The 52349-nt window shown below is 37.7% G+C and overlaps 1 protein-coding gene across 1 annotated transcript; it reads right to left on the bottom strand.

Annotated features, from left to right (window-relative positions):
* Window positions 1-11834: 11834 nt before the first annotated feature.
* On the bottom strand, window positions 11835-45121 carry KERA (keratocan). Its single transcript, XM_041120425.1, has 5 exons — window positions 44757-45121; window positions 40778-41674; window positions 34381-34534; window positions 19132-20024; window positions 11835-13791 (listed from the first exon to the last, which is right to left on the bottom strand). The coding sequence occupies exons 2-5, from the start codon at window positions 41652-41654 to the stop codon at window positions 13619-13621; spliced, it is 2097 nt and encodes a 698-aa protein (XP_040976359.1). The 5' UTR covers window positions 41655-41674; window positions 44757-45121; the 3' UTR covers window positions 11835-13618.
* Window positions 45122-52349: the final 7228 nt, after the last annotated feature.

Here is a 52349-nt window from a genome sequence, read left to right as displayed (position 1 = left end):
TGCCATTAACAGAAATAGGTTCAGAGTTAGCTGATGAAAGACCTTTTATCTAGCACAGCCTATATAGCAAAAATACAGGTAAAATTCTTTGTTGAGTGAAAATTCACTACTGTATGTCATCCAGAAGAGATAAACTAAAACTTAAGCACCAGATCTAAGCAAGTGTTGGGAAAATACACAAGGACTGGATGAGACATGGAAAGGAAAAGGAAAGTTTTAGGGTTCAAAGTAACTGCAGATGTAATGTGTCTCAGTGCTACTTCAAGTTTGCTAATGTCCCATTTTCACACAAAGCTGTGCCGGTGAATGTGTGAGGGAATCATTCAAGGGGAAGTTTCAGCTTGTGCAAGTTTCCTGAAGTCAGGAAACCCAAATTAATCCAGATTCATCCAGTTTTATACTGAGGGAATTACTCCAGCTCTGGTGCAGAGGAAAATTCTCCATCCAAGCACAAGAGCAACAGTGTTAAATTTCATTGTATAAATGGTGCTTTTTTCTGTTTCTGTCCTTTGATGAGCAATGTGGTGATTATAGTGCTGTTTGCCCAGATGCCCACAGTTATTTTGCTGATTCCTTTTGGTAGTCAGTTGGTCCACTGTAAGAAACCAGAAAAAAAAATCTGCTGGCACCACGGCAAAAGGGCCTACATCAGCCACGTATAGATTTGGGTGGGGACTTAAAAGTTTTCTAACTGTAAGAGCAATAAATTCTGGAGCAGTGATGGTGAAAATCCTTTGGTAGTTTTGGTGTGAAATCACAGAAATGTATGAACTGGATTGTGTGATAACAAGTAACTGAGATTTTTGCTCCAAATGAACAAGTCCTACATGAAGATCAGAAGCTTGATTTTCATCAGCTGGGGAAAGGGAGTAAGTGGAAATGTTCAGCTACAGCCTGATGTGGTCAAAATGGTAGGCATGGAAGACGATTTGAAACTGTACATTTTTAATGTATGAAGTGTGTCTGAGTGATCACATGTGAGGAGAAAAAAGGAAAAAAATAGGAATTGCTGTACTGGAGACCAGAAGTAAGAGATTCTAATAACTGAGCTTTATAAAAATACTGACAAAAGCCATGCATAGGAATAATAGTTCAGGCATAGGAAACAGTATAGCATGTAGTGACAAAATTCAGACCACAGCAGGAAGAAGGACAGGTCCAAAAGAAGAGTGGGGGAGAAATTAATAGCAGCAAGGAAGACACATAGATAGGATAGTGGAGAATTACAGAAGAAAAAGAGTAAGCTCTGTGTTTTCCCATTCCAAATTCTAGTTTCTTTAATATAGCCTGCAGCAGGAGATTGGGGAACCCTCACCACAGATGTTAAAGATCAAGTAGTGTGAATAAATCAACTTGTCTAAGGAAAATGAGCAGTGGGAGATCAGGAGGGCATGGAATAGAGTGAGGGAAGGACTAAGACCTACTGACGAATGACCTGAGATCTGAGGGACACCCAGGAGTGGATGTTGCTGCTAAACCCATAAATAAGATGCTGAGCCACCAGTTGCTCACACGATCATTTTTTGGAAGGAAAATAGAAATATCAGTGTATCTCTGTTATGCAGACCTGTAAGTGTGCATCTCATTTGTAATCTCTAGTATTCACAGATTATGTCTTCTCCTTAATGAATTCTGAGGGACACAGCATCATCTGGTGAAAATCATCAGATTTTCACATCAGAGTGCAGATTAAATGAAAGTTGAGCCCTGAAAATTTTATGGTGGTTTAATGATAGCTAATACACAAGCACGATACGCCAAAACTAAATATAAATTAAAGAACAGTGCAGTGTGACTTGTAAAACTCCATTACTGAACTAAAGCCATCTCTGAGGTAAATCATTTGGAGCCCATGGTGAGCTTGGCCTGCTGGAGAAGGTCCTAGCTTTCATTTACACCTCTGAAACACCATTAACAAAGGCAGATTTTGGCCCGTATGCTACTTTAAACAGAACTCGAGGGCAGTAAAAAAGCCAGACAGTTCTATCATTAAAAAGAATCCTGCTGAGGGGACCAGTCTGTTTTGGTTGCTACTGTATAGTGCCAATGACTGTCACTGTATCAGCTGCTAGAAAGAAAAGTTTGTTCCTGTAGGACTTTCTGCGATAGAGTTTGAAATGGTTTCATTTAAATAATTGTGGGTACTGTGTCTGCAACTTTAGATCATTGAATAAAGATAATAAAAGGGAGCAGAGGAAAACTCCATAATATATTGTCTGAGAAGAAGAATAACCAAAGGCAACAAAAACTTTCCCTTTGGCAGTTATTTTTTTCCTTTTACTCCATGAAACATGAGAACTTTTATTATATAAAACTGTGCTTTCTTGTGAATTTTTCCTTTAGGCTTGCCAATGAGAGATGATGATTTAATTCTTTCCAGATATTCAGTTGATTTAATATAATTTCTTTCATGTGGAACAGAATGGGATAAATGGGCACAAGTCCTAGAATATCTATTCTTTTTCACAAATCCTTAAGGGTACATTTCATGGAATCACAACATATTTTTGGCATTCAATTCTTGCACTAATTGCATGGTGTTTGATTATAAGGCTGTTTATTGAAGATCATATGGCATTTGTCCTGTGTGCTCTGCCCTGGATTTTTTCTTTGTTTTAATGGACAGAGATGTATGCTTAAATTGAAAATACTATTTAAAACAGAGATATTTGAATAACAAACCCCCTTCCCCAGGTTCTCTAGACACAGCTGTTACTATTGCAAACCCAGAAGCTTTCATGTACCTCATTCTCATTTCATTTCTCTTGGATTATTTCCGGAATAGCTTGAAGCATTGATTATGGTTAAAAGCTTCATTTTTGTCTAACTAAAACCAGTTTCATGAAAGTCTTCATTTCATAATATATTTTATTCACTCTTGTGCCTCTTCCTCTACCCTGCGTCTTATGTGTATGCAGTGTGTTTCTTTTGTGTGCTACACATATATTTAATTGGAAAACAACATACTGAAATGAGCAGACATATCACTCAATCACGTGCTATTGACACAAAGAACAACCCTACCACTGTGGGATTCTGGCAAGAAGATGTGTAGATGTGGAGAGGGAATGCATGATCCAGAACAACATTTTTTTTCCTTAACTAGATTATGTTTTGAAATAAATATGCCGTTGTGTTAAGGTTGAGCCAAAAAGCAATACTGTGGTAGAGGGGTTTGATACGAGAGCTACTGAGTCCTTTCTTCTCAGCTTTCCCCCCTGTTTGTCACTGAAATTCAGCCCACAAAGTTAGTCTCTTTTAGCAGTGTTCTAGATATTGTTAAAGCAGAAAAGGACTTAGTGAAATTCATGCAATTTTCCTTTCACCCCTTTCTTTTCTCTTCATTTTTTAATAGGAGCCCATAAGGTCACCCTCACTGTCTGGGAATGACTCTTGCACTGACTTCATAGTCCAGGGTGAGGGAACAGCTGAATTTTGTTGCTGTTGCTGTCATGGCCATTTCAAAACAGTGCTGCTGTTTTCACTGTCAATTTGTTGGCCAGAATGCATTTGGGACCAAAGTAACCCAATCTATCCATGTAATAAACAATTCACTCTTAGATTCCTGGAACCCGAAAGGATGTAAGATCAGATGTTTATTTGCCATTAAAAAAAAAAAAGCCTGAAAAAAAAGTAACCTGTTCTCCAGTGAAAAAATTCCTGTGAGTTGGATTTCTGATATTCTGCAATCTGAATTTAAATTTGAATTTGGTCCATATTAATCAAGATTAAGTATCCAGTTGTCTACCTGTCATGAATAAGATGAATTTACAAAGCCATCCAATTTACAAGAGTTGAGATGTCAAAGATTTTATGATTAACCAGTGTTGGGACTGTACTTAGAACTTCTTTAAACATTCTTTCCATAACCATCCAATGTTGACTTTTATCCTTCAGCATGGACACTCTTTTTTTCTGGTATTCCTAGAAAAAAATGAGGACTTTTTCATTGCGTGGTGTTAAGTGGAAGCTAATAAGAAGCAAAACTTTGCTTTTGAGCTTGTAGTACATCTAAGCCATGATTCAGCACCTGAAAGTATTTAAGGGGCCATAGCAGTTCTGAAAAAAACAACAACTTAGCGTGCCACTGAAAATTAGTAGACCATGGATCTTATATCAGCCAGTGTCTGAAACATTAGCTGATAAAACTAAGCACATGGAGAAGCATATGGTTTACAGGATAAAGGTTAAGCCTGAGAACACTGCAGAGTTGATTTGCCAGCTGACATTGCCTCTTCATGTGGTTTCCAACAAATCTTTAACGAAATTCATGGTTGTGGTGTATTACCATATTCCTTCTGGAATTCATTCTAAAAGGCAACTCCACATCAGCATGAAACAGTGCACAGAATACAGTAATGCATGATCTGAAGAAAGCTCATGGGTGTTATTTTCACATCGGCACAGTTTCTTTGTGTTTGGACAGGGCTCAAATATTGGATTACGTATTAATCACAGCGCTTTAGACAGCATTACAAATATTAAACACTTACTATTAGCTGTTGCTGTCCTGCCAGTTCCCAAAAGAAGTAACGCTAGACTAGGCTGAGACGTTATGAGTCTCAGGTTTTAGGAAAGACCACAGCACTGCTACAAGAGGGCATTGTGGACCAGTAGTTTCCAAGCTTCCAGGCTTTCTGTTTTCCTCCCAAAAAGCAGCTGAGCTCTTTGTTTCTTCTTTCCCCTCCCTTTACTCTCAAGCTTCCTTCTTCCCTAAATTAGTCTTATTTTCCTTCTTCCTCTTTTATCCCCCCATCTCGAATTCCTTCCCTTCTTTTCCCTTCCTAGTCTTCTTTTTCACATCTCTCATCCTCTCTCTTCTAGTATTTGACTGCCTTTGTCTCCTTCCTTATCAAGTCGTGCTTATCTTGGTGACATGACAAATGACAAATACACTTGTTTTGTTACTTGGCCAGATACTGGCCACAACAAAAGCCTTTTCATATATCTGGGAGTACTGCGTAAAATTGATACCAACTACAGCTGAAGCTCCTGCACAGATTTTTGAGATCTCTAAGAATTCTCCCTAAACAGGCAGTTTTTCCACAATTACAATACTGTAAAAGGGCATTTTTTTCAAGTGAAAAAGACCCTCATTGTGGCAAGAGCTAATATACCTTTCTAAGTAAAGAATACCATCCACAGCCACTTTGGCTGTAATCTGTTAACTGATTTTGTTCATACAACCGGGCTTTATCCCATCACTTCCCTTTCCACACTGTATCTGCTCACGGTTCAGGAACAACTGACAACATAACTCCATGATCTTGTGATGCAGAGGGGGAAGCACCACCAAATCCTGGTCAGAGGCCGAATGAGCTAGCTAATTTGCAGTGCTTTCAGGTTTTTTTAGCTGTAGGAAGCATGGGGCTTCAGCATGTCCCACTCACCTTTAGACAAGCTGGAAGGCTTTGGTCTGAGGGCTTGCTCCATTCCCAGCAAGCAAGTAGACTGCAGTCACCAGCTTAGGAGATACCCAGTTCTTCAGGCATTTTGTTGCATTTGAAAATAGTCTTAAAATATGTGTCTCTACACACACAGAGCAGGGAGAATTTAGAAATTTTAAGTGTTTTCACTTCAATGGGATGCAAATATTCAGTACAAAATGTGTCTTCTAGCAGATCAATATGAAAAGATTTATCTAAAACATTTCGAATTGTCTGCTAGTGATAAGATATGCTTGTTGAAAGTTTATTATCTTTTAAATAAGGCGCATGAATTCATCAGAACTGTTATGGAAATGGTTTCTGAAATGATGAAAAAGTTAATGAAAACTGTGGGAGTATTTGACATATTCTCCCTGAAAACAGTATCAGCTTTCAAAAGAAAGATGTTTTTTTTAAAAAACAAAGGATATGTTTACATGAGCCTTCAGTAGCACTTATAACTGCTGGGTTGTGCCTGAACTGCTATGTTTAAAGAGTTTCTGGAGACTTGGAAGAGCTGACCAATGACTGCTTAGAACTGATCACAATGGTCAGTATGGAAAAAAAATAATGTCACAAACCCATCCACATCACCAAACTACTGTTTACCTCTGAGAAGGTAAACAAGAAGGGACAAATCATTACCCATTATCAGAAAACTCTGCAAATGTTAAGTCAGTCAGTGCAATCAAAAAAGCCAGTTTTGGGGGACAGAAAAGTTTCCATTTCTGCATTCACAGCTTTCCACTGTTTCTTCTCTCTGAAGTCCCTCTGGTTTTATGCCTTAACAGCAAACTACCCAAGCTTCATGCATAGGTTTCCAAAGACGTCTCTCCCATCTGCACTGATGAATTGAGCTGGCATGACTCAAGAGGCAGGTGCAGCAGATCATCACATGAACTCAGTCACAAATGGCACTGAACCAGGTGAGGCTGAGGTAGTGATGATGTTAAAATTCTGTTCCTGAAGTCACTGATTATAGAGAATTTCAGCTTTGGTTAAAAAACAGTGACATTTTTAGTCCAGTTGCACATAGATAAAGTACAATTTTATAAACCCTATGAGTGCTTAAAATCCAGAAGTTCATTAAGAAGAATCCCCTATTTTTAGGTTGCCTTTTTTTCCCCGCCTTTTGTTTAGACATCCCAATCTAGGAGGCCTGGCTCATGTTTCCAGTCACCAGGGGCTGCCATGAAAATTTCCCCAGCCAAACCAGGATCCTTCCTTCCCTTGGCCCTCATTCAGCCTCCAGACTCCCTTGTGGGAAAGGAAGTGCAAGAACTGGGCTGTCTTTTCTCCAGGTAGTTTAGGGACATTAAGATACTTCAATCTATGTGGATAGCTGCTTGAAGGAAACATGACAAGGAGTAAGGCAATTACTTTAGAAGTATATTTGTCCTCCAGAGTACATGCAGCTCCCACCTAAAGGGGATTGTTTGATGACATTTATATAGACAAGGCTGTGGACTTGTCTCCCGATTTCTTCTTGACACATTTGAGGTTAAGGTCTGCTGTAAAATAAAATGTGTTTCAGGGAACAGTCCTATATAACTGCTGACACAAAGCATGGCTGATTTATACCAAGGATTTAGGGTTTTTTTTCTAAATTTGATAGAATTTTTATAGGGGTCTAATGTGCCAAGCAGAATGCATCAGGTGGGCTTTTGGACTTCAGTCAGTATTAGGATCCTCCAAGCCTGAAACAAATTTTTCATCATTGTTGATCCTTGGCCAGACAGAGCTAATTGTAACTTCTCTCTCTGTTTCTCACCTATACAAGTATTAGCACGTACTTGTAAGTCTGACAGTTTGCCCCAATTACATCTTCATCTCTGTCTGTCTTGTGCTGATTTTCTGCTCCTCATGTTTGTGATAAAACAGACTTCACTGAGTTGTTGAAACCCTTTCTTGCCTTGATTCCTATCACTCGATTCAACCTCTTCATAAGCCTGAGCTGCTGGGCACCTACTTCAGCTCCTCCGACACAAGGCCCACAGTTTGCCATTCCTCCATCAGCCCAGCAGCAACGGGACTTATCCTGCTCCATCCTTCATAGTACCAACATTGGGAAAAATCCCAGTATCGCGGTAGTATTAAACCACCAGGAATAAGCCCCATGAGAACTTCAGGAGGTAGGCAGTGGATGTCTACATATGAGGAAAGCAGGCACCACAGAAAGCCTTGAATCCCTGGGAGCGCTGTGTTTCCCGCACAGGCACAAACTCTGACGACAATTGCGGTTGAAACAGCAGGAAAAAGGAGGCCTGTACACAGAGCTCGCAAAAGGAAGAAAATACAGGCACAACTTTTCTTAATGCTTTGAGGAGAATAAGAAGCATGCATAATATTGCAGCTGAAATAGTTCTCGATGTTCTTCCATACCTGATAAGTCTGTTACACGATCCCAGATAGAATGCAAATGTAAAAAAAGAACAACAGAGGAAAAAAAGGAAAGCATGGAAATCTTGGCTCAAGAACAGAAAATTGGCTTTTCTGTTTGTTTGTTTGATGGTCAGTTGAATATAAAAATATTTATGTTTATTTGACTAAGAATTAAATATTTTCATCTTCTTATTGAAATGGAAAATAAACTTCACACCATGTTTATATGTTGTATTTTAAATTGAATGTTAAAAAACTTACATCAAACCAAAACAAACACATAAATGACTAGCTTTTTAAAAGATCCAAACCACAATGACCTTCAGAGAAAATCTTCACCAACAACTTTAACTTCCCCATTTGGCCAGTAATTCAGAGGCAGGGAATCTGGGGGGCCTGTGCCTGGCACCTTTCTCAGAGAAGACATTTTAGGTGTAACTCCTGCCTATTCTGCTGCTAAGCAGTGTTGAGAAGGGTTGCTATCAGTCTTTTTTGTTTGAAACAGTTCCAGTCATTAAAAGAAACAAATCTTAGGATTCACAGAACAGTGAACCTCTCTAGTCTGGTGCTCAAAACAGCCTCTTCAGAGAAAAAAAATCTATACTCCAATTCACTCTGCTTCTGATTCAGACAAGGATTTGAGCCTAGATCCTATAATACCATGAAGGCTATCCTCACTGCCACGATAGAGAATCGGTGATAATTTCAAGTCCTGAAACAAAGCAGAGCATCACAAGGAGATTACCCTCCTTGAAATAGGCTTCCTAGTAGTAGGAGTATGATTTCAGACAAATTCCAGTGTTTCATTACCTGGAGCAGAGCATATCACGCTACATGGATGTCTTAACAACAGGATTATTAAATAAGAAGCATGAGTACTGTTTTAATTTTTATTTTTTCTTTCCCATGGCTGAAACTATTTGCATATTTTTTCTGAATTCACTGATAATTCATAAAAACTGTTATGGAGCATTTTAATGAATAAATGATTTATTGAAAAAGCCTAGCTTCACTGAGAGCTGCTGATTCCACACGTAACTTTTATTGCCCCAGCCCATAATTAGGAACAGCTTTTGTTTGTGGAAGATGTGAATCCAGTTTCTTCACTAATTTTCCTACAAAAAAGACTAGGGGCGGGGAGGGGAAGCCTTGGAAAAGAGATTTCCAGCTATACCCTATCTACATGACAGCATCAGCCTGGGTCCCTGCATGTGCGTAGGCGGAGGTGTGAATGCTGTGAGCAACAGGGCAGGCTGCTCTGCTGCGGGACGTGTGCGGCAGTCAGGACGGTGCTTCCCCTGGAGAAACCCAGATGTGGCTGAACCGCCAGGAAACGGATGAAATCAGAACAGCCATTAGCACAACGTGCAGAAACATGCTTAAGCTAAAAAACACTGAAGAAACAAAAGTGAATCAAGCTGATGATAGGCAGATAGGTTGGTCAAATGCATATGCTACAGAAACCAAGACAAAAGCAGTAAGAAGACTACCCAGGCTGTTGGCAACAGCGCAAGGGGGGTGAGAAATTACTGTATTGGGAAAGGTTTCAAATTCATTACAGTATAGATTTGTCTGAACTAGCACTGACAGAGCAAGCACAGGACTCAGAAGCAACATTACCTCTACTAATGGAGAAGCAGGTAAATTAGCTAAGGCAGAACATGATGCAAACGATGCATATTACTTCCTACACTTGACCTGAAGTGGTTAGTACTACTCCTAAGTATCGTTACACAGACAGTGTGGTGCCTTGTAGAGCTACCCTTTATTTTTAAATGGGTAAGCAATTCTGGGGGAAAAAAGTGCAATTATGGAGGAGACTTTCAGTCAAGAGGAGGAAGTCTACTTGCTGACTTCCACGTTGTCAAAGATTCTCTGCCACACATGGCAGAAGTGGGATATTAGCTGTTTAACAACCAACACAGCAGTTTAGGTGTTACAGTAATCTGATTCCAGATAGATGACAAAACTAGCTGCAATATAATATCAGCAAATAGTTTGTCTAGGCCGGAAAAATGACAGCAAGTATTTATGGCAAACATTGGAAACTATTTGGGTGCAGCAAGGGTGGATGAAAATCCCTTCAGTGACACAGGATATGTGTTGGAGTTAGTAATTACAAACATGCAAATTGGCTTTCTAGTTGTCTTCCAAATTTTTACCTGTTAGTCTTTGTGTTTCTTCCTTCAAGTGTCATACAAGCTGCTGTGGTCACAGGCATCTCTGCAGGTGATTGTTGTGGTGGTGTTTTTCATTAAAAAATTTGAAGAAGAAAGTGGTAGCAAACTGTTTGGAATATTGAGAAAGAAACAGAGAATTCCAGGGAAGAGTATGGAGCAGGGAGATTCATGCATATGGCTGAATTTTCAACTATGCTGGCAGCATCTATAAAGGACTTTTCTTCCTACAGAGCCAGCTGCATTATAAAACCACACAGTCTTTTGATAGATCCAGCATCCAGCCTCCAATCAAGCTGGCAGACGTGTCAGAAATGTCTGGCTATTTCTCAGTTCTTGAGCCTCTCACTTTGTTTTAACGGTTTTCTTTCCAGAGCAACTGTCTGTACCGTGGGCTGAGGTGATAGCACATCTGTGTTAACAGCCATAATTTCAAAATTAACTCACACATAATAAGCATTTCTGGCAAAGCACTTGGTGTTTGTGGTTTGGTTAGTGATTGACCACAACTGCAGTGTGTTTAAGGTGACCTGTTTTGTTCTTAACTTCTCATACTTGTAAATGTTTTTGTTTCTGTACATGATATTCTATTCAAAACTGTTTGTGATGTGCTCTGACAATTAAGTGAAACAAATGTCAGCTTTATGAAGGCAGCTGTGGGTTCAGACAGGACAGCTGAGCTGTCTGTTCCTCCCTCCTTGCAGTGGAAAAGACTGCAATTTTTTTCTGAACCAGGAAATATCAGTGGGGAGTCTTAGATCAATCTTGGATTAGGAAGAATTAACATCAGACTTTCAAGCACAGTGATGCTTTTTACATTGTTTTAGGGACTCTCTTCATAGGCAAAAGGACATTGTGTTTTACATTTTCCTTTATAGTCTTCTGGCATAAGGAATGGATTGAATGAGGTGTGGCTGAAAGCCTACATTGTTTAGTTCCACATAATAATGTAACTTAGGCCTGCTATTGTCATCTAAGGGGAAATTTCACCAACTTGCCAGAATGTTTAAGCACATTAAGACTGTTGCAAATAGAGACATGCATGCAGTAAAGCAGCTCAAACCCCAGCCAGAGTTGACTTCTCCTGTGAAGGTCACTGCAGTAACAGAACTTTTTTCAATCATCTACTTCATACTGCTGGTTCTAGGAGAGGGAATCAAGATGGGACAAATTAGCCTAAATGAGGATACTTAGGATTTTCCTTTTATTAAACAATTCCCAGATGTGGAGTCAGCAGGTGGCATCAAAGGTGTGGAACACAGAGCACTTGGTGGCAGCAGCCAATAAAAGTTTGCCCAAGGATGTATCATGAATTTTTGTCTTCACTCAGATTAACTGGGATTTGACAGGGACAAGTCTTGAGGATCAATCTGCATGTGTCCAAAAATAGTTCCATAAGATAGTACTGACTTTTGAAGAACTAATTTATAAGGCTTTCCACCCTCCAGTGGATTGGAAAAATCAATTAATATCAGGCCAGCTGGTGGAAAATAACTGCTAAAAGTGTTTTCATCAGATTACGTGCTCCTGATTTCATCACATAATGCCCCTGTCAAGAAAACCGAGTACACTGATGCTCCAGTGTCCCTATATGATTTTCTGTATCATCCCTTCTCATATATAAGCTTGACATCTCTTTGGGGAAGGGTTGGTCTTTTCTGTTTTAATATGTATATAATGCCTGAAAGGGTCATAATTTTTGGCTGGAACTTCAAGATGCTTTGCTGTATGATCAGTTAGGACTGTAAATAATGTTGATAATATACATATACGCCTGTGAATATTCACTTTGGAGTATGTATATTTGTTCTTTGTTTAAAATAGAAATTAATTTCCCAGTACAAGCACATAATTATTGTTATAATTTAATTAGTAGTATTGTCACATAATTTTTTTTTCAAAAAAATAAATTATTATGCTATTATTGAGTAAAGAACATAGGTAAACATGCATACATATTGTAGAGACTTTTAAAATCTGTATTTTTTCATATAGGCTGAACACAGAGGTACAGAAAATATTTTGCTAGAAGGGCAGGAGTTTCTCAGCAATCACATAAAAAGAACTGCAAAAATAAATTTTTTTGTGACAGGATTTTGAATGGGTTATTTCTATGCTGGGTTATTTCCACAAGTGCACTGGAGCAGAATAAGGCCTGATTTTCAGATAAAAAGAGATTGAATGTTAGAAATTGCAGTTCTCAACCCTTTTTAAAATCTACTTTTAAGAAAATGCTTCATCTTCAAAGAAAAAAATTATTCCGCATGCACAGTCTTTAAATGCTTGTTACTGAGACCAGTCTTAAAATGTTAGAAATAGATGTAAGCTATCAAAGAGCAACTAATTGCTTCTATCTACAAATACAAGAAGACTAAAATAATATGACTGATGGATAGTCTGTTGTGCTGGCTATCAGAAATAAAAATGTCATCCTCTCCCAGTGAATAGTTGAGTCTAATATTCAAGTTGTGTATTGAAATCCCAATACTATCTTATAAAAATAGAAAAAAAGCAACCAGATTTCATAAAAAGATGCCCGCTGATATCTCCCTTGTTAGTGAATTATGAATGTGCTGTATTCTAAATGCCTGGACTTCTCTAAAATCCAGTGTTACTATGTGTGTGTATATGAGTCAGCAGATAGCTAAATACTGCTCTAGTTGATTGTATTTGCTTAAACTGACAAAATTCCTATGCAAATATTTGGCTAGTTCAGTAAATAATTGGGAAGGGATGTATCTCTTAATTTCTTAATTTTCTCTTTATCACTATTATATTAACTAGCCATTCCAATTTTTGTGAAGTACCTAGTGTGTGAAATACTGTTCCATTACTGTTCTTGGTTTTATCTGTATAGAAACTAAAATAAACCAAATATTCAATGACTATCCCAAAGCTACAGAAAGAAATGGTGTCAAAACTAGAAATGGAATACTGAAGAATGAAACAGCAGAAAATTAGCACTTTGATAGACCAAGATTTCATCTCATGTTCCCTTGTCCCTGGATTTGAGTTGGATCAGTGTATTCCAATTCTGAAATCATACACTGAATGAATCCATACAACAGTATATATTCAGTATATTGCTTTGGTTTCTAAGCCTCATACACGCCATGCCTTAAAAGTATCAGTCTTCAAAGAATGACAGCAATTTATTAGTTATTTACATGTTAAGTGGTCGTTCACGATTAGTCACTATCTTAAAAAAGATAGTGGCAGTTCTGATGTTTAACCAAGTGCACCCAAATTCATTGTGTTAGTTACTATGTAACAAAATAAGGAAATATAATTTGTCTGTAGCAATGTTGTTAACAGGATAGACATTGTAGCATTTGACAAAAGAGAGAGTAGCCAAAAATTTGCTTTGGAATATTTGGAATCTTACACAGCTGATTTTCAATATATTGGCATTAGGAATTCTTAGGTAAAGTGTTAAGCACATGTTTCATGTCCATCCAAAATCTCTTCGGAAAGAAGAACAATCTTTTCAGACATAAAAAAGATGCAAGAAAAGAAAAAAATTAAAGTCAAAATAAAGCTGTTACTTCTTGATTTATGAGTTAGAACAAGTTTCATTCCAGCAAAACTTGTGTCTTAGCACTCTCACAGTACAAGAGTGACACTGCAATATCTTTATATGACAACAGCTTGAAGTAATCGGAAACATATCATGATGTCCAATGGGATTGGAGGTTGAATTTCATTTCCATCCAGGCGAAGGTATCGGAGGCGAGGGGTGTTGCCATATAAACCATAGTCTTCTGCTATGGCAATTGAGACTGGGCATATTTGAGTACCATTGACACCTGAAAATGTAGATCAACATGTTAGGTAATTTCCATGGGAAAGGTTCATGAAGATAAAATTCATTTAGAAAACAAATAAAACAGGCTTCCACTGATACTTGCGCGGGAGACACTTGCTCCTATGAGAGTTGGAAAATGCTGATTTAACAATTAACTGCTTTTTTTGATCAAGTAAAAAAGCTTCTTAACATAATGTAATCTAAATCAGTCAATCATGTATTTAATGTGCTGCAGTTATGAATAAAGGCCACTAGATGCATAGTTTTACCTTGGACAGAGAGGAAACCAATTTAGACAACTACTGGGTAACTATTCATTGAGAAATAGCACTCTGCCTTCAGAGAGAGAAGAACAAAGTCAATGCTGAGAGGTTTTGAACATCTTACTTCAATGACAGTACATTAATTTTAGCTGATAATATTCCAACAGTATTGAATCAGAGGAGCTTTTCGTATAGTGCCTGTAACTTTTAACATCTGTACTTTCCTGTTCTCTCAAATTCTTCAGTACGGTTCATTTTAATTGCAAGAATAAAACTTGTGAAATTGGATATTTTTCTTCCTAATCTGAAAGCCAACAAGTCCTTAAAATTCTTTATAAATCACAAGTAGCTTGTTTCAGTTCAGCTAAAATTTAAAATTATGGCTTAAAACATTACTCATTTTCATAAGAGTTGAATAGATTGAGTTCTTTACAATGTCTCCCCTAAGTTACCTCTGCACTGTCACTGGGCTAAAATGCTTTTCATATTTTGTCTTCAGTTGTTGAATAGTGTGGCTGCCACTGCCCTATTTCAGCCTCAAAATGGCCTTATTCTAGAAAACACCAAAGCGGTGTTTGTTTATCAAATTCCTTTGATGAAATTGTGGTATTTAGTGATTGTTCTGACTGCTTGAGGATCTTGTTGGCCCCAGACCACCTGCAAAAAGTGGTTGAATGGAGAATGTGTGTGTAACAGATTTTTTTTAGCATAGTTTTTTTAGCAGCCCAGAAATAGGAAAACTAAAGCTTTCTACTAAAATTTTTCTCCCTTATATTTAGCACACATCTTTTGATTACAATCCCCCAAACTGGTTAAATGCTATGATGAAAAAAAAAAAAAAATATTTTTTTTTTTCCCCAAAGAAAAAAACCCACCCTATTTTGAAGAACAGCCCAGATGTTTGCAACATCTTGGAAATGGACTTTATGTTTGTCATGGAAACTAGATAAATACATCCAATTGGCCAAGGCCTAAAACTTTTATTATATCCATTATATCAAAATGTCTTTGCTTATTTTGTGAAACTTGATTAATGTTTGTAAAGCATTTGATATTCTTGGAAGAAACAAGCTACAACTGTTTTTTATGTGTGAAGCTACAAAGCAGGAAGCTTGAGAGCGAGTTTTCATTATGAAAGCAGTTATTAAAAGTTTTACAAGTGAATCAACACCATGTAGCAGAAAATATCTGCCTTTTCAGGTCAGGACTATTGTCCTTAGGAGACAGGATGGCTTCAAGTGTGTTCTAAATCTCTGTGTTCTCTGACCTAGAAACTATCCCACTGCACTAGTTTGCACTGGGTTAATTACTCCAGCCTTAAAGTGAGGCAGCAGTTATCTAATCATAGGCCACCTATGAAGAAGTTATTTCCTGATGATGTGTGGTATGAAGTGGTTTGGGTTTTTATTGTTCTCTTTCCATCAACAGTAAATCCTACCCAAATTATCAGAGGAGTAAAAGCCTCTCTCCTCTTCTCTTGCAATCCTGTTCATGGGTATATTGCTGAATTTTGCTTAAGCAGGAGGGGCAGGGCAGTCCATCTACATGGGTACAATTCACCCTACCTAAACTGATCCTTGTAGAGGGTAAGTGTCAGTCAAAGTAAACCATTTAGACTCTGTTTATAAACTCTGGAGAGAGATTAATACTTCTAAAAAGTGACTCACAGCTCCTTAAGATGGGATGATTTTCCCTCTGCAATTGTGTATCTCTTTCCATTAACTGAGTAGGTGGTCGGTATAACTAACCCAAACTAGATACAAAAATCTAGGATGGTTAATTCAAATAAGATGAATTCCACCTGTTGTAAACAGTATTGTTAAGTGGTGTAATATTTTAAAATGAGATTCTGGAGCTGCTGTAGGAGAAAACTGCAGAAGAGCTTCTCATTAATGGCTAATACTGTATGTCTGCTGAAGAACCACAGAATATCCTGTTTCCTGTCCAGTAAAACTCATAATTTAGAAACATTCAAAAAGTAAGTTGATCTAGAAGATAGATGTGTTCTGACATACATGATTGTGAGGGTATTTCTGTTCTATTCTTGTAACCTCTAGCTGCACTCACAGTAGTCCAACTTGAATGGTTGCACTCCCTTTCTCCTTCTCACATAATATTTAACAGCAGCAGCCATGGATCACCCTGCAAATCTGTACCTTTCTGGGCTTTTCCAGCAAAGAAGCCAGTGCTAGCTATAGCACAGGGGTCTGACAATAAGTCAGGATCTGTAACTTCAACCATTTCTTTCCAAATATCCTATAATGGATTCTGATAGACTGGCATTGCTATTTAGCCCAAGGACTTCTCCCTTTCTTTACACATGGAGTAATATTAGCTCAGAGGAGCTATCCCAATCTCCTGGTGTTCCTCTAGCGGAATTTACTGTTTGCTCCCTTTTATCGCTCCTTTGATAGCACTGTAATATCACCTGCTTACCCTTGCTCCCTCGCAACATCATCCTTTCGTGCCTTGTCCTCTTTTTGCTTCCTCTAACACTCTCTTTTCCATCATTTGACATCTCCCCAGAGCCTCGCATGTGTATCTCATAAATAAATATGTAACTGTGTGTTTTAAAATGCCATGGAACAAGTGTGGTGCGTATCTGTTGTAGCCATAATTAGTTTTGGTTTTATGTTGACTTTGCTTCCAACTTTCAAGTATGTTTTTTCCTCTGCGCACTGAGATCGGTGGGGAGGGGACCACAGGTGAAATCCTGGTTCCACTGAGACCAGTGATGAGGCTATCATTGATTTCACTGGGCTTCAGGATATTGCCTTATATCTTCATAAATGGTCTCTGGAGAAATAAGGCCTTGGACCATTTTGATGTCTGAGCTCTTGCAATGCCAACAGTGTAACTATGAACCACCAAGAGAAAATAAAGCAGCAATTGGCAGGTGTGCAGGGTTATCTGAGAATTAATATTATAAAAAGGGCTTGTACTGCACACATGAAAGTAAACTATCAGGAGGACTCTTTTGTGGAGAAACCAGATCCAGGTTTTTACAGTTATTTTTCTTTCAAATCTTTTACATTTTTTATCTTAAAATAATGACTGATCATCAACTTTCTGGGTTTAAGATGGCAAAAGCAATTTGCAGAATTAATGCCATATCTTATGACTTCCGCCTGATGGAATTACATTCCTTGTTTACAATCCTAAAGGCCCTTTGAGATATCATCTATGAGAGCAGTGTCTCATAAAGACTATGTCATTATCCCTTACCTCTTGAACAACTATGCGATGTGGTAGAATGTGCCTTACATAATACCTGCATTCCATTTAAGGTGTCAGGTTGCGTATTTAAATATATTTTTGACTACTTTATATGTATTTACTAAAAAGAAAAACTTTTTTTTTTTTTTTAATTAAAAGCAGTGTTGTGCTTAAGTTAGTAATGAATTTTGAAAAGTGGTAAAGGCAGCAAGGAATAAAGGCTTATAGAAAACTATTGTGATTTAGGCTCATCGGTTCCCATGTGTCATTGGAAAATGTGACTTGAGTTTGCATATACTACACAGGTTGATTTTCATGCTTTTAACCTTTTTTAAACTTATTTAGGAAAGGAAGATAGTTTGGCAGCTCTTTAAATACTACCTAGACACAAAACACTTCTTAAACTGGACAGGTTACGTTCCATTGATTTCAATTTAGTGTCCACTTAAAGTGACAGGATTCTGTTCCTGAGGCCCTGCAGTGAAGCAATTAAAATAAATCCCTTTGTAACCAGGGGGCAATGAAATATGTTCAGTAACAACATATGTCATAAGCCCTAACTCTAATTAACTGTTAGATTTCTCACAGGCCACTTAAATATGTGCCAGTTATACAAAATTGATTTCTTTTTACAAGGTTTCATATATTTGTTTTGCAAAATGCAGTGAATTAACCTGAAATATTGATGAGTATCTTCCTTTGATATGTCCTTGTTTCATACAGGAGCCAAACCATTATTTTTAGTGTATTTGTGAACTACAGGGATACAAAACAGGAGTATAGAAGCATTTATTCAATTAAATCATCATGGCAGGAAGACAAATGTAGAGACTTGGTTACCTTCTGTGCAGTGATAAATAGAAAGTCATCACTTTGATTTTGGCTTTTGGCATGAAACAAAGGATTTAAGGTCTGTAGGACGTACTGAGCAGATACTTTACCCAGTGTCCCTAATCACCACGTCCCCGTTGTACCTGGATGAATCTGGAAGCAGCGCTAGAAGCAGAACTATGACATGACAACAGGCTTCTTTTGCGTTGGGTACAAAACCTTGTCTCGTTCATACAAAGTGGAAAATGTTAGAAGGCATTTGAGGAGATAAACCTTAATAGGACAAAGCTTCTGTAAAGTTAGTGAGAAGATTTTTCTTGAAGACTAAACCCAAGTGTCAGCATTTTGTGCACAGTAAACAAAAGATGGTAAGGATATTCAAGACTGAAATATTTAAAATCCACATTCTCATTAGTCATATTTGAATTAGATTGTGTTGACTACAGCCAACATTTTATTCTGTTTTAAGGGTGCCTCACCTTAAGCTCCTACTACATAATTTGGGTGGGCAGAGAGATACTCAGAAGAAGTGAGCATACAGCAGTTCTGTTAGTTTAGTGAAGTCCCTAAGGTGCTCAGGGACTTTGAAAATCTAACAGTCATACAGATGTGGTTTGAATATCCTAACTTGGTGCACCCACTTTTTTATTGTTGTTTCTTGGTTTTTTACTCCTAGCCTTTCTGTGGGAAGCTTAATTTGTTCCTACAAAATGGTTACTGGCATAGACATAGTGAAATATGAATGCACAAATTCTCCTTAATCCGCTCATACTTCTGATCTGCTTGCAAAGTGTTTTTTCTGTATGCATATGAACATTTTTCACATGTGGTATTACTTCCATGCACATATTTGGTTGTCATATTTTAGACGTGACTTGAAAACTGGCCTGTGGGAGGTCCTCTTGCTCATCTCCCTATAATCTACAGCACATTTTTAATCTCTTTATTTCAAAGAGCATTTTTTATAGTTAAGTAGACATTTTAAAATAATTACGTCTTGGCAGGATCCCACACTGACAATACACACTTACTTTTGATTCTGTTGTGATCAAGGTGAAGGTGCTCAAGGTGAGCATTGAATGGTGGAATTTTAGTGAGCTGGTTGTGAGACAGCTGTAGATCTAGAATGGATGAAACATTAAACCCATTTGGGGGAATACCGTCGTCAGATAATTTATTGTAGTTCAGCCTGAGGAAAGTCACTTTGGGTATTGTACTGAAGTAGTTTTCTGGTATCACTTCAATGGAGTTGTTGTCCAAAAATAGCTGCAGTGTGTTAGCTGGAATGCTTGAAGGCATTTTCTTGAGTGAATTTTTTGCTATGTTGAGTTGCATAAGATTGTTGAGTCCTTGGAAGGTGTCACTTTGAAGAGCGCTGTCCAACAAACTGTTATGGTGCAGATCTAACATAGTAAGGTTTTCCAAATTGCTGAAGACTCCTTCTGGGATTCTGGAGATTTTGTTTCTAGCCAGTCTTAGCTGTTCCAGGCCCACTGGTAATGGGGCAGGCACCTCTTCCAATTCGTTATCTTCAAGGAATAAGTAAAGCAACCTTTTCAGCTTGCTCAACACACCATTTTCAATTCCACTGTTGGTGATCTTATTCTTGTTCAGATTTATCCATCTCAGATGAGTGGCATTCACAAAAGGCTTCTCCGAAACTGTTTCAATTAGATTGTTTTGAAGATAGAGGTACCAAATTCTTGCTGGGATTATAGGTATTTCTTTAAGTCCCTTGTTATCACAGTATAATGCATTGGGGAAACTAGGAGGGCAAAAGCACTCTCGTGGACACTCGGAAGTGTAGTGAGACCAATGCTCAGGATCCAGCTCATCATAAACTTGTCTTACAGTTCGAGTCCACACAGAATTGACCAAGAATAAGAGCAAAAGGCTTGTATAGACTTTTAGAGTCATTGTTTGCCTTGGAAGGGGAGAAAAACAATTAGCTGCCTCTCAACAGAACTCTCTAACAGCATATTAGATTAACAAAGCAGTATTACATAGAAAATAATATTTCCTCTATAAATAGCCAAATTCTGTCCTCTGGCATGTTAAGGAAAAACTGAACGGTAATATAAGAGGTATAAACAATTCAGTGCTGTATGTTGAAGAACATTTTCCTGATTCATCTCAGACTCCACATTGGCTACCAGTTTAACTGATGTTCATGTAAGTGTCATTTCAAAGAACCTGAAAACATGGATCATTTTTCTGACATTAAATCAGTGCTTCTTATAAATTTGTTTAAGTTTTCCTGTACAGAGCTATAAACTACTTTATATAATGTACCCTCTTCAGTAAAACTATCAATACCATGATGATATAAATACTATTGTAGTTAGTGTTCCTCCTTTTAAAATTAATCATACCCTATTTTCTGTTTTTCCTCTCTCTTAAATTACAATGGCATCTGGATCAGATTTTCCAGGGTCTTTTCTCATCACAGAAGAGTGAAAGATCAAAGAGTGTTTTAACAGCTGTTTGTTGGGCATGTTCTTAAAAACCTTGGAGAGAATATGTTTGAGTAATCCATTCCCCTCCCTCATTCACTCTCTCATATCCAAAGTTATGAATTTCCTTCTCTAAAGCAAACAGCCAAAACAAATGCCTGATCTAAATGACACAAAAATAAGTCCTAACCAAATTATATCATATACACTCATGCATCTTGTATCTATTTTACCTACTTAATAATTTGCTTTGTTTAGCCTCTTCCACCATTAAATGATGAACAAAATCATCAATGATAATTTACTCCTAAAGGAAAGATTTGTGTAGCACAAAAACAGTGCTTCACAAACTCTGTTATCTTGCTTGCTTTCTGATGAAGATTAGCAAGCATTTTGCAATGCAGAGGCAAGAGACTGATAGCTGAAATTTCTGGTCAAATTTAGGAGGTTAGTTTTGGCAAAAACAGTGTTTAAAAAAAAGTAAATTCTCTCATAGAATTAAAGTACCAGTAAGGTTAAGAGCTCAGTTAAGTTGCTGCGTATGACATGTAGTCATTTAATAGTTTTCAACATTGTTATTAGCAGTAACAAGTGCAGTATCCTACAAATCTTCCAGCCTCAGAAACTGCTATCTGGAAGCATTCCAAGAAAGGACAAATAAATTATTTCTAACGAATAACATCTCTAATTTACACAGTGAAATGGCACCTTCTCACTGTGTAAGTATTCATAACCTTAATAACACTTTTAAAAAGAAATATAAAGTAATTTACCTTGTTAGTCAAGTTCCTGGAGCTATCAGAAGCCAGTTAGAAATCACTGTAAATTCGCAGCCTTTGGCTGCTAACCACTGTGTTTGCTTCCTGTCCTCCTAAGAATTAATAGCATATAAAACTTGACGTACATGCTGGTATTCCCAGATGTGTTACCATACACACCTTATTAGCTATTGTTTCTAATTTGACATTGCTTCAGAGTTTGGGCTTACCTCAGCTTTCTTGGATCTTCTTCTCTTTCTATTGGTCACTGTTGTTAGACTGTAATAGCTTGAGTCAGGCTACAAGCCGTGTTCTATGAATACAGCCTAATATATACGCATCAGTGGCTACAGCTTTTAACCCCTAAAATAACTAAGGCACCTCAGCACCTAGGCAGGAAAAGACAGGAAATCCTGACTTTAATATCAAGCAGCCACATTGCTGAAGGCATTTGATTTCTACATTTTAGCAGATGAGAGAAACTGGTCTAGATGAAACAGGTAACACAAAATGTACCTTTATTCAAAATTTTTGTCAGAAGATACTTTACACGCAAAGCTCACTTACATCATAATTCATTCTCATAATACCTGAACTGGCCATAAAGAATTAAAAACAGTGCCATCTGTTTCTACGGAAATATTTTATTTGATTTTTATCAAATGCAGATGCTGCCATGCCATTTAAAGACATAAGTCTTGATTAGGAGAAGAAGATAGCAAAAGCATTTGCTAAGAATTTTTTAATAACATATTTTCATTTCTTTAAAGATTAAACCATACCTTCTCCTTTTTGTTCAGAGAGATATTTACATAAATTTCTACAGTGTTATCATACTCTCCAGTGCCTCCTGCAGTGAGGTCTGCTTTTAATTATCAAGGCACCAATTAATTATCTTGTTTTATCATTGATCTAAAGTAAACTCTTCCCAGCCAGCTTGCTATCCAGGGCATAGACACATATTTCTTGCATTAAGTATTTTGGAGGATTTTTGTTTTCTTTTTTAGTCCAAACTTAAAGTAAAAACTTAATATGAGGAAAACTCCACATTCAAAGTCAGAACAATGGCGTAAGTATTTTAAGGAAAAAGCTAATGAAAATACTGAAAACATAAAATATATCCTGGTAGCTTTTATGAGTTTATATTAGTTTTAAAGCTTATTTATGTAATTATTTTAATTCAGTTTCATCTAATTTATTTTAACAATAAAACCTCTAACAACTTATTTCATAATGTTTAATGCTTTGCTTCCTAAACTAAGAACGTCTCAAAAGAAGTTTAGAAGTAAAGTAGACAAAAAGATAAGTAATCAAAAATAGGAAAGCAATCCTTAAGTACATGGGCAGCTTCCACTGACTTAAGCAAGGCTAATGTTAAACACGTCATAAATTTTTTTTCAGAAGTGTATGTTTGTACTACCTTGTTTTTTGTTTAGGGAAAAATACATCCTTACTACCAGTAATTTTTACATGGCTTAAGTATATGCTTGAAAATAAAACAAGTGCTTAAGTGTTTCAGTCTGCTAGAACTCCAGATTCTTCAACATCTCTTAGAGATTGTTAGGGCTTTCTTATAAGGCAGTTATAACGTTGATTCCTTCATGCATGCTAAGCTGAATACTTTCAAAAGTTTAAATTAGATGAAAATAATTTACATCTATACCTAAAAATAAAGGCTCTAGCTTTAAGCAGATGTACTGATCATAAGCACAGAGATTAGATGTAAACTATTAACCTTTTCATTACGGTGTCACTTTAAACACCTAGGCCTGAAAACGTTTCCTTTGACCTCCCGCCGCAGCCGTGGTACCACACTTTAATGATGAGGGGCTTGTCAGCTGGAGTCCCCGGAAGGGAAGTGGTGCGAGGCAGAGGCACCGCTGTGTGAAGGTTAAAATAGTTCTGTGTTCAGCTGCGAGTGATTTAAAGAGGCTTAAAGAATGAGCCGAGACCTTCACGAATGTTATGCTGAAGAGTTTAAAATAGCGAGTCCTGGTGGCAGGTATCTGGTGTGACACACTTACTTAAATGCAAGTCGCCAGATGTTGCACATTTAACAAAAAAAGATTGATTTATCTTATGCTTCATGGGGGTCTGAATTTACCCTTTAACCTGCTAATCACGTACAGATGTTCATTAAGTTGTCACAGAAGTCACTGGCAGAGGGACTTGCTGGTTATCTGGTGACAGGCAATGCGACTATTTGTATGAACTGCTGCTCAGCGAGGGAGAGGCACATCACAGTCTGCCCTTTGTGGATTTGGAGGCCAGGTATTTGATCCTTATCAAATACATACGCTGACACCCCATTCAGAGAAGCAGTTCTTCACTAGGAGAAGAAAACAGCAAAAACATTTGGTGAGACTTTCTCAGTAATGTGAATTTTCATTCCTTCTGACGCAAACAAAGAGCAGAAAAAAAAATGACAAGAAATGTTCTCAAAATCAGGAAGAAAGAGTGTGATGACTGTAATGTGTATTCTTACGTGCACTCAAAAATTTTGGAAAGATCTCTGCAGGAACAAGTGATTGCTGGGATGTCCAAGCAGGTTTTGCAGAAAGGCCTGCTTTCCATGAAACCTTCAAGATTACACACATACTGTCTGTCATGCGTTTGTTTTGTTCAGTCCTTCATCATCTGGTGTTACTATTTATTGTTTAAAGGGTGCAACATATGGTGAGAAAGTTTTACAGACTAATAAAAGACCACAGCCAAGATTTTAAAAAATGACTAATGTTTTGGGAGGCTTTTTGTTTTGAGTATCCAACTTGAGACACTTTCCAGGGCCTTATTTTCAGTAAGAGGGGGCTAAGAATTTTGTGTTAAGGAGGTAATTTTTAACTTGCGAAGCTGAGCAGTCAAATATCAGTGAAACACAAACTGCTCCTGAGATCATGAACAATCTCCCAAAAAGTAACAGTATGCAAGGTATTTGCATGACAATAAAAGGAAGTGGAAAAATTACTACGCTAAAAATACTGTGAATGCCCACTCTGAATTTTGGAGACCTTTTAAAAGATACTTTTGGGAGTATTCTAGTTTGAGGAAGGTGTCTCAAGTTATTACAGGATTTTTGCTCCATATGTCTCCTGGCAATCCACATTGTTAATCAATGTAATAAGAGAATGTGTATTAAAAAAAGAAAAAATCGAAATGTGAGGAGCACCAACAACCACAGAGGGTAGTAACAACTCCTTGAGCAGAGTGATGTACATACTTGAGACTAGAACAGCCCACAAGCTTGAGAAAGACTAGAAGGGCTAAAAAGATAGACTGGAAAGACCCATTGGGAGGAGATATGGACAACTGGGAGTGCTGTAAGAGCTGTTGTTCTGTTTCAGCATCGAAGTTGCTGACGGTGAAAAAATGCATTGCTTTCTTTCAGTAATGGCTGCCATATGTCTCCGATTTAATATGAAGCAAGGTCTGTTAAACATCAAGCATGTGTATAGTTCATCACCAGCAAACCCAGGAGTGTACTGCAAGCAGAGCTAATTCACCAGCCCTGTGGATTGCTCCATTTAGCAAAGGCTGCAATCCAGTGAGCTTAATTTGAGTACTACTTTACTAAAATGCTAGGTGTCTTGCTCCAAAGGACAATCAGTTTATCTGAAACATGCTCTTAAATTCCCTTCATGAGGACTAGAGAAAAGGTGATGCTTCAAAACCTGAAGAAGAGAGTAAGTCCAGTCTATGTACCCTTCACCATATACTTTTCTGGTAGCTCCAGACAGCTATGCAGACCACTTAAGGCAGGTGCTTACATTTACTCAGGGTTCAGACTGCCTCTTTTACTTCTGAAGATTGGCCTGTAGCGGTGATCTCTCTCTCCTTTTTGCATTGCTGCTTGAAATGGAGAGTAGGAATCTCTGAGTTTTACTCAGAGGCAGAAAGACAAAACTTCTCTTTCCAAACAGTTCCCTGAACACCAGACAGTGATATATCCCAATTAATAATATCTGCTACTCCTTTTAAAAAGGAGCCACAAAAGGCTGGCAAGACCAAAGACTCTAAAATAAAGCAGATGAGTGAGCCCTTCAGGCTAGCCCAAGGGACAGTGCAGGCAGATCAAAGGGGCCGGCACAGATGTTCCAGACCCTGCTCCTACAGATGCATTTCACTCTACATCATTCCTGGTGAAAACACCAAAACCAAAACAGACTTAGGAGCAGGAGCTCTGCACCTCTCCTAGAAGCCTAAAATTGCCTGCCTAGACCTCTCAGTGGGAGAGATTGCATCTCTTATTTAAATAGGTATTTCTGTGCATATGCAGGCAGCTAAAGTATAGAGAATTTACCAGGGGAGCTTTCGGGTTTGGTTAGGAGGAACCCTGGAAAATAGTTGGGTTGGCTTAATTTGTGAGATGTAAATGTCACCTGATCCCTTGTTTATATAGGGTTTAGTATGATGGGATCCTATTCTAAAAGTCCAGAAACAAAATTCTAGCAGTTTACTTTCTGCACACCTTCACTCCCTTGTAAAAAACCACAGTGAGAACTGAGTAGTTCAGCTTAAAGAGGTCCTTGCAGAGCAACACATTTCGGAACAGAATAACTATGGAAAAGGGCTCAGCTTTTATGGGAAATATAGTGCTCTCCTGAATATGCTTCATTAAGGAATTTTTTGGCTGTCTGTTCCCTTTTTCTCTCTATTTTGAGCTTTTTACCACACTGACTCTACAAAGGTTCCATGACCCAATGCCAAGATCTGGTATTTATCTTGGCTAGCTAGGTTTAGTTTACCTACTATGCAAATGTGGCTGTCAATCTCTTACCTTAATTTGTTATCATGATTTCAACAATTTTGACACTGAAACAAATCTATCCTACGCAGGGACCCAATTTTTAAAATGCTAGATGTACAACCATATGTGCTAAATGTATCATAAATTGAGTATCTAACATGCATTTATCAATTACACACTTGGGCCTGCATGTGGCTATTTAGATGATTAATGTTTTCCAGGCAACTAATGGTAAATTAAAAGATGAGTTAGTCATCTGATGCCCATTCAGTAAATCTGCAGTTTTGAAAAGTAAACCATCATGGATTAAATATTCTAAGATAGCATAAAGATCGTGAAAACAGGCTGTGAGGTGTTAGTGTTACTTTTGTTCTCTTACTTTGCTCTGTTGTTAAAGAAGTCCAAAAATATTTGAACTCATCTTCATTTTAGGTTCTTACCATAGGATGATGAATTCCAAGAAGCTTAGACTTATAGAAAGACCTATCCTCTAAAATAAATGACAAGGATTTCTTAAAAGAGTACTCCCACAACTTAATGAAAAAAATATTTTAGTCCCTTTATAATAAAGCTCTGCTATAGTGACTCTGCCAGATGAGAAATTCAAGGTTCAGGTGCTTTTTTAATATTTAAAAAGAAAAGCCAAATGGCATAAGCTATATGAAAACCCAGCCCTTATTTTCTTTTCCATTAATTGTAGTATTTTTTGGTCTAATTTTTAATGCAGATAGTCTTGGGAAAAACTGAAATTAAACGTTAAAATATGGGGTTTTTTTTTTCTTAAACTGTCATGTTGGTCGTAATTTTTGAGAGTTGGCATTTCCCAAAGCACTCAAATTTTCTTCCAGAGTCCTGACTTGAAGCTAGAATCTCACTCACCATGAATACTCCAGTCACTAATTATCCTTTCAGATGGAACATGTTGAAACTAAGTCTTTATACTACAGATGAAATTCCTCAACACCCAGCACTTTGGTGCCAACTGACACCACCTTTTTCTTTGAAGACAGCCTGGAACCCAGCTCCAGGGAGAATTCATACATCCCTTCCCTATCCAAGCACCGTGCAGCACTCCAGAGGCCCTAAACCATCAGGGTCGTGTTCCAGTCTTAGATGATTCCCCTCATCTCGGTGGCTGCTGTGAATCCCAGCGTTAAATGCCTAGTTCCGTTCTGCATTCTGTGTATAATATACAGCTCATCTCAGGGCTGTGGTTTTTATTAAGAACAACATACCTGTCATCCTTTGGAGTCTATGGTGGGAATGAAAATACTGCAGGGGATGACTTTTCTTACCCAAACTTAGGAACCTGAATAAAAATATCTCATTTTTACACATGGAATCACAAATTCTTCTTGAAATCAATGCAACGTTGCACATGATTTTGAGTACTTATTAGTCTTACTGTTTATTTTTTTGGCAGCAAAATGGTCATTATGATGAAGTCTCAATGTGAAGTTCAGGAAACATTTGTTTATTTAGTTTGAAAACCAGTCTACAGAGTAAGATGGATGGCAGATGCACATGATGAGATACTGGAAAGTTGATGAAAACAGGAATTTTGAAAGACAACACTTGGCCTTGTTTATCTTGAGGACAGCTTATTATTAAATTGATTTATAAGGTACGAAATTCCTGAAGACTTCCAGTACTTCTGTCTGAAGTCTTATGCTTGTTTCAATAAAAACATTATCTTCAATAGAAATATATTTTTTACAGATATTATTCAATATATTCCGACGTGTCTTTATAATTTTTGGAATATGTGCTCTAGTCAGGTTGACCAGATAACACCACCATCTTGCACGCTTTACCCCACACTAGGAGACAAGGGATAAAGACAAAAATGCTCTTTTGCACAGCGTAGCTGCCCTTATAGTTAAATCTAACAGCCATCTCTTTGTAGGTCCAAAGGCTACATGTTAACTTGGTCACCTCCGTAGCCACAAACCCTTGTACTAACTGAGCAATAGAAGAACTGATCAAGCTGCAGTGGGAAAGATAACAGGGGCAGCAACCTCCATACTAGCGTGGAACTCCTGGCATGGAAGCTCTCCAGGTCAGTGATACAGTAGTATCTTTCTCTGCTGAGTGCTGAGGCATCAACCCCAGCAAGGAGTCCATCTATCTCTTAAGAAAATGCATATTACCTGCCTTGCAGGCAGTGCAGCTATGTCACAGTGGACTTAGCAAGCAGCTCCTCAAGAGATATGAGATGTGTGAGATTTTGCATGTCTGGTGAAGGATAGAAGCCTAAAGTCAGCAAATTCTGTATTATTAAGCAGCTAGATATGTTTTCTGGCAAAGAAATGTGCTACAGTTCCCATTGGTATCCCGGACTTAGTTTGCCTTCTCTCACCAGCGTTCATGCCTGTCCCTTGGGAAACAAAAAAACCCCCACTGATTCTGAGAAAATATTTGGGTGATTTTTCCCACCTCTGCTGCTGAGATACTATAGTAGGGATCTCTCTGCAACTATGAAAACATGGTCTATATGCTAATCAGAATGATCTTACGGTGGTTTAACTGTTACAACCAGATCTGACAGAAGGTATAGGCAGCACTTACAAACCATTTAAAACAATGTGGGATTTTTTTCATGAACATTTAAAAATACTTTTAAACACCTTATAACAATAAATTTAGACACTGTTGTTCAAAATGTCACTGAAGACTGCTTTCTTGGAGGGAATAAAAAACTCCATGATCCTTTATATCTTCCCCTGTGAGGTGGGTTTGATTTGTGCTCTTTTGCCAGAACAGTAGTACTTCCAAAATAAAGCTTTCATCTTGTTCACAAGTCAGATGCATTTGACCAAATCCCTGTGCTTCAACACTGTCATCTGGACTGTAAATAACACTTCTCCTTTCATGTATTTGCCTCATTTCTTCTCTGCCTTCTAATTAAGACTGGTTTTTGTTTGTTTTTCTTTAACAATTTCAGAATAAAAAGGTATGCTGTACCACAAAGGTACTGCATAAGGGGGATTATACTTAAATAATAATTATTCAGGTAATCAAGACTTGTTATATATATGTGTTTTCTGATCTGCAGATTAAGATTTCAAATTCTGAAAAGGAAGATAACTCCCCCCCCAGACATGTAGGTGGAGATACACATACAAAGAATTATGGTTTATAACACCAAAGAGTAGCAATACATAATTTTTTACATATGCTACCGCCCACTGAAATCCTCAGCTCCTGATTACATACCTATACCTTCATATACATTGGGGGGGGGGGGATATAGATGCCGACAAAAAAATAAAAGCTAGAACCTTAAGGGTCCACAAAAGCTATCAAACTGACGACAACTTAAAGTGTCCAAACTGAAATCTTCAGGACAAAGCATTTATGCGATTCAGTGAGCACAGCCTTGAGGGATTCAGTCTCAGCCTTGAGCAATTCAGTGTCACCTCTGAACTCGTTCGAGTTGGGCGCTTAAGGCAGGTCACCTCTCAGAGAGGACCGGTGGGATCCTTCTTGTGATTCCAACATGTGGAGATATGGGCACAATTATTTCCTGTCTAGCCCACAACCACAGCTTTATCTCAGAAGCTGCAAAGTATAATGTGACTAAAAGTGCTTCAGCTTCTTCTTTTAAGGCTGTTTTGCTTTGCATAATGAAGCGATCATTTGCCCAGGCACTTGAAATAGGCACCACTCCTACATTCAAGGTGAGTGTCCAGAAGTACAGAGTTAGCACTCCTTTTCTTTCTCTGAGCTAACTAATGCTGAACTGTTCACACTAGAAAATATTTAAGAGATATTTATCCATGAAAGCTATATAGCCTACCAATTAAGTTATTTTCTTACGGACTAAGTGTCTTCTATCCAATATCTAAATCTGCAAAAAAGTTCAGAACCAAAATGTCCACCGTAAGCACTCTGTCCACTGGGCTGGTAGCTCATAGACGGTTTCCCTTATTTTGTGTAGCCATCTAAGCATGTTTGCCAGTGCTGTCCCACATGGGAGAGTGCGATGAGATGGATCTCTGACTTCACTACCAGCACTCAGTAGCTCACAAGTGTCAAAATGGGAGCAGCTTTGCATAAGCCAGCTACAGACATCTGGGCATCGAAGGAAAGTTTCCACAGTTTTTACCTATGGAATCTAATGTTAGCTGAGTTATGATTTTGTGAGTATCATGGGAGTCTGAATTATGGACTAGAACCTGAAGAAATAAATTTTCCATGTGAATTTAATGCAAAACCCTTCAGCTGTAGAGCTGGCTATTAAAATTGGATATTGTCCCCTGATGGTAACTAGTATTCTTAGAACCAGAGATTCACAGAAATTATAAAGAAGTTTGAAGGAACATCTGAAGGTCATTTAGTTCAACCTCCTTCTAAAAATAAGGCTAACTTCAAAGCCAGATCAGTTCCTCAGGGTACTGCCCATGCAAGTTCTGAAAATCTCCAGGGATGGAGAGTCCACAGTCTCCTTCGGCAATCTGTGTCAGTGCTTTACATGCTCAGTGTGAAGAATTTGTATGTCCAGCCTGAATTTCTCTTTTTGGAACTTTTCCTTTGCCTTCTTGTCCTTTCATTGTGCACCCCTGAATCTGGCCCCTTTTTCTGTAGTGCTCTTTTAGGCAGTGGAATACTGCAATAAATCATGGATCTGAAGCATCTGGGACATGCGGAGAGGCTAAGGCAAGTGACTTGGCATAGCCTGGAAAGGAGAAGGCTGAGGGAAGTTCTCTTTGCAGCCTTCCATCTTAGTTGCTCTCCACTGAAGTCCATTTTGCTTTATAACCTCAGTTTCTACCACCTTCAGTCTATGCTTGTTGCAGCTGTACATATAACAATTCAGACTGCCTTTCTTAATGATGTTTTGCCTTCTTGTTTCCAGTTTTCAAAATTGGTTTATGCTAAATAACTACCTATTTATTCCCTTTCAGTAAAACTGAAGGTTTACGAGTACGGATGGGACCCTGCCAGGTTCTTTGCACTAGGACAGCTGTAATCAACCCCTGCTCACTCCTTTCTTGAACCATTTGACAATGCTGGACTCTGTAAAACAGTAGAGGGCATGTAGGATTTATGCTTCCAGCGAATGTGAGCCACTGCCTGTTCCTTCCAGGGAACTTCTGTAATTTAATCTAATATGAAAAATGCCTTTTAAATCAGACAATACTTGTTTATTTGAAAAGTGACTCTATCTTTCTGAATGGCTGTGCAACATACTTGCAGACCAGTTCCTGAAATTTCACGGGTAGTTTTTTGTCTGTTGATATAGTATATTGTCATTGCAATACTGCTTTTCATGACATTCGTAGCAAACTTTCCCTTTTATGTCTGTTTTCAAATTCATGTCTTTCCAAAAGATCTTGATTTTTGTAAATTCTTCCATATGAAGCTTCACATGAAAGTGTCATGACAAATTTACCCATTTTAACCTGAAAGAAGGAGGGACGCATGTTGGAAGTGAATTGTATAGCTATACTATAGGCTGCATATTATGTGGCCCTAAACAGACTTTAGTTCAGGCTGATATACCCACTCCACTGTCTCTGTGCTACTGCAGCTGTGTTATTATGTCTTCATGTCTACCTACTTTTAAGTAACATGTTTGCACTTGTATACATAAGTATTTTATAATGTGATCAGGTTAGGTGGGAACAGGGATGCATGCATCATGTTTTTCAGTATCCAGAATGCTGAGGGCTTTATAACCAAGATCCATCACCTTCCCTTCCAGGAAGGGCAGAAATTGCAAGTTAGGGTGACTCAGTTGCCAAGGCTCTGGTAAGTAGGGTTAAGTATTCCCAAACACCTACATTTCTGCCTAGTGCCTAGAAAACAACTCATCTGGCTTTCCTAAACTGAGAACTAAGGTACATCGCTATTGTGGCTATTTGTTTCTGTAAGATATGTAGAATTTGGGAACTTAAACAGTCTTTGTAGTGATTTAGACCAATTCATTAATGCAGAAGCAGAAACCTGTGCTTCTGGGTCTCACAATATGAAAGTAAAGAAGTACAGTGTCTCATTTCTCCTTTAGCAGAAGGACCTCATGTTCTAGTTTTTTCACAGACAGTGTGAATAGCAAGCTGTACAATGTTATCTCTCCCCAGCTAACTGGGAATTTCTGAACCACAGGAAAGAGGTGTTCAAGGTAAAAATGTACTGCCAAATGCCATTTTCTCTTAGCTGTCCAAGTGCTCATTGCAAGGTGAAGGTTCCCTAGTTTCCGAGGGAGGTCATTGATGCTGTTTGCTATTTTGACAGAGGACTTCCTTCTACTGTATTCCTTGAACAGAACTTCAAAATGCCTTGTGAACATCTGTAGATGCTTTATTTCCAACATACAGCTATGTAGAAAATACCCTCATCAACAGGTTTTAATCTACCCTGAGGTGGACTGTTCTCAGTTTCAACTGTTCACACTGTTTCATTTTGCATAAAGATAACTACTTTGCTGAAACAAACTGAAAAGAAGAATATGCTTCTGTCCTGTTTGCTAGATCACAGCTATGTGGTGACACATGTCAGCATCAGTTTGTGCTCTAGAGGTCTTAGAGTTTAATGTATTTTCCTGTGAAGGGGGCAGTTGGGTTAAAATCTCTCTGGTAATGATTGAATGCTGCTTCCCATATCTTTTTCTGTTCTTTGGGGGGTTTTGCATGGAATTCTTTCTTCTTCTCCTATGTTATAATGCCTAGGTGCTATTCCATAGTGATTCCCACTCTGATGTGTTCAGAAAGCCCCAGCTTTAGATTTTATTCTTCTATGAAAATTCTAGCTTACTTGTGAGAAAGATTGCTTTCAATCCTTCCTGTAAGTGGATAAAAAAAGCAATAACACTTACGAATTCCAAAATGACAAAAATGAGGAGGGAAATATTTCTATTGTCTCCTGCATCTCTCCTTTTGTTTTAGTCCCAGGTTTCTTTGTGAATTGTGTATTGATTCTGAACATCTGGAATTGGCAATGTACCAACTAAATGGTTTGGTATGTTGTTTGGGGGTTGGTTTGTTTTTTTTTTTTTCAGAAGTGATAGTTTCTGCTTTTGCTATAGAAACTAGCAGAGTTTCTGTGTGAGTGTTTAATAGCCTAGTAGTTGAAAGGAAAATAGTACCTGTGGGATGATCTGTGTTTGCAGGCAAGCCATTTGTGCTGCTCTGTTACCAACACATTTATTTTAGTGTGTGTTCCAGGATGCTGACAATATTTGGACTATTCATTCCCAGATAGAAGACAGTACTAGTTGAGTATCATGAGTAGCTAGGGCTGCATTTTACTCTTTGCCTGTGGCTTCTGAGAGATTTCATTGTTCTTTTGACAATACTGAGAAATTAATTTCACTATTTCATAGTGCTGTGACTCCCATACTGCAAACTCCATAAAGCATCAACTTAATGGCCAACACAAGTGCAGTGGAGTATGTTAAATTATATGTTTACAAACATATTGAAACTTGAAAGTAGAGAAAACAGTTTATTTAACCTTACAATAAATTTTAATAATAATAGAATAGCTTAGATATCTTGTCTTAACCTGAATTTTTTTTTCAATTTATAAAAGACTGAAACATAGTTGACAATGATATGGACACAAAAATACTATTTGCTATGTTTTATTTTCTACAATCTGGTTAAAAGTAGCATGCAAGTAATTGAATAAAAATACTTGTATATATGACTTATTTTGAAATAACAATTATACCAGCAATGGATAAAAATCTTACCATGAAAGTTTAAATGAAAGTACGACAAAAAGAAGAGTAAACAATTTTTTAACCTGAAAAATGTTTGTTTCCCTGTTAGCTTTCACATATTCCATTAATTTAATAATGTCATGGGCTCTGAAAACATATTTCCATACATTTTAAATTGTTCTTAGATTGTTAAATCATTTTTTCCTTTGTAATTGATAACAATATGAAAAAGGCGTGAATAATTAAGAAAGTTGGATTGGTTGGAGAGCAATCTTGTATTTACATAGGCTGGCCCATACTGCTCAGCACTCTGATGAAACCCACCTGACATCCATGTAAGTCTGGTACCAGCTGTCATGTATTGCATGCATGGACGTAGATTTCTACAAAGTCGAATGCTTTTCATCAACTTACCTAGCCAGATGAAGGCACATTGTACACCACATTTGGTAATTCTTGTGCTTTCTAAATACAACCGTTTGTAAAAATATGCACACATTTCCTTAAGGTTGCCAAGTGCATGCTAAATATTAACAAACAGAATGGATAATAGGCAGATCGACACTTTTTTAAAGGCATATCCTAATTTTAAAGAGCTATCATGATGTAATTCCTGAAGTTACTGCCCCGAGAAGCGAACTGGATGCTCCCAGGTATCTCACTCCAGTGAAACCTCAGCAGCCACGCGAAGGCAGTTGTACATCTCCTGTGGCAGATCAGCCCGAGTGAGATTGTTTCCATCCAGGCGCAAATGTGTGATCTTGGAATAGGTCATTGGCCCAACAACCTTACAGAAGCTGCTCAATGGGAACTCTGAAACAAAGGGAACACGAATAAGAGAAAGCATGAACAGTTAGGACAAATAGGACAAAACCATTATTTTTCTGCTTTTTTGATTTAATTTGAAATTGTGACCTTAAATTTATTTTACTATTTTTCCATGTTTTGCATGTCCACTGATGTAATTCCCCATAAATTTACTGGAACTGGAGGGGCTTGTGTTAGGAGAGGTTCTTTCCATTAGTTGTGAGAGGTTCAGAATTTCAAGAATGAGTTTTTCAAGTGCTATGTGCTCCCAGTATCTATTTGATTTTTAAGACTTCAGATGTTATATAGAGGTCTAGTCTGGCATTTAGAAAAAAAAGGAAAAAAAATGAAATTCCAGTAAAACTGGAGATGTAGAGAGAGGAATCAGTTATGCTGGGTACATTACAATGGAAGGGTAAAACAGTGCTACATAAGATACTGAAGGAAGCAAAAAGCTTCTGGAGAAATTGAAACCATGATACAGCTTTACCCTTAAGAACAGGCAGTCCAATGGGTGTCTGTGTCAAATATTGGTTTGGATGTGTCATTTTGATTTATGAGTTTCAAAATTAAATTTGGGGCTGGGGTTGGGAAGGAGTTTTACATTTAAATTGTATAGTTGAACATTTCCAGAACAGCAGGATTAGAACATGAGTATAAATGTAAAATATATTTATAAAAATATTTATATTTATTGTAATTTATATATCATGATATATATAGCCTCTATTCAGTTGCAGTATTATTTGGTAACACCAGACAGGTCTTGAATGGAGAACTATGTCTTGTATCTTGTAAGCAGTACTAACCGTAAGCTAGAAATTACATGAAGCAGAGAAATTCTGTGCTCAGTATACATAAGCACACACATATACATATTATACAAATCTGTCATGCAGAGAAGATCTATCTTGAAGAGAGAATGTATGTGAATAAACCTGGTGTCCCCTGCATACCACATTGTGGTATTCTGCGAAGATGGTCCTTCGTTCTCACCTGTGTTTCCTTTGAGTCAAACAGAGGATTAGTCTACTGAAAAGCTCCATCACTACTAAAGAAGCAGTCTGTGAGGCTTCTTCTTCTTCAGGCCATTGACATCAATTGAATTCACACAGAAAATATTTCAAAGGGACTCCTTCAATGAACCCATTCACTAGTATGCAGACAAATTCCATATCTTCAGTTGCTTTTAGGTTGCAAAGAACTACCACTCATAATTTCTGAGAAATCAAGGTAGTCATGGACTTTTGAAAACACCACTTTATATATCTTTTCTGCATGACTATTTAATTCATCTAAGAAAATGTGATGACCTACATTATGTTGTAGTACTAAGGGAAGTGGGGGAATTATCTTTCATATCTCCACTTTAACTTCAGTTGGATTCTTCAGAACTGTCATTACAATAACCTGCTATCATTGATGAGGCATGGCTTGTGTAAACTAAGTATAGATGTACATCCATCTGTACAGGCAGCTCTTTAAAGCATGAGAGCTCAGGTAGTTTTTTGGACAAAGAAATATGATATTGGAGAATGGGTAAGGATTTTTGTATCTTTCACAAAGTAAGTTGTCTTGAATAGAGATTAAGGAAATGTATTTCAAATGTTAGATCTTGATCACCAGTTTGATTAAAGCAAATCAAAACAATTTCCCAGATTTAGTATATTGTACAACCTTGTTTTGGAAGAGTGAGAGATAAAATGCATCCTTAATGGCACATTTATTGGGCAGTCCATATTGCAATATAGTACAATTTTAAGACTGCAGACCAATTCTATTACTCTTCCGATTCAGAATGTACCAGCTGAAGTGAACTGATGATTCCTGTGAGTTAGGGTCATATAATCTGAGAAATGTTTATAAGATTAGATCTGTGTGGAATTGTGCTGAATGAAAACATAAGTTCCTGAGACTTTGAACTCATTTGTTGGGCTACAGGCTTTACCATTAACTATTTAGGTCCAGTTTTCTGTGGACAGTTTGAGTGTAATTTGTAAACATTAAAATAAACATGAATTCCAATACAGGTTTTTTTTCCAGTTTCTTGTCATTCAGGAATGACGTGGTAAGTATAGTTCTGAAGGCAGACATTTAAAAACTTTCTAAATTTACTTATTTGTTTTTTCTATATTGTTACTTTTGAGCATAAATACTAACTTTGGATGCAAAACAAGGGATGCTTATAAAAGTTGGGTGGATGCTTAACTACTGAAAGGATATAAACTTCATGCATGTAAACCACAAAATTTATCTGTGTTACCAAAACACTCATCTGTGCTGATTATTTATGAGACTGAAACCCTTTTGGAAGTGGGTGCAAATCTAGTCCTCACAGAACTCAAAGGAACTCTGCCATGGACTTCAGTGGTGCACACTGTTTGCATTTGGGTATTAATTTTTTATACAGTTCATACAATTTTCAGTTGTTAGAAGCATATTAAAAATGTTTGTTATCTAATTGCAGTCTCCACTAGTGAAAAATAAGGTAAGTGGGTCTTGTGAATGCACTTGATGTGCTGTTACCTATATGATCTGTATGGGAACTGCAATCAGGGAGACTAGAGCACTGTTGCAAAAAATATCTCAGGAGCTTACTTCCTTCTTTATTACACTTATTAAAGTTGCAGGTGTTAAAATATCTTCCTGAATTTATAATATTCAGGTTCAGAGGCAGTGTGCCTGGAATTTTGCCACTACTGTGGCATTCATATTCTCCCAACACAGAATTCCTGCATGACCCAGACACAGAGAGAATAAGAAGGATTGGATGAAAATTGGATTTTCATCTGAACAATTATTTTCTCACTAAAAGTGTCTGTCACCATAAGAAATTCTGATATTCTAACAAACTACCTGAATATTTGAAATATCTGGGGAAAAAAAACCAAACAGGAACAGGCATCTCCTCTCGTCTCCTCTCCATATAAAGCAAAATGGGAGCATAGAAACACTTATTTTTTAGACAGAATTAATTTTTTACTATATGCTAGGTGAGAGTATATTCCTTGTACATCAGGAGTGTAAGCAGCCTTTAACTAAGGGCAAGATTAACTGTGCAAAGATTCCTTGTTCAGGCGTGCAATACAGTGGGCAATCCTAACGGGATCTGAAGTCCCATAGTCCTCCTTGGTGGTCTGCGGTCCCACAGTAATTGTGTGATGTGAGTCATTTCTGCACAAGCCATTGTAAAAAAATCCTTTGGAGATTGGTGGAGTGAGCCAGATAAAAGACCATAAAGCACCTCCACAAATAACTCTGTTTAGAATAAGTACAATTATGGTACAGGTACTGATCCAGCCGATGGACTGGAGCAGATTATGTGGCCCCTTAACTGTCCTCTGGAACATCTTCACATTCCCCCTTGTTATACTCCATTCGCATGGTATCTTCTTCCTTGGGTTTCGTGTGGAAGCAGTAACTCTCTCCTTAATCCTTTACAAGTACAAATGAAAGATGGAGAAGTCTCCCTATACATACATACATGTACAGATATATAATCCTAAGAGCATCTTAAAGCATGGTAGCAAACCACTGCTGTTATTAAACAGAAAATTCCACTCTTAAATTACTACTAATAAGAAATATTAAAAAAAAAAAGTTTCAATTTAGAAGTTACAGTTTAGGTTTGAGATATGGAGAAAGCAAAGGCTTTCATAAACCTTCCATGGTCCTGTGCTACCTTGGAGATCCAACTAGCATCAAGTACAGTAGATGGAGTATACAGCTGATACCTAACTTACATTCAATATTATGGATATGCTTCAATTTCTTAGTTAGACATAGGAGTTAGAGAGGAGTTACTCTGAATTTGTCTTCATTCCAGTTTGCTATCCTCTTTGCTTACTGCTCCTTGCATCACAGATGAAGACGGAACATACTGAAGTGAAGCCAATTCTGCTACAATTTTTTGTATGTGTGTATTCATCAATTCTTGTTCAAAAGGCTTAGAGTCACTTAAATGAGGGTATTTCTCAAACAGGTAATTTTTTATGTATGGTAATGAATAATGACAGTAGCAAGCCCAGGATGAAACTCATGGATAATAATTTAGAGAAATATTTCCTTTCTTTCTGGTAATATCAAAAGGGTTGGACCCAGATTACTCTTTCTTAGACAAATGTAAACTTTAATTGCTAGCCTAAAGGTACCTGAGAAAAAGGGAGACAGTAACAAATTAAGAACTCTGGAGAAATATATTGATGTTAGGTTTCAGTATAAGTGAAAACTTTAAGCTATGTAAGCATAACCTGAAAGATTATACCTTTTGTACATTTTAGGACAAATTATCATTACCCCGAATACAGAAGTCTCTCTCTCACAGTATATGTGTACCATAGGCCATGGTATGGAAGGGAAGCTCCCTTGTTTACAGTCATCCTTACACAAATCTCTGGCAAATTGTAATATTTTATTAAAAAAAAGAAATTGGTCATTTTTTTGAGGTTTAAATACTCAAAGGTCAATCAACTCTTAGAAAGACTAAGCACTCACAGCTGTAGGTCAGGTGTAATGAATAATAAACTGCAAAGGCTTTGATCACCATGTGTCTGGTACTCCATTAAACTGAAATGCTTACTGTTAACTAAATTTTGTCCCACATTGTCAGTTAGCATCTTAGGGAACACCATATTATGCCTGTGAAATCAGATAGTCAAGAAAATTTATTATTGAAGTCTGCTAGATTTTATGGTTAAGCAAAAACCAGTAAATCAGAATTCTCTTTCATCAGTCCATAGGGTAGCGATGACAGTGCAGCAGTAGCCGGTGCACACCCGCTCCTCACACCGTCCCCCTCTGCTGCTGACCGGTACTCTGGAAATACAGCTTTCATTGCAAAATTAAATTGTTGTCACAGCCCTTGACTCGGAAGTCCTTGGAAATGTGAATGGAAAGCAAACTCAGTACCTGGGTATCTTGCAGAAGGCTCAGAACAACCACTCTAAGCAGGGAAAATTGCCTCATATATCTCATGAGAAATTAAACATCATTGTTAGCTCTTTTAGGAGAAGAAGAGTATCTGACAGAGCTCTACAGGTGGCTGTATGTGGTGCCTCAGGTGGGTAGCATTAACTCATTGTCTTCCCTCATCAAAACAAGGAACTGAGATGTAATAGGAAAACCAAAATCATAACATTGAGGAAAACGTGAAGCACAGTAAATACAAAACATTTCAAAAGGTCTTGCCCTCTGTCTGGTAAGATCTGCACTAAAACATTTGGCTTTAAAGGCTACATCTGTATGGAGTTAGCTATGTATGGAATAACTAACAGTGATATCCTAAACCCCTGATGGATACAAGCAGGCGAACAGAAGAGAGGGTTTTATGGTTTATGCCAGCTAGCAAGATGATGTAAGTCCTCCTGCAGAAACACTGTTATGTTTGACAGAACTGCCTCTCCATCAGGGACCACCACCTGACAGTGGTGCAGCTGGAAAGCTTCTGACGTGATAGTGAGGCCTCTCCAGCTCTCCAACACCTCTTTGCCACCCCAGGATTAGGACAGCCTCGTAAAGGCCCTGTCTCACTAGAAACCTCCATGATCTCATGCAAGGTGTGACATTTATTGACTTCAGAAGGAACATTTTTTCAAATCACGATTGAATGGAGGCAAGCTTGCCACATGATCATAGGATGTGGGAAATGGGAATGAAAAGAAAAAACAAGAGAGGCAGCTCTTTGGATTTCAAGGTGGGTTTGGAGGGATACTGCATGAGAGAAGGGAGGAAAGAGAAAAATTAATCACTGTGCCTTGTGCCTAATACCTGATGAATTTGTTTTCTTCTCTCTCTCCTCCCTCCAGCACTTTCACTACCAGCCTCCTGAAAGGTTACACATACCATAGTCAGATCCTCAGCTGATATCTCTCTCTTTTTGCTGACTTATGAATTCTGAACATCTTCCATACTGATCAAACTTTTCCCACTGTTTTTTCCTCAGTTGTATAAAACAACTCCATTGGCTTCTATGGAGTTACTCCAATTTGCATGAGATGAGAATTTAACCAATAATAACCCCATTAGTATGAAAACAGAAATTTCTCTCTTTAAGGTTAATTTGAGTAGCTATCAGATAAATGTCTGCCTTTTAACATTAGTGTGGACAACAGTCAGAGAAATGTCAGTGTACTACCAGTCTAACCAGTACCGTTTCTTCAGACTGGCTGATCTACCCTGCCAGATATTTGCATTGACCATCAGCGTCTAGACTGAGGTAAATATTAATGAAAGTACACAAATTTAACTCACTGTTAATTTTGTTGACTTGGAGGTAGAAGTTTTCGAGGTTCTCACTGACGGTTGGAATGCTCTTCAGCTGATTGAAGGAGAGATCCAACTCAACCAGTGATGTGATATTGAAGACATTGCCTGGTATTCCAGAATCTGTTAATTTATTGTGGGATAAGCGTAAATATTGCAGGGTTTTAAAACCTTGGAAATACTCATCGGGAACATTGGAGATCTGGTTATTATCAAAATACAGCATGAGTAAGGAGTGAGGCAGTCCTGTCGGTAGCTTTGTAAGTCGATTGAAGCTTAAGTCAAGATACAAAAGTGAATTCAGGCCTTTAAAAGCCCCAGAAATAGAATCTGCTTTCAGCTGGTTGTTCTGGAGGTGGATGACAGTCAGATTCACCAGCCCCTCAAGTGCACTGGGATTGACTTTTGTGATCTTGTTGTGACTTAATTGCAGGTCATCCAGAGTTTTAGGGAGTGGTCCAACAGCTTCAGTCAAATTGTTGTAGTTAATGTGAAGTTTCTTCAGATTCTTTAGTTTAGAGAAGACTCTTCCCTTAATTTTTGAATTTTCCAAATGGTTGTGATCTAGGATCAGCCACTGTAGGTCTGTTACATTATCAAACGTGTTCTCTTCAATGCCCTCAATCATATTGTTTCGAAGATAAAGGTATTTTATTCCACTTGGTACAATCGGAATGGTTTTCAGTTTAAGATTGTCACAATACATGGCAGTAGGGTAGCTTAAAGGACAATTACATTCTGGGGCGCAGACTGCTGATGATGGCCCAAAAGGATCATAACCGTAATCATCTGCAGGACCATAGTCATATTGGCAAAAAATGCCACTAATCAATAACAGAAAGACAGGTATGGAGTTGAAAGTCATCTTTGCAATGTGTCTTGTCCCTGTATGGTGAAAGGGAATAAAAAAGTTATAACTTCAATTTTTTCTCTCTTTCAGCAACATTTGAAATTTTACCATGTAAAGATTATAATTAAAAACTAATTAATTTAGGCTTCCTGTTTAAAGCTATTAATTAAGAAAAAATATATTAGTTTGTTAGTATTGCATTGTTACTACTATAAACTTACAGTCCCTGTCTTGTTATAATCTGCCTTTGTAATGCAAAACTGCAGGCCATTCTGCTGTTGTAAGTAAAACATTTGTTATATCTTCCTGCATTCATTCATTAAGTCACAAGAAGGATGATAAAGTCCAAGTTCTTTAAACTTGGCACAGAAGAGTTTTCAGTTCTGCTGAAAGCCATGTTCAGAGGCAGTTCTGCCATTTAAATTCCATCAAGCATTCTTGATATACTGAATTGCCTCATATCTAAATAAGATGTGGCAATTTGATTTAAGTTTGAAAGAGCCAGGGAAGTTACAAACTAAGGGTAATGATCTGCTGTATAGTGATTGTTAAGATGCCTGTAGCTTGAAATACCTTCTTCTCATGGATTGTGTCCAGCAAAGCATGGTCCACTAAGTTTCATATTCACCTAAAGAACAAACTAGTAGAAATATATAGCATATTCTCCTGGACCTGTCTAACAACCAGCACTGCATATGTGTGCAGGAGTATACTCTATCTAATATAGATATACAGTGGATCTGAAAAGACTGAATTTCAGATAGTGCAAATGTTCTTGTAAATTCTATATATAACAGTAAATGTGTTGATTACATTGTATGACCATTCCAAATCAATAGAACAAAAAAGCACTAGCTTCACATAGTTGTCTTCCAGTTCACATACAGCAAGAGGACATTCAGCGTCCCTGGGGATCTTCTGCTGTGATCCAATATGAGTTGTCTCACCTTACTTTTTAAGGCCATATTTTTCCTGTCAGATACTCCACAAGATGCTAATCTGTGAAGATCAGTATCTTGCTTTTATTTCTTACTGCCTAGACAGATGTTGTGTTGGCAAAGTGGGTCTAGCATCACTGAAGTCAGTGAGCTTACTTTGATTTTCACCAGTAAAAGACAAGGCTCAGTGTACTCAACTACTCTTCAGACAGTAAGATGATTAAGAAAATCCTTAGAACCTTCTGTTCTCAAGTAATTTCAGAAAGTATGTGAAGTCTGTAAACAGACCACCAGACATTCATCTCAGATCTGGGCAATCTTCCAGCAGAGTAAGTTAATCTTGCTATTGGCATCGTTTAGAGTTACACAGAGTACATAGTATTAAAATGCAGGGCCGTAGTTAGAAAGTCTGCCCTAATGCTAAATAATCTTAACTAAATTACCTCTAGGCAGGGCCTATTGATCTCATGCAGTACAGCACGATTTTTTTTTTTTTAAAAATGTTCTCATGTTATCTCAAGTCAATCACCCACAAAGTCCCCCTGCTAGATATTAAGCTGCGGGCCCCTGAATAAGGACAATTGCATATCTTTTCCATGGTTTTGGTCCCATCACATTTACCTAATTACAAACCATAGGATAGAGCAATCATTGAAATATGATTTATCACTGTAATTTCCTTTGTCTGTTCTTCATTACTGCGTGATAACATGCAAACTCTACCTTCAGTCCCCTGCTGGTATAAATAAGTACAGCTCCTCTGAAAGCCAAGACACTACAGTGACAATTCAGCTCAAAATCTGGTCCTATTTAGGTACTAAACATTAAGGATGGGGGACTAACTGCTTCTGTATTCAAAGTATTCGAGAGTGTAATGAACTTCTGGGACTACACTCTTTGGCCTTATAGTGACATTTTTACACATCTGCATCATTTTATAGTCTTACTGATAAAGTAGCATAAACATCCTATTTGAAATTCAAATTCTATTGTTCTTCCAGTTTCAAATTGTATTTGTAATGCTAAATTTTATTACTGATATCATAGGCTGATGGTTCTTTTAAACAGTATACAATGTTTAGCTGCTCTGCAGAACCCTGGAAGTAATTTAAAAAGTTAGATAGCAAGTGTTTTGAATTATTTTATTAAGATTTTAAAATGTAGGTGACAATTCTGTAGTGCAAGGGCATATGAGCATATGTGTGACAAAATAGCACAGTAAACTACATATGTAGTGTAGTTAACTTGTATTAATGGATTTCTCATTCATGTATCTAAATGTTTCTCTGTCAGAAGTGTAAGAGGTAAGTAGATCGTGTACACATGCTTGTTTGTTGCACTGAACTATATGAATCCAAAAGATAAAATCAGAATACATTCTTAGATGTTTATCTTATAACATAAGCATGCTTGAACTAATTGCCTGTGTTTGTTCTAACCGGTTGTGTTGTAAAATAACTGTGAAAATATTTGTGAAGTTGCACAGGCAACTTGCCAAAACATACTAAATGGCAAATCAGTGATTTTGGAAAATTGCTTACTACAGTAGAGCAGACAAACTATTCAAACTATTTTGGAGCTAGTCTATACTACCTTAATTCTAAAGCTGTTATGAAACAAAATAAATATAAGTTTATCATTCAGTCAGTCTTAAACTAAATATACCTTAATTCTGCAGCATAACATCTTACACAGCTTGCAAAAGATTTAATTTAAAAAAGTTTCAATGGTATATTTAAAATGTGCTTTAAAATTAACTAAAAATTTCAAAATATTTATAATTTCCCTCTCATTGTTTACTTGATTAATTATTTAAACATCAGGATACCTTGTCTTTTTGTAAAATGAAGCAAGATGATTGAACAAATGGAGTCTGGGGAGCTCTTACTAATAGATTATGAATGAATAAGTAAGCAGTGAGTAGTCTTACAAATTTCTTTGTACTGTACATCAACTCTTCTTTTGAAGTAGAACAAAACAGGCTGCAAAAAAGTGCAACACTGATGCACAAAATATGTGAGGTTGTTTTAAGGAAACTGAGAAAGCGAATCCACTAAGCAACTGTTGATTTGTGTTCAATTTACAAATTGGCAAACTTATCCTGACATGTTTTCACGTTCCCATTACAGCTACATTTAAAGAGCTGAACATTACCGTTAAAACATGCAGCAGCACTTACCTTACTGCCTTGAAGCTGCTTTCCTTAATTCCCAGAGCAGATGCAATAAGGGACTGTATCGACCAATATATGCTGTAAACAGTGTCAGGAGGTAAAAGTCTGCCAGATCCTCTGTGTTACAAGAGAAAAAAAAAAAAAAAAAAAAGCCCTAGTCACGCTGTTCTCTGAAGCTGCTATGTCATCATGGTGATCCTGTGGTGTGGCATGTACAAAAATGCAGCTCTCTCTAATGAAGTGCAGGTGGATACCATATTTTGTACAAGGACAACCCATCTGTTATTCCTGTGGGATGAGAGAATGATCAGTGTTTCACAAACCTGAGAAAGTTTAGACCAATAGCATAGCCTTACACAAGGAATTTTTGTATTTTAGAGGGAAAACATTTTAGATTGTAAAACAAATTACAAACAGACTTTTGTTTTCCAACTTATTTTATACTGCTAGACATGAGCTAACAAATAGCACTCAGACCTCAATGCTGCTGTGCTTCTTCAGCCAAGTGACTCATTCATTTTTCTGCCTTTTTCTTTAACTATCTTATGTCCACAGTAAAATATCATTAATAACAGTTTTAGCTTAAGGATCAGAACCCAAGATGCAGGAATATCTTAATTATAACCTTTTCCACAACATTAAATGCCGAGTTCAAAGTTTCTTCTGCAAAGCATTGGAATTTATTTGGTCTGGAGATTTTCTTTGGTGATTGAATGTATGTTTGTTTAATAAAAACACATCCCAGGAACGGTTTTTCAGCAGTTAGTGTAAACCCACTTTATATATTTGCTCATTTTTGCACTTAGAGCTTTCTTCTGCTTTTCAGAATCTGGAACTACTCAGCTTTACGTTGTCTGTTTCTTATTCCATGGAAGTAGTTCAAGAATGCATCTTAAGGCTTGGATGAGATGTTATTTTCACCAGGCAATGCCAAAAAATAACAGACTAAGACAGTAACTGTTTAAAGTGGGTCTTAATGTTTCCATAAGAATCTTCCCTTATCTCTAAATGGTGGATGTCTTCCCTTTTTGTGGGACGCAAGCTTTTTCTTCTAAAGTTGGATGGGGACAAATGTGAAATGTGCCTATAGAAAGCATGCACAAGCCATTTTAAAGTGTCTTGTGTGTTTAATTGTATTTGACTCTTGTGGGTACAGATCACGGGGGTTTTGTCTGTTATCAACTGGCTGTCTCTATGAAAAGTCATGGTAGAGGATGTGGCTGGGCTGGAGAACCCTAGCAGCTTCCTGAAGAAGAGGAGCCTGGATGTGGGCTTCCCCCAAATCTGCTGCCGATCTGGGCCTCCCTGCCGGTGCAGGTTCCTGGGAGCAGAAAAAAGCCTGGCATAATTCAGTGCCGTTCACGGAGAACAGAAAGGACACCAAACAGTTACAGACCTCTGTGCTTCTGCAATAGCACAATTAGCAGACGAAGTTGCTCAAGACAGAGTGCCAAGTGCCAGGGCAGCCCACAGGGAGGGCATGTTACTCTTGTGATGTTCTGACATCACGCCTGTCCTCCTGGTGTGGGAGAACCATTCACACTTTAGGAAACGTGCTGATGACAGACCATAACTACACTGCTATTTGAATGATGCAAATATGTGAACATGAAGCAGTGGGATTACGATAGTGAATTAAGTGAAGCAGGTGAAGAAGTGTGCGTGGTATCAGAACGAGAAATGTAGACGTGGACAAAGCTGTGGTTGTTCTGTGTGTGGACAAAAGGAGACCGGACGGAGTTTCTCATGCACAGTATGATACTTATCTGACAATTACTTCATTAGTTTCAGCTGACCAAGGAAAACCTAAACTGTAACCTTGACTGCAAATGGGACAACAAGCAGGAGCGTTCAGCAAAAGATAAATTGTAGTAAAGAAAAGAGTTTTAATACAGAAAAAAGATGTCCATTAAGTCAATAGTGAGGTTTGCTCTGTTGAAGAAGGTACAGCAAGCTGAGCAATGGAGCATAATGTTTGTAAAGAGAATTTTAAAATTCACGGGAAAGGCACTAGTTGTGTTTTCTCTGGTTAAAGATCTGTTTTGAAGGACAAGCTCAAGATTATAATAAATTAATACATATATTGATCTTGCAGTAAGAGATTTAGTTTTACATTTGCAGTACAAATAGAATTGTACATTGGCTGCAAATACAGCATAGTGCAGGCTTAATATGATTTTGGCACACTTATATTTATACACCAATTGTTTATTACATTGAGTTCTGTAGGTCCAGTATACATCTTTTTCTCATTCTCTTAACAGAAATACAAAGCATGCATATCTTTATAACCTGTAGAAAAATCTTATTAAACAAACGTGATGGTATTTTGCAATTAACATATGGTAAAAGCTTGGGTCACATACAGTTCAGCTGAAACTTTTTCATTCATATAGCTGCTGTCTTGCTGACTGTTTTAAATTAGCTATATAGATTGCACAGTCAAGATGAAGAATCACACACCTTCCAAGGATAAGATATAAACCAATAGATTTTCCCATTTCTTTAATAAGATTTTTGCCATCTCTCCACTCTGTTATTTGACACTGTCTCTTCAGCATCATTTTATATGCTTTCCTAATCTTACTGTTCTGACTCATGGAGCACTCACCTCATAAAACTCTGTTTGGGAGAGCAGGTAGGGACTAAAGCCCAGCAAATGGAGATATGGCTTCTTCTGCCATGAAGGGTGGGAAAGGGGGTGGGTGATTTCTTCTTTCTGGCCCTATTTTGGTTTGGTTTGGTTTGTTTTTTTGTGTGTGTGTGGGTAGCTCTCAGAAGTCATTAAATGACATGTGAACATAGTCTAGCTAATTTCCAAGGAATCACAAAATAATGTGTAAATTCACCTATGACGTCTAAGTTGAAAACCAGTTATGAATATGCTTCATGCCTGATAATGTCAGGACATACTGATATTTCACCTTGACAGCAACTGTGTTCCTAATTAAGCCATCTCAGTTTGTTTTCTCCAAAATTAATTTTCTTCTTATTCCTTATTTATTCATTTTTCTTTGATGGGAAGTGTGATCAAAACCTATTCTCATCTAGTTTTCTTCAGCTTGTGATACATGAACAGAAATATTCTTTTACTTGATTCCAAGCTCCTTTCTTGTTAATTCATAGTTTCATGGCTGGAGATGGCCAAGAAGCCTGGTAGGTTGTAGTGGAAGTATCTGAAAGCAGAGCTCACTGCAAGTATATCGCTTTGCAGTGGGTGAGATCTAGCCTTCAAATATTGTCGAGTTACAGTGTCACTGTTTTCTCTCTTCACTCCTCAGTGGTATCCTTTCTGCCTTTTCTCTCGTGTAAAATTATCTTCATTATAACTTCTACACACTTCTGCATAAATGGAACCCGCCCTCTCCCCAATCTATTTGCTTTTATTCCCCTTTTTCCCAAAAGACTCAAGTTACTAAAACCTAATAGTTTATCTAAACCAATAGTTATCTAAACCAACTGCTTCCTTTTAGTCTTAAACCTGTGTACACATCTGGTACACAAATGTGTACCCTAAGCACCAAGAGATTTGGGTGCCCAAAATTAAGAGGAGGATAGCTGGGTTACAGGAGCATATAGCCCCAGAAAAAGTGCTTGTGGAACTTTTCACATTGCCACATAAAATGAGTAGCGAGTTTTTGCACTGTTTACTTTAAATTAAATATTACTCTCAAGATGAAATGAAGGCTAGTTCGTTTTAATTGGCTACTTGCAGCAGAAGGTAAAGAAATCTCCATTAAGGGAAAAGGCCATTCCAAGGGCACAATACAGCAAGCCACTTAATTATAAAGAGGTAGTATAGTGTTTATGCGTGATGTTTTCCGTATCTCCAAATAGTGAATATATAGCCTGTTAGCCTATATGTAGTGAATAAACAAAAATATGATATTGACTCAAATCTCCAGTAATAATTAGTTAAATGTTTTTATGAAGTCCTGCAGCTTTTTGAAAATATTACTTAAGGCTGACTCATATCAAGTGAGTTCCACTAAAAACAATTCAGTTCCAGATTCTGAAGGCTGTAGGTGCTTATTATTTTTTCATCTGAAAACTTCCATTCCTCCAAATTGAAATTTTATTTGTTCAGTCTCTACACTGCACTTACATGTTAAATGGAAAGTGTTAGAGCACATACTATAAGCATTACAAAATTTGTGGTGATCCAAATCCTTTTTTTCCTTTCTCCTAAAAAGGAAATAACAGCTTTGGAAATTTACAAAAATGGTAATAGTGGTACAACCTATTAGCAGACCGCAACAGATATTTCAGTTGAGCATGAATCTTTGTTTTTGTCATTCTGAAAAACTGCTCACTGTTTTGCTTCAAACTTGACAGTGTCTGTATTCTAGTACAGTTAGCCTCCTCTCCATTGCTTTTCAGACTGTTTTTGTACTAGACTGCGCTTACTTTGATTCAAGTTGTCAATGGCAAAATTCCTTTGAGTTGATTCAAAGCTTGATCAAACCGCTTTTACGATAAGAACTGCACAAATGAAGGCAAGATGCCGTTCTTAAAAGAGATTCCTGTATCTATATACTGTACTTTGTGTTATGGCATTTAAAATGCGCTGATCTACGTATAAAAGAAAGTCAGGTGTCCCTGGATCATGACAAAATTCAAATGATTCCTAATGTAAAGAATGTAAGAGGATCTCAAGGAGTTGTTGAATTTGTGGGAAAGTTGTGGTTACAGGTAAAAATCACAGTAGCAGCTCTGTGTTTTAAACAGTACAGTTAATTTATAGGAAAAGAAAGAGGTGGACATGGCAAACTTAGCTAGCTCACTGCCTATTGTTTGTGTATATTAACGCTGTATCAATGTAGACCTCCTTTGAAAATCATTGGGCGCTAAAAATCTGCCCCTAATCTAAGCATTAGCAATGTCTGTCTGCTGTCAGATCACTACTGCTTGAGGTCAGAAGGGATGTCGCGTCATCTACCCTGACCTGCTGCATAACACAAACCATTAAACTTCATCCTGTTACTGCTGTACTGAATACAACAAAACACCTTTGCCTGCTGATGCTCCAGACAACATATAACCATGATCTAAGACATGAAAAGTTTGGGAGTTTTCTAGTTTGGTGCAAAAATCTGTCGGTTTCCCCGAGGCTGGTTTCAGGATCTCGCAGGCTATGACGGGCACTCAGCACTTTCCTGTCTGTGGGCAGAGGGTTACATCTTGGGTTAGCAGCCGATATAATTTTAGACTGCCAGTTGAGCAAGGCTTATTTATCACAGTTTTCATCCTTGTGTCTGCTACTGTGTACTTGCAGGCAGCACCCAGAAGCAGAGAGCTGGTTCCCAGGCTGGTAGGAAGGAGGATCTGCTCACTTAGCGCAGACCCAGTACATTAGTCGTCTTCTGTTTCTCCTTGAAGCACAAACACCAGAAAACTTTAGGCTTACGAACTCGGTGGGGTTGCCAGCTGGGACAGGAACAGAAGCTTCCAGCTCGCAGGGTTTATGGTGAGGTCCTGGGCGCTGGCCGCTTCTGTTTGTGCCGGGACGGTCTGCTCTACGAGACCTCGGTGAGAGTGGGAACTGCTGCCTCCTGCAAAGCTGATTTACTGCATCATGCTTTTTCTCCATGAGATGCTGTCTCCCAGTGAGTTCCTATAACTGCAACCCTTCGCCTAAAGTAATACAGCAGTGTGGTGCTATATGGTTTAGTTTTAAGTAGCCCTGCGAGGAACAGGGAGTTGGACTTGATGATGCTTATGGGTCCCTTCCAACTCGAGGTATCCCTTGATTCTTCTCTGTAGAAAGGAGCAGTCCAGTGTGCAACCTCATCCCCCTTAGCTTTGAACATGATGTCCAGAGACCCAGCACATAGCATTTGGCCTTCTGCCAGCTGATGTGATCCTCTGCTGGAACTTGGTGATAAATTGTCTTCGCCATGAAGGTAGGACCATTTGGGAGCCACTTAATGTGCAGGTTTTTAAAGTACTACTCATTGTCATTCTTAAAATGAAACGCCTTGGAAAAATCTACAGCTACTACAGAAGACCTTGTTCTCCACCAAGTTCACACCCTCATCAGGAAGTAAAAGCTTGCTAGATAATATCTATTATATCATTAGTTATCTGTTAGTATCTATTCTGACATTTGTTGTCACTTTATTCATTACCAACTGAAGGCTGTATCAGATTTTTACATTATTTTTGCTGGGACTGATGTCAGGTCAATAGCCTTGAGGTATAGTATCTACCTATTTGTAGTCCATGAACAGTAACAATGCACTGGTGTTCTGGTATTCCCAGACTCATGAAAATGGACTGTAAACGAACCAAAGATCTCTTACATGGCTTTCTAAGACATTTAAGCACAAATCATTATGACAAGCCAATTTAAAAGTATTTATCACTAACAAATATTATTTAGTTTTTTTCCCTTTAGAAAGAACATGATAGTCCTCATATGATAAAAGTACATCAGTCTGATGAAAGCACCTCAGTCTACTTCTCTCCAAATGCAGAGAAACAATGTTTACTGATTTTTTTTACGTATTTAATTTCTACCCATTGTCTTGTGTCTGTTTAGTTGTGGTTCTATAACATTACTAGAATTTATTATCCTCATCATAAACTTCAGCTTCTTCAACTATCTTCAGCCATGCTACCTGTGGTTCTGTCACTGATATCATCAGTGGAACTCAGTTTTATTTTTGCCTTGTTAGTAGTATGTACAGAGACACTATTATATATACTTTGTATTTCCTCATTCTTCATGTCTCATACTTTTTTTTTTTTTTCACTTCTAATTGCATTTCATTTTTCTACTGAAACAAGCAAGTTATGGTTAAGATTGGCCTTTTTTGCATGTAAAATCAGGGGAGGAAAGGTATTTGAGGACAATCTTTTTAAGTCTAGATATTCTTATTTTTCTTCTAATTTTTTCCACAAAGACAAATTTGCTCATCCTTTTCCTGTTTGGGGACATTGAGCTCCTCTGAAATACTGGCTGGAAATATGCTTTTGACCATATTAAATGGTCAGCTTTGGTAACCACCAGATTCCAATCCAGTGATTAACTTGCCTTTATTCATCATAAGGAGGTCCAGAGTGGATTTACCTAATGTTGTACGCAATACTTTTTGTCTTAGGAATTGTGCAGTGTTGAGAAACTCTACTAATGCTTTATTATAGGCTGCATGGCACTGCTAGCAACATCTCACAAAATAAAATTTCCCACTAAAGAAGCTATTTATTTCATAAGTTACTCCATTTTATACCTCATTAAGATTACCTCCACTTCCCTGTGAGATGCAGACCACCTTTTTTATAAATGGTCTCAGACGCTGTATCTCACACTTTGGTCCTGAGAGACAGCAAACATAGGTGTCTACATGTGTGCTAGGAGTCCAAGCATTCCTCCTGGTCACTGGGAGTCTAGTAAATAGAGTTATGGAGCCTAGGGAGTGATTCAGCTCTCTAACACAGACACCATAACAGTATTCAGTTACCTAAAGGTAGGCATCTAGTATCGGCTGAGATGCTCTACCGTATCCAGCTCATCTGTATAGGTTATGAAAAAGGACTTAAAGACCTGTCCCCTTTCCAAGTGGCAGCTGATGCCAAAGCACAGTACTCCACAGTGCC

This window comes from Aquila chrysaetos, chromosome 26, assembly GCF_900496995.4.
Source record: "Aquila chrysaetos chrysaetos chromosome 26, bAquChr1.4, whole genome shotgun sequence".
Lineage (NCBI taxonomy): Eukaryota > Metazoa > Chordata > Aves > Accipitriformes > Accipitridae > Aquila > Aquila chrysaetos.
The sequence above is the reverse complement of the archived record's forward strand: the minus strand, read 5'-3'. Positions and strand labels throughout refer to the sequence as shown.

Excerpts from the sequence above, each read along its gene's own strand:
- KERA (XM_041120425.1), bottom strand. The coding sequence starts at position 41,654 with ATGACTTTCAACTCCATACCTGTCTTTCTGTTATTGATTAGTGGCATT. Across the intron at positions 34,535-40,777 it reads CCAAGTCAACAAAATTAACA|AGTTCCCATTGAGCAGCTTC; the intron begins GTGAGTTAAATT and ends CCTTTGTTTCAG. Across the intron at positions 20,025-34,380 it reads GCTGAGGTTTCACTGGAGTG|GCAAACAATGACTCTAAAAG; the intron begins AGATACCTGGGA and ends TCCCCTTCCAAG.